The sequence below is a fragment of the Dendropsophus ebraccatus genome, chromosome 11 (genome assembly GCF_027789765.1).
Source record: "Dendropsophus ebraccatus isolate aDenEbr1 chromosome 11, aDenEbr1.pat, whole genome shotgun sequence".
Lineage (NCBI taxonomy): Eukaryota > Metazoa > Chordata > Amphibia > Anura > Hylidae > Dendropsophus > Dendropsophus ebraccatus.
In genome coordinates, this window is record NC_091464.1 from 84103582 (window position 1) to 84161780 (window position 58199).

The window sequence follows — 58199 nt, forward strand, 5'->3', positions numbered from 1 at the left end:
TGCCCCTAGCAACCAATCAGATTCCACTTTTCATTCCTCACAGATTCTTTGAAAAATGAAAGGTGGAATCTGATTGGTTGCTAGGGGCAACTAAGGCAATTCTACTTTACACCAGTTTCATAAATCTCCCCCATTGAGCTGTGATTCTCTGTACTGGCCTGAACATGTGTTTAGTCTCTTTTTTTTCAACTAGCAAAAGACTAAAAAGCTTCAGAAGACTGGACCTGGATATCTGGTAAGTATAGCTGTTATATAGCAGCATTCAGGAGACTGGACTTGGATACAGTAAGTATAGCTGTTATAAAGCAGCCTTCAGGAAACTGGACCTGGATTTCTATGAAGTTGTTGTTATATAGCAGCTTTCAGGAGACTAGGCCTGGATATCTGGTAGGTATAGCTGTTATATAGCTGCCTTCAGGAGACCGGACCTGGATTTCTGTTAAGTATAGCTGTTATATAACTGCCTTCAGGAGACTGGACCTGGATACAAGTAAGTATAGCTGATATATAGCTGCCTTCAGGAGACTGGACCTGGATTTTTGGTAAGTATAGCTGCCTTCAGGAGACTTGACCTGGATACAAGTAAGTATATCGGTTATATGGCTGCCTTCAGGAGACTGAAACAGGATTTCTGGTAAGTATAGCTTATATATAGCTGCCTTCAGGATACTGAACCTGGATTTCTGGTAAGTATAGCTACTATATAGCAGCCTTCAGGAGACTGGACCTGAATTTCTGGTAAGTATAGCTGTCATATAGCTGCCTTCAGGAGACTGGACCTGGGTTTCTGGTAAGTTCAGCTTTGTTTTACAGCATGATAACAAAACACCAAAAAAAAAGAATGTATATTACAAACTTGCATTATATCACATCTACTGATGATTTAGACTTTGAAAGTTATAACAACAGGGGCACTTTAACTTGCTGAAAGATTCTTTTAAAGCATTGATGAAAAATTCCAAGAAACTGTAAATTTCTCCAGGCAAAATATGCAAATAGGCAGCTACTAGTTGCTTTCAAGTCAATGTTTTACTTGCTAGGTATTAGAAGCATTTGGGTAAGTTTACTATGACCTCAATAGGCAGCATTGTCATTACCTGTATACAGCTAGGTTCATAGATATTATTGGAAAATACAGCGGCCCACATTTATCGTTTGTCCCCACCAGATTTCTGCCCATTGGCACTTTCACTGTGTGTGTATACACATACATATTACTATATATACAACCGCTATATACCCTGTTTTCCTGAATATAAGACACTGTCATATTAATTTTTGCTCCCAAAGATGCACTAGGTCTTATTTTCAAGGGATGTCTTATTTTTCCATGAAGAAGAATATACATTTATTGTTAAAAAAACAAACAAACAACAACATCATTTATTATATACTGTACAGTCTGGAGACTGTAACAATCTCCCACAGCAGTTCCAACAGCTTACAGCCACCAGGGGGAACTCACCACAGAACACTCGTACAGAAAGCAGGGACAGCACACAGTATGGTGTCTTCTGGCCACCAGGGGGAGCTCATCGCAGCACATTCATACAGCACAGCAGGGACAACGTACGGTATGGTGAGAGGCAACGGGATAACGGCAGACTGGGCAGCAAGCCACGGGTTTACTTACTTTCTGGGAAGGCCTTATATTTAGCAATTCGGCAAAACCTCTACTAGGTCTTATTTTCAGGGAAACAGTATGTTTCAAGGGGTGGTTAAAATAAGTAGGGATGGTCCGAACCCGGCAAGGTTCGGGTTCGGCTGAACCCGAACGCTCGGCATTGGATTCCCGCTGTCTGCCCGCTCCGTGCAGCGGGCGGATCCAGCGGAAGGACCGCCTGGAAAACTTGGATAGAGCCAATGGCTATGGCTGTATCCCAGTTTTCCAGGCGTTCCTCCCGCTGGATCCGCCCTCTGCACGGAGCGGGCAGACAGCGGTAATCATTGCGGAGGGTTCGGGTTCGTCCGAACCAGGTTCGGACCATCCCTAAAAATAAGGACAAAATGGTCTATCGCCCAGGACCATGTCTTCCAGGGCGGCCCAAAGATGGAAGACCATTGCCCCTTTATATTCCATGGTGTGCTTGCTCGCTACCTAAGCGTCCAGAACACTTGCCCTGGTTACCAAGAATAATAAGCATCACTTTCAGCTGTATGTGTGCACATTTGCATACAAATGAAAGCAGTCAATGTAGGCCTTGGGCAGCATAGGAGCTGCCTGTAACCTCTGCCCTCAGTGCAGGCATGAGGATGTCACTTATCAGCACCTGCACTACAGAGGAGGAAGGAGGCGGCATGGCTGCTGTGCCTGAGAGAGGTCTGTGTGGGAGAGGGGATGAGTATAGATTTGTTTAAATTCTGGCAAAAAGGGGTCACTTGGGGCGACCTAAGAATGTAAATATCTGCTGGGTGCATAAGTATCTGGCAACATACCTGCCTACTGGGGTGGGGGTAAACAACCTACTTTAAGCACTGTTGTCATTAATATTAACTCTGGACATATCACTTATCACAGTCATCTCATGAGTTGACATCGTACCAGGCCTCAGTTCTGAGAATCGCCGCAATCGTGAGTTATAGCCTGTTCAAACTGAGGCCCAGGTCTCTATCAATTCTGTCATCTGTTTTTATTCAGGTCATCTTTTTCTCAGATCAACTGGTTTCAGAAAGTTATATAGAGTGGTAATTTACTTCTATTTAAAAATCTCCAGTATCCCAGTACTTATCAGCTGTTGCATGTCCTGCAGGAAGCTGTGTATTCTTTTCAGTCTGACACAGTCCTTTCTGCTGCCTCCTCTGTCCGAGACGAACTGTCCACAGCATTAGAGGTTTTCTGTGGGGATTTGCTACTGCTACTGACATGGACAGAGGTAACAGCATAGAGCAGTGTGTCAGACTAGAAAGAAAACGCCTCTTCCTGCAGGACATTCAGCAGCTGATAAGTATAAGAAAACTGAGATTTTTAAATAAAAGTAAATTACACATCTATGTAACTTAATGAAACCAGTTGATTCAAAAGAAAAAGATTTTCGCTGGAGTACCCCTTTAATTGAAAACATTGTCCGTTCTTTTCACAAAATGTACGTTGTGTGAACAAAGCCACAGGGTGTATTTAAACAACATTACAATATCAGGAATATTTCTGCTGTTATGCTGCCACCAAGTGGCTGAATAAGGAAAGTGAAATGTGATGCCCAAATCCTTAGCAATAGCCGCAGTCAGGCTCTTGTCTAGTCTTCTGAAATAAATTAAGAGGAACAGACATTGATTGTACTAATCGTATTGTAACTAGCCACCATTGGTGATTTGCTGATGGATATAATAGCATTGAACACATCAGTGATTAGATTTTCTTCTCTTATATTAGTGTGGTCCATTCGATTTTGCAGCTGCCAAAACAATATGGGCGCACATGACTGGCTTGAGCTCACAAAACAATCATTCACACAAATGTTAACAATATCTAGAGACTTGTATTAAAAAAAAATTAATTTATTCTTTGCTCTTCGTGTCATCAGAGAATAAACCAGCGGTGGAGTCTGACAAGTTTCTAAATCTTTCTTGGTATCTTCTAGTTGCCCGTTCTCGAATCTTGTTAACCCAGTACGTCTCAGAATGCAAGTATATTTTGCAGGCGTTAAACTTGCGGATGACAAGAACCACTTTCTTTAAGAATAGTGGAGATCTTAGAGTGTAAAATACAAAGATCTGGACCCCCTGGGTGCAAAAGATACAGATAGTTCAGTAAAATGGGTGACTGTACAGGTTGGCTTACTTAAGCAATAGTATAAAGCATTACAAGTGTTGTCGATGAGGACAACCTGTGCATAAGGCATATGGTAAAAGAAATATGGAACTCAATGGTGCAGCATGTGCAGACGTTAACTAGAATTGTGCCTCCTCCCCGCCTTGCCTTGCCCCCCTACCCCTTGCCCACCAATCAGACGAGGAGGAGATACAACAGGTATATGCCAGGGAGACGGGGCAAATCTACGCCTTCTCCCTGGAGTACACCAGGGATGTAACAATAGTAAATGTCTTCCTTTGTGTGTAAACCAAGGATTTGCTTCCATCTACCTTCTGATATCTCCAGCTGGGCACAAATTGGCACCAAAACCCTTTGTCTTTTTAAAGACCCAGTTTCATAACTCCGGATCTGGAAGAAAATGCTGCCAGGCTCTCTTGCAAACTATATACAGTGGTACCTTGGTTTAGGAGTAACTTGGATTGAGAGCGTTTTGCAAGAAGAGCTCACAGTTTTTCAAAATTGTAATTGGTTTAAGAGCTCCCAGTACTGGCTAGGAGGGGGAGTGGGGGAGGGGCATGGTCTGCATAGCGGGGTCTACAGCACTGTACTCTGACCCAGGACGTCTCCCTCACCTTTCAAATCATAGCAGATCCACTTCAGGCTGGGGCTTACATCAGGGGACAGGACTGTGGAGGTAATCTCTCCATAGCTGTAACCCCGCTCTCCCCAGACAGAGAGCGCTGCTAAACAGTGTTCACCCTATACCCTGCTCATTCCTCCTGCAGTCTCTGTTATCCTTTGTGTTTCCTGCTATACTGTGCCTGCACTTACACATTGCTGCTATAATCTGCCTGCACTTACACTCAGCTATACACACTGCTGTATAGAGAAGTTTCTGTCACTGTCCTCCTGCACAGCTCTGTGATTCTCACTTCCTGATTGGTCCATGCTGAACACACACGCCTTCCCTATTGCAGTCATGTGACCACACAGACCTCTGACAGCAGCCCTGCTTCTCTATTCTAGCCTGTTGTACTACATTACTGCATTATGTGGATCTGCATCCTGTATCTACAAACTGCTGCTGCTTTTTAGGTTTATGCTCTTACTATACATTATACTCTACATGCTGATCGCTATACTGTACAGTAACTTATGATATATCCAGCTGTTTCATCTTTTTGTCATCTTCATTTGTCAACATTTCAATGATTTTTTTATGGGAACATTTGCTTTGGTTTAAGAGTGATTTGGATTACAAGCGCGGCCCCGGAACGTATTATACTTATAATCCAAGATACCACTGTACTTCTTTATTTCAATGCAGCGTGTTTGATGTGTGATGAAGGGGGGGTGGACCCCCGAAACGTGTTGCATTGCAATAAAGAAGTATATAGTTTACAGGAGAGCCTGGCAGCGTGGGAGTTCTGAATCCCGGCCTTTCAAAAAGGGGTTTGGCACCAACTTGTAATCCACTATTCTATTATGAAAGCTTCTACATTTCCTTGTTTATTAGACTGAGCAAAACACAGCAGCACAGATCATTTCTCCCTTTATAACATTTGTATTACACAGCCATTACTGTAAAAAGAAATACATAAGAGCAGACAATTTCCCTCCATCATAGCTGCTGAGTACAGAGAGTTCCAGCAGTATGACCTCCTGTGAATAGCTCACCACTAGGGGGCTGCGCACTATAAGGGGCTTGTTGTATACATTTTCAGTCTGAGATGTGACTGTGTACATCACCCTCAAATGCATCACTGGGAACAAGGATATGTAAAGTAGCCTTTTCTCTTTAGTACTGCCTATTGGAGCATTCCTTCGGGTCAATGCCTTACTCCCGTAAAGGGATCCTCTAGTGAAAATCTTCTGATTTGAATTCTTTCAAATCAACTGGTTTCATAGGGTTATATAGATTTGTAATTTACTTCTACTTAAAAATCTCAAGTCTTTCAATACTTAGCAGCTGCTGTATGTTCTGCAGGAAGTGGTGTATTCTCTCTAGTCTGACACAGTGCTCTCTGCTGCCACCTCTGTCCATGTCAGGAACTGTCCAGAGCAGGAGAGGTTTTCTATGAGGATTTGCTACTGATCTGGACAGTTCCTGACATGGACAGAGGTGGCAGCAGAGAGCACTGTGTCAGACTGTGACAGAATACACCACTTCCTGCAAGACATACAGCAGCTGATAAATACTGGAAGACTTGGGTTTTTCAAATAGAAGTCATTTACAAGTCTATATATATTTCTAAAATAAGTTGATTTGAAAGGGAAAAAAAATGCTGGAGTACCCCTTTAAAGATGACTAGGGATTATATTAGTCTAGCCAGAATCTTTATTAAAAGGAAACATTTACAGATGGGTAGCTTTCTCTTTTGGGAGAGATTCTCTCCTGTCTATTATATTCTACAGGCCTGTTTAAGGCTTTCAAAAAAAAAAAAAAAAAAAAAAAGTCGCATTGGAAAGGATGCTACCGCCAATATGTGGCACATGAGAGCAAGTTTCTCCCTTAGGCTCCGTGCACACAGAGCAAAACTGGCGGAATTCCCTGTAGCTGAATCCCACCAGCCTCTGTGTCATAATGACAGTCTATGGGATGCCTGCGGGCCTCCTCTCTCTGCGTTGAAGAATGAACATGTCCATTTTCAGCGCGGAGAGAGGAGGGCAGCCGCCGCAAGACTCCAAGAACGAAAGGATCAAACTATTGAAATGCAACATGCCCGATCCTTTTCTACATCCCCCCACAGGTTTAATAGTCAGCTGTTCCTTCTTAAAACACCTGACACCTAGTAATGTTTTATTCCTCGCAGAGCGGTTGTGGCAAATACTAGTGGTGCAGCAACCTTATTCTTAGGATTGTGGGGCAGGATTGTGTACACCATCTATCGTATAACCAGTGTCGGACTGGGGTATCTGGGGCCCACCAATGAAGAACCAGTGAGAAAAGACATGTCAGGCAGTGTTAGTGCATGTTCTGAAGCTGGGGGCCCACCGGAGGATCCTCTGGTGGGCCAGTCCGACACTGCGTACAGCACTATATATTCTAGTATCTGTAGACATAGACCCACTTGCCTGTGTGGAGCAGCAAATGCAGAATATGAAACTGAAAATTAAATGGGTATTGTCATCAGTCTCTATGAGCATCAGATACCCAACTATCCAGGTGACTCCCAGGAGAGATGCAACTGAGAACGTGGCCAATGTCTTCTTTAGAAAGGACAGTTTCCTCGTGCTGGGTAGAAAACACAAAAAGACAGTAAGAATGAACTTCAATAACTAACTCGACTATATGATCGAAACTGCTGTTTCTTCTGCACCTGGTTTTATTGGGTCCAATATGTTAAAACTGAGTATAAATCTTTGTTGTTACCAAAGATCAAGGGTAGGGAACCTTGATTCTCCAGATGTAGCAAAACTACAACTCCCATCATGTCTGGACAGCCAAAGCTAAAGCCAAGGTTCCCTACCCCTGCCGCAGATCGTGTGAAAAGGTGGTAGGTCCTATACTAAGCCAGGATGGGTAGAACATTGACTCAAGGAGTAAATACTTGGCTGCACGCTTCTCCTGGTGATCGCTGGGGCTATGAACCTCCCGACCAAAACCAATCAAAACATCTCAGCAGGAACACTTTCATTCTCACTATCCCCTGATAACATTAGGTCCATTGTTCTACTTGCTTTGCTGTGGCGGTTTTCTCTAAAATCAAAATTTTCTCAGGAAAGACTACTACTCTACAGTACTGAGGGGTTGACTATGCAAAATATAAAGGAGTACTCCTGCAAAAAAATATTACTTTAAATCAACTGATGCCAGAGATTTGTAATTTACTATTTAAATATCTCAAGCTGCTGCATGTTCTGCAGGAAATGATGTATTATTTCCAGTCTGGAGAGCAGGATAGGTTTTCTATGGGGATTTGCTATTGCTCTGCACAGTTCCTGACATGGACAGAGGTGGCAGCAGAGACCACTATGTCATACTGGAAAGTATACACCACTTCCTGCAGGACATACAGCAGCTGATCAGTACTGTAAGACTTGAGATTTTTTTTATAGAAGTAAAGCTAGGTTCACACTATGTTTTTGCAATCTGTTTAAATAAAAACAAAAAAAACGGATGAAAAACGGATTGCCATAAACGGATGCAACCTTGTGCATCAGTTTTTCTATTGACTTCCATTATAAAAAAAAAAACGGATCAAAACGGATCGGTTTTTTTTACAGACACAAAACGTGGTCGACCTCATTTTTCCGTTAAACGGATTGCAAAGAGTGAACCTAGCCTAAATTACCAATCTCTGGCACTTTCTGACACCAGCTGATTTGAAAGAAAAATTTCTTATTAAAGGGGAGTACCACTTTAATAAGATGTAAAACATGTAACATTACTACTTGTAATGTTTATAAAAGTTGTCTAATAAAATTATAAAATTTGACCTAGGGATCCCCTAACCCTGTCTGACCATAAAGACTAAGGCGATATTACTTGACTATTCATTATGTCCCTGATCTATATATACCAGGTACCTTTTGAGATCCGTCCTTTTCTTCCAAATGGTGTACACGATGGCTATCACTATGCCGATATTTGCTATAAGGATGAGGCCGACAGGAATGAGGAAAGACCACAGCATTGGCTTGGAAATGTCAAATTGATTGTTCTTATTTTCAGCAAGTAGCCAACAGCTGTCAATGGGCGAAATAGAAGAAATTCTCATGAATACCATCACAAAGTATAGTCAGACAAGAATGACACCAAGAATAAGGGCGCTGTTACACGGAACCATTATCGTGCAAAAAATTGTTATATTATTCCAATTTAAACAATAATCTTTTTGTGTAAAATGCCGACAATGATTAAACGACCACCGTGAAAACGTTGACACCAAATCATCATTAGTCGTTCCCTAACCCTTCAGTGTAATATAATTCGCCCAATCAAACGATTAACGATTTAGAAGTAACGATGTATTTTTTATAACGATCAGAGTTTAGACGGAACGATATATCGTTTGGAAAAATCGTTATTGCGATCATTTTAAGATCGCTTAAGCCAATCTCACACATAGGGTGAATCGGTGAAAGACTGTTTACACGAATCTGCAAATTTTTTGCCAACGACGATTTGAGAACATGTTGAACGATCAAAATGAACAATTTCTCGTTTGTCGCTTGATCGTTTGCTGTGTTTACACTGTGTTTATTGCTCAAATGCGATCGTTATTACGAAAATTTGAACAATAATTGTTCTGTGTAAACGCACCATAATTCCACATCGTTTGCTCTTTTGCTGGGATCAGATGGAGTAGATGATCGTAACTGACGACTATTGTCTGTGTAATATGGTGAACAATTTTAGTGGATCCTTTATCGTTAGTAGTTAAAGCGACTCTGTACCCACAATCTGACCCCGCCAAACCAAATAGCTGCTTTTAATCCAAGATCTGTCCTGGGGTCCGTTCGGCAGGTGATGCAGGTATTGTTCTAAAAAACTACTTTTAAACTGGCAGCCCCGTGCCAAACTGCTGTGGCCTAGATTGTGTATGCATTAGGCTGGCACAACCTCTCTGTCTCTCCTCCCCGCCCTCCTCAGCATTAGGAATACTCCAGACAGATTGCCTCCTATTCATCAGCTGTGTGAGCCTGGCACATGGGCTGGATCGTTAAGACACCTGTGCAAATGTTCAGCATGGAGAAAATGTTCCAGTGGCATTCCTAATGATGGAGAGGTTTGGGAGGAGGGACGGAGGGGTGGTGCAAAGTTAGGGCACAGATACTCCTGTTGGGCACGAGGCTGCAAGTTTAAAAGTTGTTTTTTAGGACAATAACTGCATCACCTGCCGAACGGACCCCAGGACAGATCTTGGATTAAAAGCAGGTATCTGAAGGTACAAGTGGTTTGGGGGGGGGGGCAGATTGTGGGTACAGAGTTGCTTTAAAAGTCACTTTGTCTAATAGGACCCTAACAGTTGACTTGTATGATCAGCTGATCGCATCTTTTGTGAAAGCATTTTCATCCTTACTAGTTAGCCACATGGACAGTGAAGTGCCCTGGCCACGCCTCTATGACACTGCAGAGCAGATATAATTTTATTTTTTTTTTTTAGGCGATGGCAGCCTACAATAAAGGTATGGGTAGTCTCACAGCTTACATAGCCATGTAAACAGCTTGAGATATTGTTGATAGCTGACCGTCTCCTTTCAGATAGATAAAATGTTGAGAGTTAATATCGTACTTACAATTCTTTCCGGTTGTAGTTGTTCTGTCCTGGATATGTTGCGGCAATGGTTAGGGTGACAATTAACCCTGGGAGTCCTGGAAACACAGAGAATGAAATGCACATATTATTGTCTTTATCGATATCTCAGTCCTTGTTACAAGTGAATCATTCTGTGTAATAAACCAATCAAACCCTAAATCATCCATTGCAATGAAGAGAAATACTGCAGGAGGGACAAGGTCACAGCTGCTGGGCTTCCAAATATCAATAACATTGCTCCAGATTTACGGAATTTCTTAGCATAAACTCGGACTAGGCAGACTAAGGATATGTTCACACAATGTAAAAAAAAAGGCAAATAACGGCCATGATCACTAATATTGGACAATGCACTTATTATTACTTTGTGGGAACATAGCCTGAGAAAGATTTATCACAGCACAATAGTGCAATAGGCTGTTGGATATATCTGTTGCATTCTTAGGCTATGTTCACACAGAATATTTCCTTCAGTCTTTTGGTCAGTCTTTTATCAACCAAAACCAGGACTGGAACTGACAGGGCAAAACTATAATGGAAAGATTTGCACAGCGTTGCACAGTGTTTTCAACCCACTCCTGGTTCTGGTTTAAAAAAGACTGATGGAAATACTATGCCATAGGCTATGTTTCCACAACTAGAGATGAGCGAACCTGGAGCATGCTGGAATCCATCCGAACCTGAACGTTCGGCATTTGATTAGCGGTGGCTGCTGAAGTTGGATAAAGCCCTAAGGCTATGTGGAAATCATGGATATAGTCATTGGCTGTATCCATGTTTTCCAGACAACCTTAGAGCTTTATCCAAGTTCAGCAGCCCCAGCTAATTAAATACCGAACGTTCGGGTTCAGATCGACTCGAACCCGAACCCGGTTCGCTCACCACAACGTCTTTATCTACCTCTTTTTCCTACCCAAACACGGCCAGATTATGCAAATTACAGACATAATTTTTGACAGGAAAATGACGTCCGTCCAAAATACATCCCTTAAACAGGCAATTAAAAATGTTTCGGGAACATAGCTTTAGACTGTCTAGTCTAAATTTACAATGGCAATAGCGCCACTCCAACCTGCGGCAGGTACAACGGGGGCACACCACAGCAGGGACTTTCACCAATGAAAAGAAAATCAACTTATACTCGACCTAAAGTGCACCTGATTATTGGTGTACAATGTTGACCCCCCCCCCTTTGGTCGAGACCACACCCCCTTTTAATGAAGCCACACCTCTTTTGTCAGGCAAAGGGAAAGTGTCTGAAAATGTCTAAAGATTGTACATTTCCAACAGTATTTCTTCTCCTGTGGCCATTTATTTTAATGTTTTTAGAGGTCCAACATTCTGTCTGTCAGAGCTTTATTTTTGTTCCCTATACAGACAGTGGGGTACATTTATCAAATCAGATTCCACCAATCAGATTCCACCTTTCTTTCCTCATAGTGTCTTTGGAAAATGAAAGGTGGAATCTGATTCTACTTTACCCCAGTTTGATAAATTTCCCCCATGGTGTAAAGTGAAACTGGCTCAGTTGCCCCTGGCAACCAATCAGATTCCACCTTTTATTTTCCAAAGAGCCTGTGAGGAATGAAAGTTGGAATCTGATTGGTTGCTAGGGGCAACTGGGCCAGTTTCACTTTACACCATATAGGAAATTTATCAAACTGAGTTTAAATCTAGCATTCTGGCTGCACACTGTCACTAATCTTAGCAGTCATCTGGGAGGGACCTTTCCCTGTTTCATGATTGATTCACTTTAAGGTTCGGTCCCTTAGAGGGGTTATCCAGATTGCAAAAGAAAGTTTTCAAGGTGCCTCAAATTAAATTACATTAACCAACAGTTACTTACTTCTCCTTTAAGGCTGTGGTTGTCATTTCCGGTCTACCTTTTAGTGCAGATATCACATGGTCACTGTGGCCTCAGCAGTCATGCACCATACTCCTAGCATCACCACTTAGTGAGTGAGTACAGCATTGGCATACTGAAATGTTGTCTGCTCTGCTTTCATTTGGAGCCTGTATAACCCCCTTTAACCCTTTAAGGACATGGCCCATTTTCGTTTTTACGTTTTCGGTTTTTCCTCCTTGTGTTTAAAAGGTCACAGCACTTGCATTTTTCCACCTAGAAACCCCCATGACCCCTTATTTTTTGCGTCACTAATTGTACTTTGCAATTACAGGCTGAATTTTTGCATAAAGTACACTGCGAAACCAGAAAAAAATTCGAAGTGTGGTGAAATTGAAAAAAAAAACGCATTTCTTTTATTTGGGGGAAATGTGTTTTTACGCCATTCACCCTGGGGTAAAACTGACTTGTTATGCATGTTCCTCAAGTCGTTACGATTAAAACGATATATAACATGTATAACTTATATTGTATCTGATGGCCTGTAAAAAATTCAAACCGTTGTTAACCAATATACGTTCCTTAAAATCGATCCATTCCCAGGCTTATAGCGCTTTTATCCTTTGGTCTATGGGGCTGTGCGAGGTGTCATTTTTTGCGCCATGATTTGATCTTTCTATCGGTACCTTGATTGCCCATATACGTCTTTTTGATTGCTTTTTATTACATTTTTTCTGGATTTGATGCGACCAAAAATGCGCAATTTTGCACTTTGGGATTTTTTTGCGCTGACGCCATTTACCGTACGAGATCAGGAATGTGATTAATTAATAGTTCGGGCGATTACGCACGCGGCGATAGCAAACATGTTTATTTATTTATTTATTTGTTTACTTTTATTTAAAACCTGGGAAAAGGGGGGTGATTCAGACTTTTATTAGGGGAGGGGGCTTTTTACTATTAACAACACGTTTTGTTTTTTTTTTACACATATACTAGAAGCCCCCCTGGGGGACTTCTAGTATATACACTGTGATCTCTCATTGAGATCTCTGCAGCATAGATATGCTGCAGAGATCCATGAGATCGGCACTCGTTTGCTTTCGGCTGCTGCAGCCGGAAGTAAACGAGTGCCGAGCCGAGGACGGCGCCATCTTGGACGCGTCCCCGGCCGGCATCAGTAACGGAGATCGCTCCTCCGGGACAAGGTCCCGGAGGAGCGATCTCCCCCACTAGACACCAGGGAAACGTTGCCTCCGGTAATCGGAGGCAGCTGTCAACTTTGACAGCTGCCTCCGATTAGCTAATTAGCGGGCACGGCGATCAGACCGTGCCCGCTAATAGCGGCGGTCCCGGGCTACACGCGGCACCCGGGATCGCGGCACTTCAAAGCGGGGCCGCCGCGCGGCCCCGCTTTGAAGTGCAAGTGAGGACATAGGACGTACCGGTACGTCCTATGTCCTTAAGAGGTTAAGAGGTGTAGGGATCTTCCCGGGGGATGGTGTGTTAGGACACAGTTCAGGCAGCAAACTTGGACTTTAAAAACAGCTTTGGTGTTTATTTGTAGCATAAACGGTCCAGCAACGTAAATACAGCAACACCGTGCAGTGAGAATAAACAAAACAAAAAGTCCTGCCCGTCTGGGCTCTTACTAATACAACAGGTTACCTCTCTGTCACTTCACTTGGCAGGTAATATTGCAGGGTGTGCATAAGCCCCAGCTCCCAGCGAACACACCATACAGGCTGTTCACTCCTGTCTGAGAGACTCCCCTGCACACTGAGCTCACCTTTTGCCTTCTCAGGCTGATTGGGATCAGAGCTCACCTGATCCCAAAACCCATACTGGATCGAGGGGGAGGGAATGGCAGATCCCACTACCAACCTATCCACCATTCCAGTAAAAATAAATAATAACTCAGCAGCATAGCACTGCTGAGCAACAGATCCCTCCTGGACTTACCATCTCACACTACGCATCAGCCTAGGTGAGATGTACACCCCCTCGAACACATCTCCAGTGACATGTCCACATATCCCCCCCCTCTTCTTCAGACCAGAGGGCTGAGCATTTTGTCCCCACAGACAGTGTACCCTTGATAGGGCGTCAGCATTCGCCTGTAATTTCCCTGGCCGGTGTTCTACAGTGAAATTGAAGTTTTGTAGGGACAGAAACCATCTAGTCACCCTTGCGTTTTTTTCTTTGTTAAGCTTCATCCATGTTAGGGGGGCATGGTCTGTCACTAACTTGAATCTCCTGCCTAGCAAGTAGTACTTCAGGGATTCGAGGGCCCACTTCACTGCCAGACATTCTCGCTCAACTATGGCATAGTTTTTCTCGGCCGGGGATAGCTTCCTACTTAAGTACATCACCGGGTGCTCCTCGCCATTCACGACCTGCGAGAGGACGGCACCTAACCCTGTATTAGAGGCATCTGTCTGTACTAGAAACTCTCGCCCAAAGTCAGGGGTAACTAGCACCGGTTGTCGGCACAAGGCAGACTTAAGGCTTTGAAAAGCCTCCTCGGCCTCTGGAGTCCATGTCACCATTGCGGACTTCGCACCCTTTGTCAGGTCAGTTAGTGAGGCTGCAACTGAAGCAAAATTCGGCACAAACCTACGGTAATAGCCCGTAATACCCAGGAAAGCTCTGACCTGTTTCTTTGTGAGGGGTTGAGGCCAATTCTGTATTGCCTCAATTTTATTTAGTTGTGGTTTCACTAACCCCCTCCCAATAATGTAGCCCAAGTATTTGGCCTCCTCTAAGGCTAGTGCACACTTCTCTGCATTGATGGTTAACCCCGCATCACTTATGGCATCTAACACCGCCTGGACCTTACAGAGGTGACTTTCCCAATCCAGGCTAAAAATGACCACATCATCGAGGTAGGCAGCGGAGTAATCACGATGTGGTCGCAGAATCAAGTCCATCAACCTCTGAAAAGTGGCAGGGGCTCCATGTAACCCGAATGGCATCACTACGTATTGGAAGAGCCCATCAGGGGTGGAGAATGCAGTCTTCTCTCTAGCCTTAGGAGTGAGTGGGATCTGCCAGTAGCCCTTAGTGAGATCGAGGGTAGTTATGTACCTGGCATTACCCATCCTTTCTATCAACTCATCTACCCTGGGCATGGGGTAGGCATCGAACTTGGAGATCTCATTTAACTTTCTAAAATCATTACAGAACCTCCAAGTTCCATTGGGCTTTGGGATTAACACAATCGGGCTGGACCACTCGCTCTGGGACACCTCAATGACTCCTAGGTCAAGCATACGTTTTACCTCGGATGATACCGCCTCCCTCCGTGCTTCTGGTATCCTATAGGGCTTAAGGTTTACTCTGCTTCTAGGCTCAGTTTCAATATGATGACTAATGAGATGCGTACGCCCTGGGAGGTCAGAAAACTTGTCTTTATTTCTCTGCAGGAACTCCTTAGCTTCCTGCTTCTGGGACACTGATAGAGTATCACCAATCCTGACCGGAGGGATTGGTGGTGACAGATGACCAACAGGATTTGTCGCCACCAAGGATTCCCTGTCTTTCCAGGGCTTGATCAAGTTTATGTGATAAACTTGAAAAGGCTTCCTTCTACCTGGTTGGTGTACCTTGTAGTTGACCTCACTGATCTTCTCTACAATTTCATAGGGACCCTGCCACTTTGCTAAGAATTTGCTTTCTACCGTGGGAACAAGTATGAGTACCCGGTCACCTGGGCTAAATGTCCTGATTCTTGCAGAACGATTGTAAATTCTGCTTTGGCCCTCTTGCGCCCTCTGGAGGTGTTCCCTTACTAGGGGCATTACAGTGGCTATACGGTCCTGCATTTGTGCTACATGCTCTATAACACTCTTGTATGGGGTGGACTCACTTTCCCAGGTCTCTTTTGCAATATCCAACAAACCCCTAGGGTGACGACCATAGACTAATTCGAAGGGAGAGAACCCTGTGGACGCTTGGGGTACTTCCCTAATAGCAAACATCAGGTAAGGTAGTAAGTGATCCCAATCCCGACCATCTTTTTCCACTACTTTCTTTAACATATGTTTCAGGGTTTTATTAAACCTCTCCACTAACCCGTCTGTCTGTGGGTGATATACAGAGGTTCGTAGGTGTGAGATTTTAAACAGTTTGCATAGCTCTTTCATTACCTTTGACACAAATGGGGTACCTTGGTCGGTCAAGATTTCCTTGGGGATCCCCACCCTGGAAAACATATAAAACAATTCCCGTGCAATTGTTTTAGAGGCAGTGTTTCTTAGGGGTACAGCCTCAGGATAGCGGGTCGCGTAGTCCAACACAACTAGAATGTACTGGTGTCCCCTAGCCGACTTTACAATGGGGCCCACCAAGTCCATTGCGATCCGGTCAAAAGGTACCTCTATGATGGGGAGTGGGACCAAAGGACTGCGAAAATGCGACACTGGAGCGCTAAGCTGACATGTGGGGCACGACTCACAGTATTTTTTTATGTCAGCATAAATCGCAGGCCAATAAAACCTCTGGAGGACTCTCTCCTGTGTTTTATCTGTCCCCAAGTGGCCCCCAAGGACATGATTATGGGCCATGTCGAGTACCTGACGCCGGTACGACTTAGGCACCAGAAGCTGTTCCACCACCTCATCATTAATCTTAGTGACTCTATATAAGAGATCATTAGTCATAGAAAAATGTGGAAATTTTTTCTCAGCTTCTGGCTCCTGAGGTACCCCATTCATAACAGTGACCTGCTCTCTAGCATTTTTGAGAGTGGGGTCCTGTAATTGTGCAGTACCAAAATTATCCCTAGACACCTCTAAGTCTGGAACATTCTGCGCAGTGGGAGGAGCCTCTTCCTCACCAGCCAGGACCTGCAAAGGAAAAGCATCATTTTCATCCTGTACATTTTTATCATTTACCGTGGGTAATGCAATAGACTTAGGGGTCTCCTCACTCCTTTCAGGGGATTGTTGTTTTCCCCATAGAGCCCAGAACAAAGGAAAATCACGCCCCAATATCACATTATGCATAAGGTTTTTAACCACACCCACTTCATATTGTACAGCGCCTAGTTCAGTCCCGACATTAGCCAGTACTATAGGGTAAACCTTTGTATCGCCATGTATGCACACCACACTCATATGTCTTTTTGGCACAAAGTCCCCGGCCACCAAGCTGGCATGCACCAAGGTGACAAGGCTTCCTGAGTCCAACAACGCCTTAACAGGGAAGTTATTTACAGTAATGTTGCAGACTTGTGGTTCAGTCTCTAGTCCAGTGACTGCAACAAAAGACGGCTCCGCAAATAGCGACTGACGCCGGCTAGCGTCACACTCCATGGGCTCAGTGGTAAGAGGGCAATGGGCAGACATATGTCCCGTCTCATGGCATCTCCAGCACTGGATAGGGCCTGGTCTCCTTGGCAGGGAGTCCTTTTTAGGGCCACTTAGCCACCGGGGACCACCACCAGTCTTTTGCCCCTGAGACACCTCCTGAGCGCTCTTCCCTCTATCAGCACCCCTCCACACTCCCCCAATAGATGGAAGTCTCTTACCAGCTGAAGGCACAGGTCTGGCACTCCGGGGAGGTGACGGTGCTGCAGGAACATCACAGAGGTAGTCCTCGGTCGCCTGGAACCTCTCCACAAGGCTGACGAGTTCGTCGGCACTCCTAGGGTCGCCTTGTCCCACCCAGCGTTGTAGATCAGCAGGAAGGGCACGGAGGTAGCGATCCATCACGACCCTCTCTAGGATCTGGGCAGGAGTAGAGGTGTCTGGCTCCAACCACTTTCTTGCCAAATGGATCAGGTCGTACATCTGGGACCTCGCTGACTTGTCCAGACTGTAGCTCCAGTTGCGGACCCTCCGGGCACGGACAGCAGCAGTAACTCCTAGTCGGGCGAGTATCTCTGCTCTTAGCCGAGCATAGTCCTTGACCTCTTGCTCACTGAGGTCATAATAGGCCTTTTGAGGTTCGCCTGTTAAATAAGGCGCAATCACTTCTGCCCACTCAGTGTAGGGTAACTTCTCTCGCTCAGCCACACGCTCAAAGACAGTTAAATAGGCCTCAACATCGTCATCAGCAGTCATCTTTTGCAGCGCACGCTGCACGGCTCTTCTCACAGAGAAAGTCTCTGGCGCGGCTGCTGCGACCAGCTGGGGATTAGCACCTGCAGACGCCTCTTGCTTTGCTATCAGGTGCTCAATAAGTCTCTGTTGTTGGGCCATCGCTTGTTCGTGGCGCATATTAGCATCTGTCAGAGCCTGTTCGTGGCGCAGGTTAGCGTCTGTTAGAGCCTGTTGTTGCAGCCTATTATCCTGCTGGTGTGCAGCCAATGCCTGTTCATGGCGCAGGTTAGCGGCCTCCTGATCCTGTTTAGCGGCTGCCTGAGCCTGTTGTTGTTGCAGACTCACTTGCATTAACTGCTTCATCATCTCCTCCATGTTGCTTGTCTGTTTTTGGAGTGAAGCCGCAGCCTTCACCCAGGACATAAGCAGCTGTAGCCAAGTCGATGCACACCGTTGCCCCTAGCAACCGTTTTGCCCGCTCCGCAGCACCAATTGTAGGGATCTTCCCGGGGGATGGTGTGTTAGGACACAGTTCAGGCAGCAAACTTGGACTTTAAAAACAGCTTTGGTGTTTATTTGTAGCATAAACGGTCCAGCAACGTAAATACAGCAACACCGTGCAGTGAGAATAAACAAAACAAAAAGTCCTGCCCGTCTGGGCTCTTACTAATACAACAGGTTACCTCTCTGTCACTTCACTTGGCAGGTAATATTGCAGGGTGTGCATAAGCCCCAGCTCCCAGCGAACACACCATGCAGGCTGTTCACTCCTGTCTGAGAGACTCCCCTGCACACTGAGCTCACCTTTTGCCTTCTCAGGCTGATTGGGATCAGAGCTCACCTGATCCCAAAACCCATACTGGATCGAGGGGGAGGGAATGGCAGATCCCACTACCAACCTATCCACCATTCCAGTAAATCCAGGCCCGGTAAAAATAAATAATAACTCAGCAGCATAGCACTGCTGAGCAACAGATCCCTCCTGGACTTACCATCTCACACTACGCATCAGCCTAGGTGAGATGTACACCCCCTCAAACACATCTCCAGTGACATGTCCACATAGGGTTGTTCACCAAAAATTTTTTCTTTCAAATCAACTGGTGCCAGCAAGTGCCAGAGATTTAAATTTTACTTTTATTTTCAAGTCTTCTAGTACTTATCAGCTGCTGTATGTCCTACAGGAAGTTGTGTATTCTCTCCAGTCACAGTGCTCTCTGCTGCCACCTCTGTCCATGTCAGGAACTGTCCGGAGCAGGAGGGGTTTTCTCTGGGGATTTGCTACTGCTCTGGACAGTTCCTGACACAGACAGAGGTGGCGACAGAGAGCACTGTGTCAGACTGGAAAGAATACACCACTTTCTGCAGGACATACAGCAGCTGATAGGTACTGGAAGACTTGATATTTTTTTAAAGAAGTAAATTACAAATTTCAAACACCACTTATTTTAAAAGGTAGGGAAGCTTTGGCTGTCCAGGCATGATGGGAGTTGTAGTTTTGCAACAGCTGGAACAGCTAGAGAGCCAAGGTTTCTTACCCCTGATCTATGTAGTGCATGCTCTATATATGTAATCCATGTAAGAATCATATCTAGGGATACATAGCCATACCTCTCTCCTAGAGAAGAACATGTCCTTATTTGCAATGACACTAATAAAAATGATGTAGAACATAGAAATAGATACATGAATGACTTACCCCATCCTGTGATGAGCGCACTCTTCATAAAGTGCTGCGGCACGTAGAGAGAGGCGGAAATAATGCGGAAATAGAACTCGGCACCTAAAAGTGCCATCAGTACAAAGGTGGCCAGTAGGAAGTAATGCTGTAGAGCGGCCAGCCCAGTGCACACGCCATCATACACCTGCTCCACGTCACTCCAAAACAAGAGGTTCTCCGAATCGTTCTGGTTTGGATTCTCAGATACAATGGTGTATTTCGAAACTTCCATTGTAATAATAAAGATGATGTAGAAGATCAGCAAAGAGGAGCAGAAACTTATCAGAATCCAGGAGATGGGCTTTTTCGTCCTGGAAGCACAAATAGAAGTGGTGAATGGAAGGGTTAAATAAGGGAACTATGTTATTCTTCATTTACTAACATGCTGCCAGGCTCCCTGTAGCTTTCTATTAGTTTTCTGGTCTCTTCTGTCTTTATTTCTGTAGTATAATGTTGTCTTGTTACATGTGTATTTTGATTGTTTGTTGTTTGAGTCACCTGCAGCTACTATAATCCGTATCTACTTAGTAGTATTTCTTTTTTGCTTTTGACATTTTATACATGCTTGTATATGTTACTTACACAATGGCTGGTAGGTCTCCCTATTCTGCCCTACCACAAGTCCTGGGGGTGTTTAAGTACTGGGAGTCATTGTTAGGGTTTCAGAAACTCAGCTGCTAAAGGTACAGCCTGATTTTACAATCTAGCAAATCAACAGGGTCGGTACTGGTGACCCTTCTAACAAAAACAGTGTCCGATGTATACGTAACCTTTATGTTGCTTATTATGAGATCAGTGTGACATTTAGATGTGATACTTTGCAGCAGCCATGTTGTAGACACAAGGAGCTTAGTATGACCTAATCTGAGATATAGCATTTACTTTCTGTGTATGCCGGGTTACAGCCTGATGTACAGACTACATATAGCCAGGGCCACTTATGAGCATATGGGGGAACAAGGCTGATAATTCAAGGTGGAATCACACTGAGGAATTCTCACGGATAAATTCTGCGGAATTCCATCACCTGTAAATTCCACAGAATTTATCCGCAAGAATTCCTAAGTGTAAACCCACCCTTATGGTGCTTTTACACAGAGAGATTTATCTGACAGGTTTTTGAAGCCAAAGCCAGGAACAGACTATAAACAGGGTGCAGGTCATAAAGGAAAGACTGAGATTCCCTGTCTTTTCAAGTCCATTCCTGGCTTTGGCTAAAAAAATTGGTCAGATAAATCTGCCTGTGTAAACGCACCCTAATTAGGCTGGGTTCACACTACGTATATTTCAGTCAGTATTGTGGTCCTCATATTGCAACCAAAACCAGGAGTGGATTAAAAACACAGAAAGGATCTGTTCACACAATGGTGAAATTGAGTGGATGGCCACCATATAACGGTAAATAACGGCCATTATTTCAATATAACAGCCGTTGTTTTAAAATAACAGCAAATATTTGCCATTAAATGGCGGCCATCCACTCAATTACACCATTGTGTGAACAGAGCCTTTCTGTGTTTTTAATCCACTCCTGGTTTTGGTTGCAATATGAGGACCACAATACTGACTGAATACGGCCATTCAGAAGATAGAGCGTGCAGGACCCGGGGATGTAGACAGCGCGGAGAAGAAACCCTGCAGCCAGGTAATGTATGATGATGCTGCTGCTTCTTCTCAAATCGACGGTCGCCCGCCGTGCACCGCTATTCAACCGTAGCGATGCGCGGTGGGGGAACGATGATTTTAGGTCTGGCCCTAAATGAACGATCAGCCGATGACACGATCATCTGCTAATCGTTCTCTCTATTTCACCGAACGATAATCGCCCGAATCGGGCCAAATGGGGCCGATCCGGCCGATTGTCGTTACTGTGGAATAGGGCCCTTAGTCTGGAGAGTAGGAGAGGTTTTCTATGGGGATTTGCTGCTGCTCTTGACAGTTCCTGACATGAGGTGGCAGCAGAGAGCTCTGTGTCAGACTGGAAAGAATACACTACTTCCTGCAGGACATACAGCAGCTGATAGGTACTGAGATTTTTTAATATAACTTTCTAAAACCAGATGTGATGTGAAAGAAAAAGATTTCCAACAGAGTACCCTTTTAAATCATATGTCTTTTTTTTTAGTACTCACCTGGCATAGAATAAAAATATAACAGTAATGCTTAATCCAACCACAGAAAGTGCACAGCCAATGGTTGACACAATGTCCAAGGAAGCAAAATTTATGTTTTCTTTATATTTCTAGGTGTAAAAACACAAACATATATTGACTTATCAATAGCAACAATATTTTCTGTGAAGTTAGCATTGCAGATATTGTATTGTGCTTTTCAGGCACAAAATCAGATGAGTATTAGAGTCTGGCATGGACTGGGGCAGGCAGTCTGTCTGTCCTGAAAACTATGAGAGGGGAGTACATGTCAGGATAGAGCTGTTGGGGAGTGGGTGACAGGTAAGTTGTTTTCTTTCATTGGGACACAGAGGGGGTGTATATACTACATAAGGGCACAGAGAGGATATCTACAGTATATTCTACATGGGGGCAAGGAGGGCACCTGAGTACTACAAGGGGGGCACAGAGGGGACCTATTATATGGGGTAGGATTCTGCAGAGATAATTTGTGGCTGCTAGAAATCTTTTTGATGCCCGAGCAGCCAGATAGAGAAGAGAAAGAAGAAAACAACTTCGATCAGAGAAATTGTTACCTGTGACTGTCTCAGAGAAGACATCCCTGTGAGTCACTGGATGTAACTGCACAGTAATCACTTATACAAGGAAGGAAGGTGAGAATAGGATTAGGTCATGGGCATCCCAAGAACATTTTTTGCACAGGGGTACTCTGCAGTCTGTTGCATGGGCAAACTTTGACCTGTGATGTGTGAATGGAAATTAATATATCCTTATTTACTAACCTATTTACTAAACAAAAGGACTAGACAGGTACCAAAACTGCACTGAGCACTGCAACTGTCTCTTGTAGGCAATTCGTTCCTATTAGACCTCATTTTCATGGCATGATGCTACCGCTGCGTCCCCTTTTACATCTCTCTGTAGGGGAATTTCTGAACACAACAAAAACATACCATTAAAACCGCAAAGTTAGTTGTATGATGGCAGGTACATTGTAATGATATGAAGGGGTTAAAGGCGGTCTCATTTGTTGGTGTCTGGTTAGAAATCGTCTTCTGGCAGCCGCTCGTATTCCATTCATTTGACTCATAGTCCCAGAAAACACAAGCGTATTGAACCAGCGTATAAGAAGGATCAATCTATGATACAGTAAATCCAGAAGAAAGTTTAGAATGTTATTTAGATAACTATCACTCTTTATAATATTAATAATAGCTATTTGTAGTTCTGCAAATGGTCACTCTACCATGATGATAACTGAGAACAGCTCGCCAAAAAGCGTTCCGCCGACAGCTGATAAAACACTATGGTCACACTGGGGGGAATTTATCAATAGTTTTTGTGTAGGTTTTGGTTCATAATTCTCACAAATATTTGTGCAAAAAAAATTCCTGTTTTAGTGCAAAAATTTAGAGCATTGTATAAACATTGACGCTGTTGCCCAAAGATTAGAGACCATTTTACTCTAGTTTTCTAGTGAAAGCATTGATAAATGTCCCCCATAAACTTTTTAACGTAGAAGGAAAAACTTGTCAGATAGGGGTTCCTTTACCCTGCTAAGAGAAAATAATCTGGGGCAGTGTTGGACTGTCTCACCGGAGGGTGATCCTACGGTGGGCCCCCAGCTTTAGAACCTGCACTACCACTGACTGACATGTCAATTCTCATTGGTTCTTCATTGGTGGGCCTCCTGGATCATTTCCTTTGGTGGGCCCCAGATACCCCAGTCCAACACTGATTTGGGGGTCCGCCCTCCATATATACAGATCATATACACATCTACTTTAACTTTGCAGTTATCATTGCAGACACAGTACATGTTATCAGTAACAATGAATAGGTTAGGAGTAGAGAGGAGCGAACCGGGTTCGGGTTCGAGTCGATCCGAACCCGAACGTTCGGCATTTGATTAGCTGGGGCTGCTGAACTTGGATAAAGCTCTAAGGTTGTCTGGGAAAACATGGATACAGCCAATGACTATATCCATGTTTTCCACATAGCCTTAGGGCTTTATCCAACTTCAGCAGCCACTGCTAATCAAATGCCGATCGTTCGGGTTCGGATCGACTCGAGCATGCTCCAGGTTCGCTCATCTCTAGTTAGGAGCCATTACTGAAGAATAAGATTGTGGCAAGAGAAAGTCAGCCGCAAATAGAATTGTCTCCTGCTGAATCTTAACGCCTATTATTGAGTGTGAACTTTGGCCCACTGATGGGTTTTCTAATACTTTGATGGGACAGTTGAACAATAAAGAGTGATATAGAGTGAAAAAAACTCAAATAAATATATATATATATATATATATATATATATATATTATACCAAATAATGAAACTGTAGTTTCTCTGGATAATTTCGCCCTTGGATTGGGTTGACAATTTCTTCATGTAACTTCATAGTTCTGGGTCAGTTCATACAGGGAGCAATTGATAAATTAAGTAACCCAAATCCATGGCCGGCTTTAGTGAAATAAACCATCAAAATATGTACCTGCTGATTAAAGCTAAACTCGACATTGACCTGCGCTCCAGAAACGCTGGCAGAAATGATCTTCTTTCGTATTCCTAATTTATTTTCATGTTTAGAACGGAATAAATTATCGTTCTGATATAAGACAAATCCAACAGTGCTATTCACATCCATTTCTGCACAAGAAAAAAAATCAGAAAAATTACAATGCTTATTATTCCTTTTCACCTTATATAAATTGTGTAGTTTATGACTGAGCGGCATCCTAATAAAGGGGAAAAAACTCTTTTCTGCATAATACGTTTCACAATAAATGGAAGAATAGAGGCAATGTGGCACTGGCTCAATATATCCACGTTTTTCTTTATTACACCATCTAAACAGTCAGTGATACAAAGTGCAGATCGGCAACGAACGTTTCACGCTACAATGCGCTTTTTCAAAGCCATGACATCATATCCTCCACCTGCTCCATTTATATGGAGTCTCTTAAAGGCACCATTACATCTAAAATATTAGTGCAAGATACAAATAAACAAAATTTCTCACATATGTGTGACACTAAATATACACTTTTATAAGAGATTTTTTAGAAACTATTATTTTACCATTTGGACCTGTTCATTATAACCATAGGTTAATTTCCGAGCGGTCATTAAGACCCAAAGGTCCTAGTGCTCCGGTCTTTAAAATGAATTCATTTTCTTTTTCCAGTAATTTTCTATGTCGGTCTCCTCCTGTTCTTAAGGGTTCTACTTTATATAGTCCCATAAAGTTCAAGTGACCTGTATCCCCATTATGTGCTGAGCATATATGTTGTATAAGTCGGGGGCAACCTTTTCCCGTTGTTATAGATCTCTGATGTTCTGTAAATCTCCGATATAGGGAGATTTGCAGAACATCAGAGATCTATAACAACGGGAAAAGGTTGCCCCCGACTTATACAACATATATGCTCAGCACATAATGGGGATACAGGTCACTTGAACTTTATGGGACTATATAAAGTAGAACCCTTAAGAACAGGAGGAGACCGACATAGAAAATTACTGGAAAAAGAAAATGAATTCATTTTAAAGACCGGAGCACTAGGACCTTTGGGTCTTAATGACCGCTCGGAAATTAACCTATGGTTATAATGAACAGGTCCAAATGGTAAAATAATAGTTTCTAAAAAATCTCTTATAAAAGTGTATATTTAGTGTCACACATATGTGAGAAATTTTGTTTATTTGTATCTTGCACTAATATTTTAGATGTAATGGTGCCTTTAAGAGACTCCATATAAATGGAGCAGGTGGAGGATATGATGTCATGGCTTTGAAAAAGCGCATTGTAGCGTGAAACGTTCGTTGCCGATCTGCACTTTGTATCACTGACTGTTTAGATGGTGTAATAAAGAAAAACGTGGATATATTGAGCCAGTGCCACATTGCCTCTATTCTTCCATTTATTGTTGGACTATGTTCGCTGAAGAGGTGTAGAGCACGGCTACTACCACGCCAGTATCCAGAGAGACGCTATCAGCTGGGTCTCCTACACAGCGGTGAGTGAATAGTGCCGACACCCATTACTGTGAACTGTATAATACGTTTCACCCTGTGCACAGGACACCTAGTGGGTATTAATAGGTTTAAAGGGGTGCTCCCATCTACTAATAAAGTTATACTGGTAGCACTCATAACTAAATATTTTTGCAAATACATTCATTTAGCCTCCTTCTACGGATATGCTGCTCTTTCATTCCTATTGTTGTCATCTCATTGTGTAGGCTACCGAGCACCACTCTGCTCTAAAAGCAGTGGTCAGACAGATAGATAGAGGTATTGGGTAAGTGTACTATTACACGGAACGATAATTGGCCGAATTGGCCCGATTCGGCCGATTATCGCTCCATGTAATAAATACAACAATCAGCCGATGACAATGATCATCGGCTGTTCGTTGATGTAGGTTAGAACTTATATTTGTCGGGAGCCGACCGTGCACCGCTATGTGTAATAGCGGTGCGCGGCCGGCAACTGACGTTATACATTACCTATCAACACTTCAGGGCTGCTCCTGCGGTCCGCTTCTCCCCAGGTCCCGCGCGCTCTAGCTTCAGAGCGGCCTGTCAGCTGACAGGTCGCTCAGCCAATCACGGGCCGCGGTGGTCCCGGCCTGTGATTGGCTCAGCGGACAGGCCGCTCTGAAGCTAGAGCGCGCGGGACCCGTGGAGAAGCGGACCGCAGGAGCAGCCCTGGAGCGTTGATAGGTAAAGTATATAGTTTAAGCAAGGGCTGCAAGGACATCAGTAACGATGTCCTTGCAGCCCTCGTTAAATGATTATCGGGCTGTGTAATAGGCCCAGTAAGCGAGCGCCAATCTAGCAGATCAGCGCTCGTTTACAGGTATTATCGGGCCCCCATCGGCCTGTGTAATACCACCCTTAGAGTATAGAGGTATTGCAGTATAATTATTTACATATTCTTTAAATATGCTTACCCATGTAGATACCAGATAAACCAGCCACTGCTTTTGGAGTGGTGGGCACTAACCTAGACAGTGAGTTGACAACAATTGGGGGGAAGGAGCGGCATATCAGGAGAAGAGACAAGTTTGCTAAATAAATGTGTAGTATCCCACTATGGGTTTTTCTATCTTTACCCACCCAAGTAGTTCTTTTCAGGTGCTTCAGTCTATTCCCTGCCAGCAGGGCAGTGGAGGCTAGGTGCAGTCAGTTCTAGCCTAGCTCTAGGCCAGTGAGGTCTAGTTGTGGTTTAGACAGAGAAGAGTAAAGACCCGTCTTTCCAATGCCAGAGACTACAGCAGTCATGCACTGCTGAAACTAACCCTGGGGTAACCGGAGTTAGGGCCCTATTACACTGAACGATAATCGGCCGAATCGGCCCTATCCGGCCGATTAGCATTACGTGTAGTAAACACAACAATCAGCCGATGACTGATTGGCTGATCGTTGATATAGGTTTGGACATATAATTGTCGGGCACCGACCGCACATCGCTACGTGTAATAGCGGTGTGCAGCTGGCGGCTGATGATTTGCAAAGTGCATACATTACCTATCCATGGTCCAGGGCTCCTCCTGCGCTCTGCTTCTCCCTGGGTGCCTCGCGCTGCAGCTTCAGAGAGGCCAGTCTTAGCTGACAGGCTGCTCAACCAATCACAGGCCAGGACTGCCACAGCCAGTGATTGGCTGAGCGGCCTGTCAGCTAAGACAGGCCGCTCTGAAGCTGCAGCGCGTGGGACCCGGGGAGAAGCAGACCGCAAGAGGAGTCCTGAACTATGGATAGGTAATTTTTGCAGTTTAAGCAAGGGCTGCAAGGACATCGGTAGCAATGTCCATACAGTCCTTGTTAAACGATTATCGGGCCGTGTAATAGGCCCAGTAAACGTTTACAGTTAATAGTGTAATAGTACTCTTACAGGAGTAACCCCCTTGCCTACGGTGTGGGTTCTTACTTCAGGACAGTCACCCCTAGAGAAAGTACCAAAAGTACTGTTACCTTTTGTATTGCACTGAAGATATTTTCAAGTAAAGTTAAAGTGACACTGTCACCCCCTTTGTGCATTCTGACATCTCTACACAGGTGTAAAGGGTAAATTTAGCGGTTTTCACACCTTATTTCATATCATACGTCATGGTGCTTGTTCAAGTAAAAAGTGTCCTTTTATCAACTGCAGATTGTATTAAGTATTATACTTAGCCCCGCCTCCTTGACGCCCATTGGTTGGCCACCGTAAAGGGGGTGGGGTCTAGACCTTTAGGCCAGCCAGTTCCAATGGGAGGCAAGGGGGCGGGGCCAACTGTGGCATTATGGGCGGGGCTAAGTGGCGCTAATATCGCGAGGCCCCACCCACTTAATACAATCTGCAGTTGATAAAAGATGACTTTCTACTTGAACAAGCACCATGACGTATGATATAAAATAGGGTATGAAAACCTCTAAATATCCTTTACACCTGTGTAGAGATGTCAGAATGCACAAAGGGGGTGACAGTGTCACTTTAAGTGTTGTTTAAGTGGGACTTTCTGTCATCTCTGTCATCACACCGTGCACCTCACACTACCAAAGGTCCAGTGCCTATGTGTCTGGGGGTGAGTGTTACCACTCATGGCCACTGTGACAAGTCGCCCCAAAACACCAGAGCCCACCAGCTGGTTCAACACCAGTATCCAGCACCCCGGGCCACGGCAAATGTATTTGGAAAAATATTAAACTTGACGAGTTCTACAAGTACAGTGGTTTAACAATGGTCTCAGGTTACAAAACTCTCAACGTACAATGTTCCTTTCTGGACCATTGAAACATGAAATCAGACTCAACATACAGTATACAGTGTGAATAATTTGACAATTGACCAATAAGTGGCATTTTACTGGCAAACTCCGGTATTACTGTAGTGCATGTACTGGTTGGCTGTCTAGTATCTCCTCTCTACAGTATAGTGTGATACTAAATGTCCTGTACTGCTGTGTGTGTCTAGTATCTCCTATCTACAGTATAGTGTGATACTACATGTCCTGTACTGCTGTGTGTGTCTAGTATCTCCTCTCTACAGTATAGTGTGATACTAAATGTCCTGTACTGCTGTGTGTGTCTAGTATCTCCTATCTACAGTATAGTGTGATACTAAATGTCCTGTATTGCTTTGTGTCTAGTATCTCCTCTCTACTGTATAGTGTGATACTACATGTCCTGTACTGCTGTGTGTGTCTAGTTTCTCCTCTCTACAGTATAGTGTGATACTATATGTCCTGTACTGCTGTGTGTGTCTAGTATCTCCTCTTTACAGTATAGTGTGATACTACATGTCCTGTACTGCTGTGTGTGTCTAGTATCTCCTTTCTACAGTATAATTGTGATACTACATGTCCTGTACTGCTGTGTGTCTAGTATCTCCTCTCTACAGTATAGTGTGATACTACATGTCCTGTACTGCTGTGTCTAGTATCTCCTCTACAGTATAGTGTGATAGTACATGTCCTGTACTGCTGTGTGTCTAGTATCTCCTCTCTACAGTATAGTGTGATACTACATGTCCTGTACTGCTTTGTGTCTAGTATCTCCTCTCTACAGTATAGTATGATACTACATGTCCTGTACTGCTGTGTGTGTCTAATATCTCCTCTCTACAGTATAGTATGATACTACATGTCCTGTACTGCTGTGTCTAGTATCTCCTCTACAGTATAGTGTGATACTACATGTCCTGTACTGCTGTGTGTGTCTAGTATCTTCTCTCTCCAGTATAGTGTGATACTACATGTCCTGTACTGCTGTGTGTGTCTAGTATCTTCTCTCTCCAGTATAGTGTGATACTACATGTCCTGTACTGCTGTGTGTGTCTAGTATCTCCGATCCTCTACATAGAAAGTAATGTACAGTCTCCAGGAGTTCTGACTTCAAGATTTTCAACATAGAATGGGTCGTCCTGGAACCAATTAATATCGGTTCCACAATGTAACTATATTAATTGAGATGGGAATATACCCCATTAAATTAAACTACAGAATTGTAAAATAATACTAAAATTCAGCCGAAATTTTGAGTGAAGGTAAAACAATATATGAACTGATGAAAAAAATAGCTGTTTTTTTTTGTTTCCCCCCCCCCCCCAAAGCTGGTCATAAATAATGAGCAAGTTCATTATTTTTATGGACATACTTAATTATGGACATTGTATACAATAGGAAAAGACAATGGGCTTAGTTCATAAAAATACAAAGAATTTTTATTATATATAGTAGGTACCAATACATAAACAACATTTACAATATAAAATGAAGTTAAAAAGTATGACCACAGTAAAAACACATATAAGACAGGTGTCAGCAATAAATTATTTTACCCATAGCAATTTTTCAATATGGCAATATATCTATAAGGTGCACAAAATCACGTACTGCCCTACTACTGCCTCTGTTTCATTCAACATATAGGCAACCAAAGCCAAATGGCCATTGTAATATTTAGAGCTTATTGCACCTACCCATATTGTCCGACACCACACAAGCCGTTGTGAACGACTTTAATAGAGCATATTAATACATTTAAAATACATCATTATTACATGGAAAATATATGGAGGAGCGTTCCATTTTCTAGACCCTAGAACCTACTAAGTTGAGCCTCCCAGACACATATTTATACAGTTCCTATTGAGGCCCATTAAGTGCATATATGGTGGAACATTAGTATTTGGTTATTTGGAACCAAACGAGGCCCCATTACAACCCCTATGTGCACTATGGACTCCATAGGTCATACTTACTTACCTCTTACTGGTTTGACAAAAACCTGGACTTCTGCTGTTTCATTGAGTACAAACTCTGAGGTGTTATTATCAACTATGACTCTACTGGACACCAGCTCTTCTGATAACCCTATACACACAGAAAGAAAGATCAGGCGATCCCAGATGCAGATATAACATATCATCACCATCATACACAGAAGAGAAATAAATTATGGTGCTGGGTTCGGCCACCAGGAAAGGACAGCCAGATGTTTGGTTGCTTCTTTTCGATCTTTACATTCCCATCCCCACCAATGCTGGAAAGGAGGGACTGACACTGGATCTCCCTATCTTGTAGCAAAGTGTATAGGACCGATCACCTCTTCCCAAAAGTCCTAGTGGGCCAGTATGGTAAGTATGCCCTTGGTCAACAAAATTCTATAAAAATAAAAAAGCCAAATAAAAAGTGTATGCATCTAAATGGTGACTATCATTGCTTAAATTGGTATTCCCATATAACATAACATTACGATAAATGGGGAATTGATCTTCATACGTTTTCCTGCACAATGTCTCTTGCTGTCATTCATTATGCAGAAAAATGCAACACAACTGTATTCAAAGGAATGGGGTTAGTGTGCTAGGCCCTATTTCTTGCCATCCCCATAAACCATACTAAACTCCCTCCTTCATGCTCCACCCACTTGGTAAACTCAAACAGCTCCACCCACTCAAACAGCTCATCTGTACTATATCCACTAGTTGTTGTTTTTACTGATTAGAACCAGATACTAAAGCATGTGTATAGATGTCTTTACATATTAGTGTCACCTTTCACTGTAATTCTATACAAATGACCTTCCAGCAACCTCCTCCTTATCATCACAGAGAAAACAGGAAGTCTCAGCTTAATATTAGACCTAGTGGCCAGACTGAAAACTGCAAGATTATTTCATACTATAAATAGTAAAATAGAAAATTGAAAAAAAAAGTTCAGTTTAAAAATAAATATTCTTTCAAATCAACTGCCCTCCAGAGTGAAAAGAGTACATCCCTTCTTGCAGGACATACAGTAGCTGGTAAGTATTGGAAAACTTAAGATTTTTTTTAATAGAAGTGAATTACAAATCTCTGGCACTTTCTGGCACCAATTAATTTGAAAGATTTTTTTCTTTGCTTGAGTATCCCTTTAAACATTTTTTAAGAATATATTTTTTATTTTCTGCTTTACTATTATATTACTATATTATAATCATGCTATTACTATATACATAATCTTGCAGTTTTCAGTCTGGCCACTAAATATAATATTAAGCTAAAACTTTCTGTTTTGTTTGTAATAAGGAGGAGGCTGCTGGAAAGTAGCAGTGAAAGTTAACTTAGTTTAAACAATATTATTTGTAGGCTCCTGAATTGTGATAACTAGGGATGAGCGAACCAAACCTTAATGAACCAGATTCGTTACGAACTTTGCAAAAAGTTTGTAACGAATCTGGTTAAAATAACAATAACAAACAAAATCAAAGACATCCAAGACATCTTTAGAAAGTGATGCAAACACCTCTGGAATGCATCTGGGAAAGCAGGGAAACAGTATTAGAGGAATCGGCATTACGGGGTTAGCGATCCTCTGCAATAATGCCGACTCCTCTAATGGTTAATATATTTGATTAATAAAACACATTTTAGTTGTAATAAAGTCACTTTCGTTGTTCAATAATTTAATTTAAACGAATCCATCATTGTGCAATTAAATATACTGTTAAAATAAATATATATATAAATAAATGTATATTTATATATATATTTATTTTTTTACAGTATATTTAATTGCACAATGATGGATTCGTTTAAATTAAATTATTGAACAACTAAACTAATTTTATTACAACGAAAATGTGTTTTATTAATTAAATATTAATTATTACATGAAGCTCTTTAAGCCGTTAATTCATATTCCTCGGAGAGTGAGTATAAAGCTCTCCCCACCCCCTCCCCAGCACTGCACCCATCCCAGCAAGAAAGGGGGGTCACTTAACCCCTTCCTTGCTGGTATGGGTGCAGTCTGACATCAGTCTGGCCCCCAAGGGGTTAAGGGGAATGCAATGCATCCTCCCTTAACCCCTTGGGGGCCAGACTGTAAGCAGCGATCTGTAAAGATGCTGCATACTGTAAGGTGCACAAAACCGCTCACAATGATGGGTGTTGTGCTCCTGTTTGTGTTTTTTTTGTGTGTTTTTCCCTTTTTGTTTTATAGATATCGGTATCCTGTGGATTATGTTGGAATCCGTGGACTACATCGATGACCAGCGGTTGTTTGGTGTTATTTTTTAATAAAATGGTCAATGAGGGGTGTGGGGGTGTTTTTATTTAAATAAAAAAAAATTTCTTGTCTTTATTTCTTTACTTTATAGACTTAGTAGTGGAAGCCGTCTAATAGACGGAATCCATTACTAAGTCGGGGCCTAGTGTTAGCCAGTATAAAATGGCTAACACTAACCCCCCCATTATTACCCCAGTACCCAATGCCACCAGGGGTACTGGGAAGAGCCAGGTGCCAGTGGTCTCGGAGCGTCAAAATTGGCGCTCCTGGACTGGGGCAGCAGCAGGCTGGTAATATTTAGGCTGGGGAGGGCCTAAACCAATGGCTCTTCCCACCCTGGTGTTACCAGGCTGCTGTTGCTTGGTTTTTAACCCGGCTGGTTATGAAAATAGGGGGGACCCTACGCGGTTTTTTAATATTATTTATTTATTTAAAAAAACAACCGAGTAGGGTTCCCCCTATTTTCATAACCAGCCGGGTTAAAAACCAAGCAACAGCAGCCTGGTAACACCAGGGTGGGAAGAGCCATTGGTTTAGGCCCTCCCCAGCCTAAATCTTACCAGCCTGCTGCCGCCCGGTCCAGGAGCGCCAATTTTGACACTCCGGGACCACTGGCACCCGGCTCTTCCCAGTACCCCTGGTGGCATTGGGTACTGGGGTAATAATAGTGAAACATTTTTTTATTCAAATAAAAACACCCCCACACCCCTCATTGACCATTTTATTAAAAAAATCCAAACAACCGCTGGTCATCGTCGTAGTCCATCGAATTCGACGTAATCCACTGGATACCGATATCTGAAAAACAAAAAGGGAGAAACACAAAAAACACACAAACAGGAGCACAACACCCATCATTGTGAACGGTGTTGTGCACCTTACAGTATGCAGCATCTTTACAGATTGCTGTTTACAGACTAGCCCCCAAGGGGTTAACGGAGGATGCAATGCATCCCCCTTAACCCCTTGGGTGCCAGACTGATGTCAGACTGCACCCATACCAGCAAGGAAGGGGTTAAGTGACCCCCCCTTCCTTGCTGGGATGGGTGCAGTGCTGGGGAGGGGGTGGGGAGAGCTCTATACTCACCCCGATGTGTCCTCTTTGCTGATCCGCAGCACAATGAAGTCACTGTGCTGCGGACCCGCTAATTATATGTGCGCTGAGCCGATCAGCTGATCAACTGAGTGCACATATGATTCAAAATGTTTCTTCTAATAATGCTATTGTGATAACATAATTAGAAGAAACATTTGATGTTTTAATTAAAGTAAAGTGATGATTAGTACAGAATGCTCTATTGCCGGCAATATGAATTAACGGCTTATGGAGCTTCCTGTACTAATTAATATTTAATTAATAAAACACATTTTCGTTGAAATAAAATCAGTTTCGTTGTTCAATAATTTAATTTAAACGAATCCATCATTGTGCAATTAAATATACTGTAAAAAAATAAATATATATATAAATATACATTTATTTATATATATATATATATATATAATATATATATATTTATTTTAACAGTATATTTAATTGCACAGTGATGGATTTGTTTTAATAAAATTATTGAACAACGAAAGTGACTTTATTACAATGAAAATGTGTTCTATTAATTAAATACAGTAACCATTAGAGGAGTCGGCATCATTGCCGATTTGCCGGCTATCTTTATTTTTTTTCACTATTTTTGCACTTTGATTTTTTCCACTTTTTTCATTGTAATAGCAACTGCAACTACACAAAACTATACCCTATCACACTCCCACTATTGTAGCTGCAATTATTCAGCCGTTATTGCAAAGTTCGTTTTCGGTTCTGTTCTGTTCGGTTCGTAAGAATCTGAACTTCAGGAAAGTTCGGGGGATCGAACCGAACCAAACTTTTCAAAGGTTCGCTCATCCCTAGTGATAACATTATAATGTGTCATACCTCTCAATGACATGAAGGAGATTCCCCTGAAATTCATTGTAGGCAGCTTACGTGTCTCCAAGGCTACGCTGGGCTGCACCACTGATAACACAGATCTATTGTTGTTTAGAGAAAATTCTTCCATTGTCATGATCAAACTTTAAAAAACAAAAAAAAGAAGAACAATTCAAATTTACTTGAAGTGTACCTGTCATTTTATAGAAACATATGACATCTTATTTAAAGTGACACTGTCCATTTAAAAGCTTTCATTAATTTTATCTATTTGCCAGGAACAGTAAATCCCCTTCAGATCCATTTTAGGGTGGGTTCATATCGCATTTTTGTCCACACGTCGGGCTGCACTTCGGGAATCAGTGAGAAAAGGATGCTAGCGTGCAGCTCGCCGTGCGGCCGACGGCCACATTGACTTAAATGAGCAGGACGGAGTCATTATGTGACAACGTTCTGCTAATTTGCCGGACGTACACGGCTTTTGTGCAGGACTCAAAAGCATAGTCGACTACGCTTTTGAGCCCTGCACAAAAGCCGTGTACGTCCGACGTGTGGACAAAAACGCGATATGAACATACCCTTACAGCAATCTGAACAGCCTACAGGTCAGAGGTCAGGTTTTGGGATTGCCTATGGGCATTTACTTTAAAGTAGTGTTTCTCAACCTGTGGTACGCGTACCCCAGGGGGTACTGAAGGGAGAGAAGTCAGGACCGTTTCTATAAGCGGGTGCCCACATGGGGTGCTGGCAGCAACACCAGCCAAACCCTACACATCTCAGGTTAGCACCCCATCTCCCCTTCCCCCCGGACCCCACTGAACTGAGGATAGCAGAAGAACCCCCCCCCCTTCAGCATCGTTTGGATCCCGGGATGGAGGGTGCGGATGCTATGCACTTGGCACTCTTAATCCTGGGACCCAAGCAATGCTTAGCTGGGGGGGAGTCGCTATCCTCAGTTCGGTGGGGTCCGTGGGGGAAGAGGAGATGGGGTGCTATCCTAAACTGTGTGGGGTCGGGGGGGGGGGGGGAGTTGGGATGCTATTACGAGCTGAGGGGTATCCAGGAGGGGTTGCTGCCACCTCCTGGATACCCCTCAGCTCGTAATATGGTCACCCACTGGTTCTGACTTCTCTCCTTCCCCCCGGCAGTGATTGCACCCCCGACACTAAATTCAACCCCCTCTCTTTCATCTCCCCCTTCACCTCCTCTCTCCATCCTTCACTTCCTCTCTCCCCCTCTCTCCCTCCTTCACCTCCTCTATCCCTCCTCCACCTCCTCTCTCCATCCTTCACCTCCTCTCTCCCTCCTTCACCTCCTCTCTCCCATTCTCTCCCTCCTTCACCTCCTCTCTCCCCCTCTCTTCCTCCTTCACCTCCTCTCTTCCTCCTTCACCTCCTCTCTCCCTCCTCCACCTCCTCTCTCCCCCTCTCTCCCTCCTTCACCTCCTCTCTCCCATTCTCTCCCTCCGTCACCTCCTCTCTCCCTCCTTCACCTCCTCTCTCCCATTCTCTACCTCCTTCACCTCCTCTCTTCCCCCTTCACCTCCTCTCTCCTCCTCTCTTCCTCCTTCACCTCCTCTCTCCCTCCTTGACCTCCTCTCTCCTCCTCTCTTCCTCCTTCACCTCCTCTCCCATTCTCTCCCTCCTTCACCTCCTCTCTCCCTCCTTCACCTCCTCTCTCCCCCTCTCTTCCTCCTTCACCTCCTCTCTCCCCCTCTCTTCCTCCTTCACCTTCTCTCTCCCCCCTTCACCTCCTCTCTCCCTCCTTCACCTCCTCTCTCCCTCCTCCTCCTCTCTTCCTCCTTCACCTCCTCTCTCCCTCCTTCACCTCCTCTGCCCCCCTCTCCCTCCTCCACCTCCTCTACCTCCTCTCTCCTTCCTTCACCTCCTCTCTCCCTCCTTTACCTCCTCTCTCCCTGCTCCACATCCTCTCTCCCTTGTCCACCTTCTCTCTTCCTCCTTCACCTCCTCTCTCCCCCTCTCTCCTTCCTTCACCTCCTCTCTCCCCCTCTCTCCCTCCTCCACCTCCTCTCTCCCTCCTTCACTTCCTCTCTCCCTCCTCTCCCCTTCCTTCACCTTCTCTCTCCCTCCTCCACCTCTACTCTCCCTCCTTCACCTCCTCTCTTCCTCCTTCACCTCCTCTCTTCCTCCTTCACCTCCTCTCTTCCTCCTTCACCTCCTCTATCCCCCTCTCTCCCTCCTTCTCCTCATCTCTCCCTCCTTCACCTCCTCTCTCCCTCCTCCACCTCCTCTCTTCCTCCTTCACCTCCTCTCTCCCTCCTTCACCCCCTATCTCCCTCCTTCACCTCCTCTTTCCCCCCTTTACCTCCTTCACCCCCCTATCTCCCTCCTTCACCTCCTCTCTCTCCCCCTCTCTCCCTCCTCCACCTCCTCTGTTTGCCTCCTCCACCTCCTCTCTTCCCTTCTCTCCCTCCTTTACCTCATCTCTCCCCCTATCTCCCTCCTTCACCCCCTCTCTCCCTCCTCTCTCCCTCTTTTACCTCCTCTCTCCCCTTCTCTCCCTCCTTTACCTCCTCTTTCCCCCTATCTCCCTCCTTCACCCCTCTCTCCCCCTATCTCCCTCCTTCACCCCATCTCCCTCCTTCACCCCCTCTCTCCCCCTCTTTCCCTCCTCTCTCCCCCTCTCTCCCTCCTTTACCTCCTCTCTTCCCCTATCTCCCTCCTTCACCCCCTCTTTCCCCCTCTCTCCCTCCTCCACCTCCTCTCTCCCCTTTCTCCCTCCTCCACCTCCTCTCTCCCTCTTCCACCTCCTCTCTCCCCTTCTCTCTATCCTTTACCTCCTCTCTCCCCCTCTCTCCCTCCTCCACCTCCTCTCTCCCCCTCTCTCCCTCCTTCACCCCCTCACTCCCTCCTCCACCTCCTCTCTCCCCTTCTCTCTATCCTTTACTTCCTCTCTCCCCCTCTCTCTCTCCTCCACCTCCTCTCTCCCCTTTCTCCCTCCTCCACCTCCTCTCTCCCCCTCTCTCCCTCCTTCACCCCCTCTCTCCCTCCTCCACCTCCTCTCTCCCCTTCTCTCTATCCTTTACCTCCTCTCTCCCCCTCTCTCCCTCCTCCACCTCCTCTCTCCCCTTCTCTCCCTCCTTTACCTCCTCTCTCCCCCTCTCTCCCCCTCTTTCCCTCCTCTCTCCCCTTCTCTCCCTCCTTTACCTCCTCTCTCCCCCTCTCTCCCTCCTTCACCCCCTCTTCCCCCCTCTCTCCCTCCTTCACCCCCTCTCTCCCCAATGTTCTATATTATGACGCTCTTTTTTAAAGTCTGTTTCCCTGCAGACAATGAAGGCAGTAGAATTAATTATTGTCTTTTCTGAAGTATGTAAAAGGCGACTTTATAGTGAATTTACCATCAGGTACATTGATTTTCCTTTCCATTAGCCAATCAGCGCTGGCTGATTGGGAATTGTAGTGATTGCCCCAAAAGTTTAATGTACATAAATTACCTTTTTGCTTCTTTTTCTACAATTTCATTGCTAAATTTATCGGATTCAGCATTCAAAATCTGGCTTACAGTGGTAACTGCAGAAACCACCACCTGAGGAAACAAAGTACTGTGGTTACATGGTATACTCAACCTACTTATTATATGTAAATAATCCTTGATAGAGATGGACATTTCACTATTTTCATAAAAGATGGTATGTAAGGTTAAAGGGGAACAAATCTAACCTGGTGATGTGACCCTATTGCGCAGTGCTGTTAGCAGCCCATTAGGAGCGGGACAGTGCTCCTAACGGTGCTCCGGGCTGAAGATTTCACAGCTAACAGCATGGGAACGGCACAGAGGAGGAAGGTAAGGGCCCTATTCTACCAGACGATTATTGTTTGCATATTCGTTAACGATTAACGATCTCAAACGATCACTATTGCGAAAGACCTGAAAATGTTCACTCATTTCCATGGAACGATAATCGTTACTTATGATCGTAATTGCGATCGTTTTTTCTTCACTATTTATTCGCTATTGCGTTCGTATCTATTGCGAACGACCGAACAATGTCTTAAGGCCCTATTCCACGGGTCGTTTAGAGGAGCAATATCGTTCGTATTCGGCCGATATCGGCCGCTACGAGCGATATTCGTCCCGTGGAATAGAGTGCAACGATCAGCCGACATCGTTCATTTCGGCTGATTGTTGCAGTCGCTTGTTTTTCAACATGCCGCCGCTCCCCGCCGCCCCTCCCACACTCACCTGCTCGCTGACGCCACGTTAAATAGCGGCGGCAGCAGCGAGCGGGGAACAAGGAGCAAACGGGCGCTAATAGCGCTCGTTTGCTCCTCCAAACGACTCGTGGAATAGGGGCATTATTCAATGCGAACGATGTGCGAACGAGCAACGATAAAAATAGGTCCGGGTCTTATAAAGCGATCAACGATTTCTCGTTCGGTCGTTAATCGTTAACTGCATTTCAACCGAACGATTATCGTTTAGATTCAAATGATTTAACGATAATCTGAACGATAATCATCCGGTGGAACATACATACCTTCCTCCTCTGCGTCTCCTTTACAACAGGGACATATCAGCAGGTTAGATTGGTCTAACTTGATGATAGTTCCCCTTTAACCCTACTTTTGGCAGGACCAGCCAACTATCCAAATGATGGGAAAAAGAATGGTCAGGCGTGTTGGCTATCAACATGCCCACTCCTTTGTTATATGAGATGGGCCGTATTTGTTTGGCAGTGGCTTATACCCTTGGGGCCTGTGCATTGTGGCTATGTTTGTTACTTTGTTATACATGGTGCCAGGCAATGTTGAAGTTGCCAACATTTTGGGAAATTTATTAGTGAGGAAATAATAATACATTTCCATTAGGCTCTGTGTTAAAGGGGTACTCCAGCGAAAATCTTTTTCTTTCCGATCAAATGGTTTCAGAAAGTTATATAGATTTGTAATTTACTTCTATTTAAAAATCTCAAGTCTTCCCATACTTATCTGCTGCTGTATGTTCTGCAGGAAATATTTTCTTATCAGTCTGACACAGTGCTCTCTGCTGCCACCTCTGTCCAATACAGGAACTGTCCAGAGAAGCAGAGGCTTTCTATGGGGATTTGCTGCTACTCTGGAGAGTTCCTGACATGGACAGAGGTGGCAGCAGAGAGCACTGTGTCAGACTGAAAAGACATTTCCTGCAGAACATCCAGCAGCTAACAAGTATGGGAAGACTTGAAATGTTTAAATAGAGGTAAATTACAAATCTTTATAACTTTCTGAAACCAGCTGATTTGAAAGAAAAAGATTTTTGCTGGACAAACCCTTTAAGCATACATCCAGCATCATGTCTCCTACAGACTCTGGCATGGCTCTAATACTCTGCAGGGTTGCTGATAGGATGAACAATAGCTACAGTATCACACCAAACATTCTAAAGAGTCTTTACTAAATGTCTGCTTAACCCCAGGCTGGCTGTGACTTTGGTTCTACTGATTTGACCTCTGTCTTGTTTACCAGATGTAGTGACATCACTCAGGGGCTTCAGCTTAGAGAGAAGATCCAGCCAAGCCTGAGACAGCAGTATCTCTTACCTATTTCTATAATTTTCAGCTTTCTATCAGGTGTAAATTAAAGGGGTGTCCCACTCAAAAATAACATTTCATGTTGCTGCCCATGGTGAGACTAACAATTCCTTCCATACTTCAGTCTCCTTCACCCAGTTCTGAGCTGCTGCTTTCTGCTGAAGACACAAAAATCTGTGTGTGAGCTTTTCTCTTTGTCTCCCCCCCCCCCTCAGACAGCAGATATAAAAAAAAAAGTCCCTGAAAGGCTTTATCTGCAACATTGTATCTTCTTTGCAATGCTGGGAGGATTGATAACAGTGAGTTCATCAGCAACTTGACCTTAGAATAACCGTCCCCAGCTTTACAAAGAATGTTGCAGATAAAGCCTGCCAGGGACTTTTTTACATCAGTTGTCTCTGAAGGGAGGAGGGGGAGACAGTGAGAAAGGCTCACACACAGATTTTTGTGTCTTCAGCAGAAAGCAGCAGCTCAAAACTGAGGGAAGGAGACTGAATAGATAATAACAAATATGTCATAGAGGACAAATCACCATTCACATGGAGGGGATACTAAATACCTTGTTTCTCTGAAAATAAGACCTATCCGAAAAATAATCCCTACCCTCATATTTCGGTTTTTTGGAGAAGGATTGAAATATAAGCTCTAGTCAAAAAATAAGCCCTAGTTGCAGCACATTCAGCGCTGGGTAAGGAAATGTTAGCAGAGCATGTTAGCTTGGTATACTGTAGGTAGTCTATGTCGAAGCAGATGGCTTCATAGCTCCAGAGGGGTAAACTACAAATCCCAGCATGCCCGGCCAGATGTGTGGCTGTATAAGAGCTGTATACAGAGGCTGGGCTGTTATCTAGTCCCATCATGTGACATCCCATACAGAGATTATCATTATCACATATATGTTACCGTATTTCTCCAAAAATAAGCCCTTTTTCCAGAAAAAAAAAAATATATATTTTTGGGAAAACACAGTACAGAATATCTTTGTCATACGTTGCTCCCATAACTTGAAAGTTTGGCATCTGCTCACTTCATACATGAGTGAACATACATACCTCTTGCTCTTCTGAAGCGTTAGTGGAAACATCCAGGATTCGGTTTACAATCCTTATAGCATTTGAAATGTCGTCTGATTTTAGATTGTCAGGTTCGGAGGTAAGAATCTGTGCGGTTACAGCAATTTCCTTTGCGTTGTCTGTGTCAATCTCAGTCTACGAGAAACAAAAAACTATTAACTATTTATATCCAGACAGTTGCGAACAGTTCTAAAGTGGTGGATTCTGGAATCTCAACTTGCTAACATGCTTCATATTTTTCCTCTTAAAGAGATAGTTCACAAAAAAAAAATATTTTTAATCAACTGGTGCCAGAAAGTGCCAGAGATATAGGGGGACATTTGTCAAACATGGTGTAAAGTGAAACTGGCCCAGTTGCCCCTAGCAACCAATCAGATTCCACCTTTCATTTTACAAAGAGTCTGTGAGGAATGAAAGGTGGAATCTGATTGGTTGCTAGGGGCAACTGGGCCAGTTTCACTTTACATCATGTCTGATAAATCTTCCCCATAATGTCAGTAATCATTAAGAGGAGAAACAGTAACCGGCACTACTACGGTACTAAAATAATCCCGGTAGGAGAAGAGATAAGATTTTGCAAGCATCTGCGTCTGTAGAAGCGTACTTCCCATATGTGAAACAGCTGTCACGCTGCCGCACTAATTGAGAAGCTCTGGCGTCCTCATCATGCTCGTCCTGCACGTGTATTTCACAAAGATTTTAAAGAAGATTTAATGAAGATAAAGAAATTTTATTGGTGAGTGCCCTCTATATCTTCTATGTTTCATATTCATAGATTTGTAATTTACTTCTATTAAAAAAATCTTGTCTTTTAGTACTTGTGTATGTCCTGCAGGAAGTAGTGTATTATTTCCTGTTTGGAGAGCAGGAGAGGTTTTCTATGGGGATTTGCTCCTGCTCTGAACAGTTCCTGACATGGACAGAGGTGGCAGCAGAGAGAACGGTGTCAGACTGGAATGAGTACACCACTTTCTGCAGGACATCCAGCAGCTGATAAGTACTGGAAGACTGGAGATTTTTTTGTAATAGAAGTAAAGTACAAATCTCTGGCACTTTCTGACACCAGTTGATTTAAAATAATTTTTTTGGGGGTGAGCTACCCCTTTAAAGCTATCCCTACAGAGACACCGTCCTATGATCATGATCAGCCCCAGCTTCTTTGTCTGGTCAGGGAGTGAAGTGCATGGTCACGCACTTCATCTGGCAATGAATCATGATCACAAATCTGGTGTGAAGCTGGACAACACGTCAAAAGGTTGTAAAATGAGAGCAGCGCTTCAAATATCTTGAACATTGATTTTCGAAAATATTTTTTTCCTTGCAATTTTACTACTAATAAATATTCAATTTCTTTCAAAGACCAGGGAAAACATTTTCATTTGAATTATTTGAAAAAGGTCCTGATATTACTGGTATATACATATATGTTATATACTACTGTTATGATGCCCCCCTGTGTTCATTTGATTCAATCTCAGAATGTCCACCTAATGTGTCCACAGCTGGTGGTCAGGCATGCTCAGTAAGGGGCCGTATTATATGGCTCAATCACTATAGTAAACGAGCGCCGATATGCTAGATGGTTTACTGAGCCTATTACACGGCTCAGTTATTGTGCAGCAATCCCTGCTCCCCGCAGTTGCGGTACAGCTTTAGAGCCAGTCTCTGAAGTGACAGGACGCTGGTTGCGGCTGTCCCGTCCTGGCCAGTGATTGGCTGATCAGCCTGTAACTTCAGAGACTGCAGGTAGAAGTAAAGGGAACAGTGGGGAGCTTGGAGAGGTCATGTATGAAGTTTTTTATCTTATTTACAGATTCAGCCGCCGGCAGCCCATTACTATTACACGTAGCGATGCGCGGTACCAACCATTATTTTTCCTGTGTAAATAAGAACAGTTTGGACACACTCCCGGCCAGCTGTGGGGGGGGGGGGGGAGTGTGGGTGTTAGCACTCCGGCAGACAGACAGACACCTAACTTAAGCCCCTATTCCACAGGGCGACTATGAGGAGTGCTATTAGGGCTCGTTTGCTCCTCGTTCCCTGCTCGCTGACGCCGCTATTCCACACAGCAGCAGCGGGCGAGTGCGGGAGGGGCTGCGGGGAGCTGCAGGGGGGCTGCCTGGTTGATTGCTAGATCATCTGGGCAGCCCATAGAGGATAGCAGCGGTCTGCTTCCGCTGCTCCTACTTCACAGAGCGACGGCAGCAGATCGCTGCTATCAAAGTCGTTAGTTTTTCTACATGCTTGAAAGACAAATGACAGCAACGATCAGCCAACATGAACGATGTCGGCTGATTGTTGCCTTCTATTCCACGGGACGATTATCGGCAGTAACGGCTGATGATAATCGTTCCGTGAAATAGATCCTTTAGAAACAGAAATTTTTAAGTCAGGTGTGCTGTCTGTCTTCCGGAGTGCCCCTGGCCACATTACCACCTGCTCTATAACCAAATATCGGACAAGGCGGAGTGTTTATCGTTACCCTTCTGCCCACCACCCAGCCAGGCTATTTGCCTCAATTGATCTTCTTATTAGTTCTTTGTGTAAATAAATACTATGAAACGGCCATAAGAAAACCAAGAGGACCCTTTTCTAGTGCTCCTTTGTCTTCTGCACTTTGGAACATCCTGTTTCGCCTCATCAATAAGTAACCATGGAATAAATCCATTGGTAACATATTAGAATACTTATAAAATAATAAGGAAATAACATTTGCAGTACCGTATTGGCCAGGGTTTCAAGATTCTCATTGCAGTTTTGGAGTATAATGGATCCTAGAACCGGTTTCCCATTTACATTCATACACTGTATGGTCGCCTTGGGAGTGTTAGCTGGAGAAATAAGGGGAAGAAGCTACATGATGTTGTATTTTCTAATAGTTTGCAAACATATGAGGCAGAATCCAACTAACCAGTATAATAATAATAATAATAATAATAATAATAATAATAATAACAACCAACCTAGTGAGCAGCACCTTACAATAGAATACATGAATAGATAAACATATTAACAATTTAAACTAGGGGTATTACATAGATTAATTATTGTTGCTCCTTTTTCAGCCGATCACTCACTCCTGACATGCTTAAAAATCTTTGGGCTCTATTCCACCGGACGATTATCGTTCAGATTATCGGTAAATCGTTCGAATCTAAACGATAATCGTTCAGTTGAATAGCAGTTAACGAACGAGAAATCGTTGATCGCTTTATAAGACCTGGACCTATTTTTATTGTTGCTCGTTCGCAAAACGTTGGCAAATCGTTCACATTGAATAAGACGTCGTTCGGTCATTCGGAGTAGATACGAACGCAATAGCGAATAAATAGTGAAGAAGAAATGATCGCAAATATGATCATAAGTAACGATTATCGTTCCATGGAAATGAGTGAACATTTTCAGGTCTTTCGCAATAGCGGTCGTTTGAGATCGTTAACCGTTAACGATTATGCGAACGATAATCGTCCGGTGGAATACGGCCCTTTGACCGTCATATAATTAAGGGATGTGTTACTGACAACTGATTAAAGGGGTACTCCGGTGGGGGAATTTTTTTTTTAAATCAACTGGTGTCAAAAAGTTATGTAGATTTGTCCAGCACTTCCATTTAAAAGTCTGCGCTGTCCTGTCTCAGTCAGTGATTGGCTCAATGGGCTGTCACTGGTGGTGACGGCAGCAATTAGCGGGTGAGCCAGAGACACCGCAGGAGGACACCATGGGATCGCTGTGTGGTAAGAATAAGATGTTTATGTTTTATAAAAGGGCAGCACTATATAGAAAGTTCTTAAGTGCCAGAGTACCCCTTTAAGGTGCAGCCCTGTATTATTAGTGCACTCCTGTATTATTAGTGCAGCCCTGGATTATTATTGCACTCCTGTATTATTAGCGCGGCCCTGGATTATTAGTGTGGCCCTGGATTATTAGTGTGGCCCTGTATTATTAGTGCAGCTCTGTATTATGATTGCAGCTCTGTATTATTAGTGCAGCCCTGTATTATTAGTGCAGCTCTGTATTATGATTGCACCCCTGTATTATAAGTGCAGCTCTGTATTATAATTGCACCCCTGTATTATTAGTGCAGCTCTGTATTATGATTGCACCCCTGTATTATTAGTGCAGCCTGTATTATTAGTGTCAATTACAAAACCCACAGGCACTTGGCCCGGGGTACAATACCCCTTTTAACTTACAACTAAAGCCCCTAAGTAATAAAATGTAACTTTTACAAATGTTCAATTAAAAAATTAGTTGAATACATGGATGTCAATGGTTTAAACCACAACACATACAGTGTAGTCTAGTATCAATACAATGGGTTCCTCCCAAATGGGTATAACATATCAAAATGCCAAATTAGGTCAGACCCAATTTGGCATTTTGATATGTTATACCCATTTGGCTGGCCGAATTTCCTATGTTAAGTTTTTTTTCAGCCAGCACAAGTCTGAAAATCTGCCTTCAGGAGACTGGACCTGGATTTCTGGTAAGTTCAGCTTTGTTTTGCTTTATATCACATCTACTGTTGATTTAGATTTTGAAAGTTATAACGACAGTGACACTTTAAATGCATCACAAGAAGGAATATAGGCCAAAGGTCACAATTATTTGTCTGTATTTATATTTACAATTTTTAGCGCTGCCCTATTAAATAACATAGCTATAGAATAAGAAGTTTTACAATTTTTACAAAATGAGTTCTAAACACCACCCTAATACGACTTACCATTCACTGTAGTGGGATCGCAGCGCTCCTCGGAGTATCCATACAAGCCTATCAGAATATCTCCAAAAGTAAGGTATTCTTGGTTGGTGTAGTTTTGAAAACCTTTGCAAAAGTTTTCTAGAGAATAAAGAAGTTAATACAGTTACAGAACTAAAAGGAGAATCCTGCGTAGGGATTTTTTTTTTTCCAAAAGTGCCAGGGAGAGGGAGGATGAAAAAAATAAAATGCACTTACCTCCCTGGCTCCAGTGCTGTTGCCCGCATGCCGCCGCGCCAGTCCCCCCGGTTCCCGGCTGCTTCCTAGTTTAGAAATTGACTAGCTAAGCGGGCCTTGAACGTCACGTCCAGGGAACTGGAACACCCGTAAACGGGCACCAGCGCTGAAGCCGGGGAGGTAAGTGCATGTTATTTTTTATTTTTTTTCATCCCCCCCCCCCCCCAGCACTTTTGAAAAAAAAACTCCCTGCCCTGAATTCTCCTTTAACAGGGCCTTTGTTACTCCTCTTTGTTTTTTTGTCCTGGACACATTCTATAACAGTGTTACCTAGGTCAGTTTTTAATGCATCCATAGTCCTAGAATAATAACCATCACTACCCCTAAAAAGTTGCAGTATTGAAGTGACACTATAAACATATTCCAAAGAAAGATTTCTATTGTTCTACTTACCTATTGTACAAAGCTCCCCTGTATATTTATCTGGACAGCGGCAGCGCTCGATTTCACAGATGCCACCGTTTTGACACTCCAAAACACATGGTGGAGGAGGAGTTGGTGGTATAGGTGCTGACAAAATATAGAAGTCAATTGTAATTTACTATAGTAAAGGGGTTATCTAGTGGTAGAAAATGTTTCATATAATACTGCCCTGTGGGAAAACATGATAAATGTTTTATTCTTATTCTCCGTGCTTCCCCGCTGCCCAGCTGTGTTCTCTCCGGTGTCCCCCGCTGACTGCAGCCCCGCCACTTCAGAGTTACCTCGCCTTGGGAGTGACAGCCTGCTCAGCCAATTACTGACACAGGACAGGGGCAGTAGCCTAGTTGCCCCTAGCAACCAATCAGATTCCACCTTTCATTCCTCACAGACTCTTTGGAAAATGAAATGTGGAATCTGATTGGTTGCTACGGGCGACTGAGCCAGTTTCACTTTACACCATGTTTGATAAATTTCCCCCAAGGTATTTATAACAGGACAGTATTATATGAAAAATTTCCTACAGTGCAAACTACCCAGTATTACACATGGCTAAAGATGGCTGCTTAAAGGGAAACTAACAGCAAGCTAGAAACCTGATGTTATGTTCCCACAATGCACTGAGCTCTGAGAATCATTAGTTTAATTAATATGTAAATAGGGCAGTTTCGTGCACTGGGGGCAGGGCAACCACCCTCCGTGCACCTATCTGTTCTGCCCACCCCTCAATATGGATATACATCTGGCGTTATGCAGTGATGAGAGGTTGGAGGGACGTCACTGCAGAATGTTGCCTCTATATTCATGAGAAGAAGCCGGCTGATGGATGGTAGTCCCGCCTCCAGTGCGGCAAACTGTCTAATTTACATATTAATTAAAGTGAAAATTTTGTGATAATAGCGCTAAGGGGGGAAGGTTGGAAAATTACTGGGGATGAAATTCCCTGTCCCCTGGGGCCCAGTCTGTATAGCATGTCTGGTGCTAGGTAATAGAGTGCCCATGGGGGCACTGACAGATATAGGTTTAACAAAATAATAGTAAACTAGCCAAAAGGAATTCTTCATAGACTTGGGTAAGAACGATCCCTTGTATACAGTAATGAAATGGTGCATGTGAGGAGGTACCTCTTTTAGCAGATGGGGGGGGGGGGGGGGGGGGGGTTATAGCCAGACAATTTCTGTCATTTAGCCTTTATACTGATGAGATGGAGATGCTTCACTCACGAGATCTTCACTGGTTGATTCACAATTACTTTTTTATTTATTTTTAACATCTTATATTTTACCCTGTAATAAAAAGCTAAAAGACAAAGCTCCTGCTGTCAGGTTACTAAATCCACATTTCTTAATTCTATCTTTTTCAGGGCAGATGGTTGACAAGTATATTGCCAATATCACTATCATGGTTGTAACAAGAAATAATATAAGAGCAATTATTACCATTAGAATAGATTGGGATAATTAAGTACATCTATTCTTCATTCATTTCCATAAAATATAAGCAAACCAGACGATGGGTTCTAAGTAACGTCTACAGGCAGAGCATTGGATTAATTGGATCTATAGATTTGAAGGTCAGTCGTACATACCATGGTAGAACTGATGTATTAGATACCAGGTGAGGATAGAAGCGGCAGCGGCAATAACAGCACAGGTTACGATCCTAAATAAGGTGTACAGACACCGGCGCATAGTGAAGAGAATGACACAATGTGCAGCTATAAACTATAAAGCTATGAACATGCCCTTTATGACTTCACGTTCTGCTGGGATAATGTTTAAGCCGACTGGATTCCTTATCTGTCATTTATGTGATAATTATACAAATAGACTACAGAGTGACATGATCTGGTGGCGGTCGGTGCCCGGAATATTCTCTGGTAGTGGCTGCCTGCAAACATAGTAAAGGGGAGTGAGAAACGGATTCATCAATGATTTGTATTACCTCAACCAGAGGTGTCAGAAATCACTACCCCTAAAGCCTTCTCTACTAAAGTGTTCTCTAACGCAGAACTGTCAATACAATATATATATATATATATAGTTATTTTACACATTTTTTTTAGATTACGTTTCTAAACTATTATTTTTAAGGTTATTTTGAAGATCATTTCGGTGCGTGTGTACTGCTGTGTACTATATACTGTCAGTTAAATAGCTGGCAGACCCCTGGTTGACTAAGGGAACCCTGCAGTTTGAGCCCCATGATCTCAGCAGTTGATATTAGAGATGAGCGAACCGGCTGAGGTTCGGGTTCGTATGAACCTGAACTCTCGGCGTCTGATTCCCGCTGTCTGCCCGCTCCGTGGAGAGGGTGGATACAGCGGGAGGACCGCCTAGAAAACTGGGATACAGCCTATAGCTATATCCCAGTTTTCCAGGCGGTCCTCAAGGTTGAATCCACACTCTCCACGGAGCGGGCAGACAGCGGGAATCAGAAGCCGAGAGTTCAGGTTCATACGAACTCGAATCTCGGCCGGTTCGCTCATCCCTAGTTGTGATCCTTTGGACTCTACTTCTGAACTCATGGAATCCCCCTGACATAAACGTACATCATGGTCAGGGACATAACTAGGAAATATGAGGCCCCATAGAAATAAACTGTACAACCCCTCCCCATAGTCACATAACCCAGCACAGTCCCATGGCATGCTGTTCTACCAGATCCCTGGCACACAAGTAACATCACTGGCACACCGGGCAGCTGGGAGAATGGAGAATGGAGGGACTGTGCCAGGTCATGTGCATGAGGGGGAATGGGCACAAGAGAGACTGGCAGGTCAGAGAGCTACCATGGACCATGGAGGCAGACCACATTCCTCCGGTGGGTCCTGGGCCCCCCCCTGCAGCACGAGCCCCGTTGCAGTTGCAAGGTTTGCCTCCATGGTAACTATGCCACTGGTCACAATGATCATATACATAAGGGATTATAATAATAAAGCGAAACTAAGTTTATTGGAGAAAACTGTACAACTAATACAAAGCTCTAGTGCCCTGTTGGGTGCCTTTAGCTTGGATACAGGATGAGATACAGTTCAGTATAGGGGACACTGGTTGTGTATTACACCCATAGGAGTTTCAGCTGTGCCTATAGTTCTTGCACACTTATAAATCGCTAAGGCCGGCTCGTCATAAATGCTCAATTAGTGATAAATTTGACAACTACTTAGTAATGAAGGGGCCGCAAGTGTCTGGATGGTAGACAGGGAAACTGTGGGAGCTTGTTGTGCTGGTCAGAAGATCAAACAATCCTCTCTACTGGTTTGTGATCTCGTATAACCATTGCTCTCAGCACATCCTGACAACTTAAAGGGAATCTCTCACTCGGTTTATGCTGCCTTAAATAAGGGCAGCATAAACTAGTGACAGAAATGCTGAGCAGGTTGGTCAGATTTACACCATTTTGTTCAGCCGTTCTCCAAATATGCAGGAGAATAGGATTCTTGTCGCACCCCTCCCCCTGTCCTACAGCTGCTGATTGACAGCTAACTACCTATACACAGCATGGATAGATAACTGCCAATCAGCAGCTGGTGGATGGAGTTTTCTGCTTCTCATGAATATCCAGGACTACTGGGCTCATGCACATAATGGAGAGGACTACTTAGTGTCCATGTTATTCATGTTATTTATGCTACCCTGAGATAGGACACCATAAACCTACTGACAGAGTCTCTTTATAGATAACAACTTATATAATGGACAGTTTGTTAAAATGTCTAGCCTGTTTCTTTTATTCCAATAATTTGCTCTCAAAGTCTGTCAACTGGGCAAAATATCTTTAATTGTATTTCAGAGCCATGTGTAGCAGTGAGCGATCTCCCACCAAGGGGTACACTACCCAAAAGTAACCTCCAAGCGCCTTTTCTTAAGTATGTGGGGATGCAGTTTTATGCCATCTTGTGGCAAAACCTTGGGGGACATTTACAATGTGATGTTCTCAATTTTTTTTTTATAGCTGCTACAGGTTATACACCTCTCTATTCTATGTAGGTGGGAAAACTTGCACAATCATGAGTATCCAATACTTATTGTCCCCACTGTATATGACCTAAACACATATAAAAACATACAGCAAGTTCTAGTTTGCTAATAACTAATAATAATAAGAGATATCCTACCATTGCATGGACTGCAAGCTATACAATGGTTGTATGTGAAATCTGGAAGTTTGTGAACTTTAACCCTGATTTATTGCAGGCTGTTATAGCGTATTATCAGCTCCTTGTGCTGCGTGCTCTCTGGAACTCGTCTTTTAATAATTAGCAGGACCCGGCAGCCGATCCCTCACTCGTCCTTAGACATCATCATCTCACAAATAACTGATCACAGCGGGTCTCACTGTGGCATATCCTCTCTGTTAGGGTACAGGATCGTGTGAGTGGCTCTTGAGCAACTTCATATATACATCTTTATATTATTTGTTTTATTGTGCCATTACCTAGCTGGACTTTTGTGATCCCGCACATTATCATGTAGCAACTTGTTTGGTTCATGTTGTTCCCTCATCTGATTTTTTTAGACCTACCGGGGGCCACCCTAGCCTTTAGTCCCCTGATGAACCCATACAGTGGGGGGAAAGGCGTCGGGACTTAGTGATAGCGCAGAATGTCATATATTTTGATGTTGAGTGTTTATGTTTGCTATCTTATGAGCCAGATCGCTGATCTCAGGGAGACAAGCCAAAGATAACACCGCAAGCTGCTGGTTAAAGCGCTCAAAGCAGTGAACTCCTAGGTGCATTTCTCTCTGGGAAACATGAATATGCAAAAGAAGAACCAGTGGAGCCTCATTTAAGAGTCTCAAAACACAGGACTAGCCAGATATCCCTCCGGAAAGGACCCAGCCAAGGGGTGGCTCCTGTAGGGAAACCACCAAAACCACCATATTAAGTGGCCCTATAAGTCAATGTAATGACAAGGGGAAACACTGCATTGAGCGTTTTAACTGGCAGCCGGCAGTGTTGTCGTTTGGCTGGTCTCCCTGAGTTCAGCGATCTGTTTCTCTTATGGCTCTACTAGGCATTGCTCCCACCTAGCCAGAATTCTGCTCCACACTGATGAGGGGCAACACCCCGAAACAGCTGTCTGTGGATGGTTACCTTGCCTTGGTTTTTCCTTGTCATTACATTGACTTAGGGTACTATTACACGGAACAATAATCGGCCGAATTGGCCCGATTCGGCCGATTATCGCTCCGTGTAATAAATGCAACGATCAGCCGATGACAACGATCATCGGCTGATCGTTGATATAGGTTAGACCCTGTTTTTGTCGGGCGCCGACCGCGCACCGCTACGTGTAATGGCGGTGCGTGGCCGGCGACTAACGATATACATTACCCATCCACGTTCCAGGGCTGCTCCTGCCGTCCGCTTCTCCCGGGGTCCTGCGCGGGCTCTAGCTTCACAGCGGCCTGTCAGCTGATAGGCCGCTGAGCCAATCACAGGTCGCAGCGGTCCCGGCCTGTGATTGGCTGAGCGACCTACCAGCTGAAAGGCCGCTGTGAAGCTAGAGCGCGCACGGGACCCCGGGAGAAGCGGACGCAGGAGCAGCCCTGGAACGTGGATGGGTAATGTATGCCAGTTTAGCAAGGGCTGCAAGGACATCGGTAATGATGTCCTTGCAGCTCTTGTTAAGCGATTATCGGGCTGTGTAATAGGCCCAGTAAACGAGCAACGATCTAGCAGATCAGCGCTCGTTTACAGGTATTATTGGGCCCTGCTCGGCCCGTGTATACCACCCTTATAGGGCCACTTAATATGATGGTTTTTGTGGTTTCCTTACAGGAGCCGACCCTTGGCTGGGTCCTTCCCATAGAGATATCTGGCTACTCCGGTGTTTCGAGAATCTTTAATGAGGCTCCACGGGCTCTTCTTTTGCTATCTAATGAGAATCTTTGGTAAAATGTTATAGAATAGCTGTTTGCAAAATAAATGTTTAGCTATCCCATGTGCATGGCCAATAGATGTACTCATGGCAGCAGGAAATCCCAACAAGCCTTACTCAAAACTAAACCCTGGCACCAGGAAAGTGTCAGGGAGGTGGTCTCTCAATCTTATCCCCGCCCTGCTTGGCTTCATTGATAGGCTTCTTCCTCCGTTGTGTACAGAGACCTATCAAGCAATGCAGATGGGGAATATCTGAGGAGATCCTGAGATCACATTAGTAAAGCTGTCTAATTCACAAGTCTTAGACACAAAGACGTTCACACCGGCGTTTAACTCTTCATATTGCACGCTCTTTTATTAATAAAATGAATCCATTTGGGCAAGACAATAAAACAAAGATGGAAAGGTTTCCTGAGAGTAGTTCTTGGAGTAGACAATATTACTTTGTACAGCTAACATAAAAATATACAGCATGAACAATCCCCATACATGATATTATATAATTGTCTAGGGAAATGCTGGTGTGTCGCGTACAGTGTGAACACGACGCGTGGATATATACAAGTCACCTCTGAATCAACACTTCCATTGGTCCCTTATTAGGATACATAGTAGCAAATCTTATCACAATAATTGTATAGTAGAAAATAGAATCTTTGTATTTACAAAATAAGGGGGAGAAGGGCATGACTGCTATCTTTGGCATCCTGTAAATCACTGGGTCACGTATCCCCCTCCCAGGCCGTACAATGAATATAACACAATGGATCCATTTCTCCTAGCACATAATATATTATTGAGTGCAAATGTGCAGTAACCTATAGGAACCCAGACTACTGCTTAGATATACAGGCAGATAAATAAATTACCAGACTAGGAATAAGTGATGCACCATGTTGGGATTACTACCCCATATATATTGGTACAATGTCCAGATGACACTCAGTATGGGTCCATTTACACAGAAATATTTGAAGCCAAAGATTTAAAGCCAAAGCCAGGAATGGATTTGAAAAGAGGAGAAATCTCAGGCTTTCCTTTATGACCTGATCTCGGTTTATAGTCTGTTTCTAGCTTGGTCTTCAAATCTTTGGCAGATAATCTGTCAGATAATCTTTCTGTGTAAATGGACCCTTAGGCCCCCTTCACACGTCCGGAAAAACCACCTGGATTTCTTATCAGGAAATCCGGACGGATTTCCGGACCCATAGACTTACATTAGTCATGGACACCCTTCTAGATTTTTCCTGAAGGGTGTTTGTCTGGAAAATAGAACCGGATTTTTTAGAACCGGTCCTATTTTTGTCCGGAATACCGGCCCGGACACCTCCATAGAAGTCTATGGGAGCCTTAAAATCCCAGGCGCGTTCCACTCACCCCGAACTCCCGGAGTGCCCAGGCCTCCTGCTGCCTCCTGTTGTAGTTTGTAGTTTTGCAAGCTGTGACCATCCGGTTTGCAGAACTACATCTCCCATCATGTCCTATTTTTTCTTCTGATCAGGAAATCCTAAAAGCTTTTCCTGATGGTTTCCTGAAGGTAAAAACAGATTACTGTCAGGAAATCCTGATGCTTTCCTAATGCCATTTGAGGCCTCCTGATCAGGATTTTCTGACAGTAAAAACACAGACGTGTGAATGGGGCCTAAGGGTATGTGCTTTGCATTCTTATTGATAATATCTTCCATAAATTGCTAAAAAATAAATAAAAAACAATTCCATCTGTATCTGTTATGTAAGAAAAACATGGTACATATAGGGGATATGCAGATGCTACTATGTAGCTATCTTATGAAATGTTTGTAAAATTCACTAGACTCTTATAATGGTCCAGGTCCAGTCTATATCAGAACAATTATAAATATTAAAAGAAACCTCAAACTAAAAACCATATGGCTGGTGGGGAATTTCCAGGTGCTGGGGTCACAACATAAGACCCTCTAAATCTTATAGCTGTGTGATCCAAGCTTAGGGCCTTGTTCACACTTTGAGAATGTAGTCAGTACTTTTCATTTGTATTTTGATGTCTAAGGACATCATAACTTAAAGGGGCACTCCGGCAAAAATCTTTTTCTTTCAAATCAACTGGTTTCAGAAAGTTATAGAGATTTTTAATTTACTTCTATTTAAAAATCTCCAGTTTTCCAGCTGCTGTAGGTCCTGCAGGAAATGGTGTTTCATTTTCAGTCTGACACAGTGCTCTCTGCTGCCACCTCTGTCCATGTCAGGAACTGTCATAGCAGTAGCAAATCCCTATAGAAAACCTCTCCTACTCAGTTCCTGACATGGAAAGAGATGACAGCAGAGAGCACTGTGTCAGACTGAAAGAAAACACCACTTCCCGCAGGACATACAGCAGCTGATAAGTACGGGAAGACGAGATTTTCAAATAGAAGTAAAGTAAACTAGACGAAGGGGACAGAAGTATAATAGAGGAGGAGGACTTCTGTCCCCGACCAGTAAAGACAAATAAGTGTATTCTGATTTGCGAAAGCGCAGTGGTTAGTGCTGTAGACAAAAAGGTTGGTGCAGTTGGTGCGGTTATTGGTGCTGTAGATGCAATGGTTGGTGCGGTTATTGGTGCTGTAGATGCAATGGTTGGTGCGGTTATTGGTGCTGTAGATGCAATGGTTGGTGCGGTTATTGGTGCTGTAGATGCAATGGTTGGTGCGGTTATTGGTGCTGTAGATGCAATGGTTGGTGCGGTTATTGGTGCTGTAGATGCAATGGTTGGTGCGGTTATTGGTGCTGTAGATGCAATGGTTGGTGCGGTTATTGGTGCTGTAGATGCAATGGTTGGTGCGGTTATTGGTGCTGTAGATGCAATGGTTGGTGCGGTTATTGATGGTAAGGAAGATGCTGTTGGTGCGGTAGATGAAGTTGGGAATAAAGGTATTATGAAACAAGATCTGTGAGCTGACGGCCATTATGTCTAGAGATGATTTGGACCTTGTTGCTGTAACAGAGACCTGGTTCAAAGAGTCTAATGATTGGGACATAGTTATACCGGGATATATTTTGTACAGAAAAGATAGAGCAGAGAGAAGGGGAGGCGGGGTAGCCATTTATTTCAGGGATAGTCTTAAATCGACAGTCATCCAAAATACATATAAAGAGCTGGAGACTCTCTGGGTTTGTATGCAGTCCAAAGAGGGATCTGTTATTAGAATCGGTGTTGTCTATAGACCTCCGAGGCAAAGTGAGGACTATGATAGCATGCTGATGGATGAAATTACTAAAATGTCATTAAAGGGGGACATTGTAGTTATGGGGGACTTCAACATGTCGGATGTGGGTTGGAATATCCCTTCTGCACTTACATGTAAAAGCAAGAATATAATAGAGACCAGACCCTTACAGGGGCATCTCTAAAACAGCTAGTGAAGTCACCTACCAGAGGAGAGAACATTCTAGATTTAGTATTTACTAATGGGGATCGGGTGTCTGAAGTTAGAGTGGAAGAAAATCTAGGTTCCAGTGACCACCAGTGTCTATGGTTTGACGTACAAACTGACTACGTCCAATCCCATACTACAACAAGAGTATTGGATTTTAGGGAGACAGATTTTAATAAAATGGGGGAGTATTTAGATAAAGAATTAAGAGGGTGGGATAAAACATCGGGAGCGAGCACTCAGTGGGCAGAATTAAAAAATGCCATATTAAAGGCAACTAGACTATATGTACGAGAAGTTAGCAAAAGTAAAAGGAAGAAGAATCCATTGTGGTTTACTAGAGAGGTTAAGGCCATTGTAAAAGGAAAAAAGGCAGCGTATAGGAAGTATAAGGAGACTGGGAATGAAGCTGACAGAGAGACGTATAAAAGTATACAGAAGGAGGCAAAGCAGATTATAAATGCTGCTAAAGTCTCAAAAGAAGAAGAAATGGCAAAATCTGTTACTGCTGGGAATAAAACCTTCTTCAGATATATAAGTGACAGGAAGAAGAAGAAGAATGGCTGCAGCATTACTAAAATAAGTAATGGGGAGAATACGTTTATTGATGGAGATAAGGCGGTCGCTGACTATTTGAATAGTTACTTCTGCTCAGTATTTTCAGAAGGAGGCCTTCACAATCACAGGATGGTTGGACACAGCATTGCCTCCAGCTATATGGGTTCGGCTCCAGTATTTTCAGAGGCTGAAGTTGCAGAGGAACTTGCCCGTTTAAAGCTGAATAAGGCGATGGGTCCAGATGGCGTCCATCCCAGGGTTCTTAAAGAACTCAGATCTGTGATTTGTATAACCAATCTTTGCTAACAGGAGATGTCCCCGATGATTGGAGAACGGCCAATGTTATACCAATCCACAAGAAGGGGAGTAGAGAAGAGCCCAGTAACTACAGGCCAGTGAGCCTGACATCTGTAGTAGTGAAAATGATGGAAACTCTTCTAAAAAAGAAGATAATGGATCACCTAAGAATCAACAATTTGATGGATCCAAACCAGCATGGCTTTACTGAGGGCCGATCATGTCAGACTAATCTCATTGATTTCTTTGATTATGCCACAAAAGTGCTGGATGAAGGTGGTGCTGTGGATATCGCCTATCTGGACTTCAGCTAAGTCTTTGATACAGTTCCCCATAAAGAGCTGGTAGAGAAGTTGGAGAAAATTGGACTTAATCCCTGGATAGTTCAGTGGATTTGTGGTTGGCTGAAGGAGAGATATCAGAGGGTTGTTGTTAATGGTGAATATTCCGAGCAGAGATTGGTTACAAGTGGTGTGCCACAAGGGTCTGTTCTGGGTCCTATTCTTTTTAATATGTTTGTAAGTGACATAGGAGAAGGGTTGGTAGGTAACGTTTTTCTGTTTGCTGACGACTCAAAAGTGTGCAATAGGGTTGATATTCCTGGAGGTGTCAGTAATATGGAAAATGATTTAGCTTTGCTAGATAAGTGGTCCAAACAGTGGAAATTGAAGTTCAACGTTTCCAAATGTAAAATAATGCACTTGGGGAGGAGGAATCCTTTATCCGAGTATCACATCGGCAGTACTGTGTTGGAAAAGACTTCAGAAGAGAAGGATCTAGGGATAGTGATTTCTGACAGCCTTAAAATGAGTCACCAGTGCATCCAGGCGGTGGGGAAAGCAAATCATATGCTGGGCTGTATAGCTAAAGGTATAACCAGTAGGAAGAGGGAGATTGTGATCGCGCTGTATAGAACTCTGGTGAGGCCACATCTGGAATACTGTGTCCAGTTCTGGAAACCTCATCTAAAAAAAGACATTGATAAAATAGAACGGGTCCAAAGACGGGCTAGAAAAATGGTGGAGGGTGTAAGGCATAAACCATATCAGTAAAGACTTACAGATTTGAATCTGTATAGTCTGGAGGAAAGACGGGAAAGGGGGGACATGATTGAAACCTTTAAGTATGTTACAGGACTAAATAAGGGTCAGGAGGGAAGTGTTTTTAGGAAAAAAACTGAGCTCAAGAACAAGAGGACACAGTGAGAGGTTAGTTGGGGGAAAGATCAGAAGCAATGTGAGAAAATATTATTTTACTGAAAGAGTAGTAGATACCTGGAACAAACTTCCAGCAGAGGTGGTTGGTAAATCTACAATAACAGAATTTAAAC

General features: G+C 43.6%; 1 protein-coding gene across 2 annotated transcripts; it reads right to left on the reverse strand.

Annotated features, from left to right (window-relative positions):
* Positions 1–2997: 2997 nt before the first annotated feature.
* ADGRG7 (adhesion G protein-coupled receptor G7) lies at positions 2998–48439 on the reverse strand. Of its 2 annotated transcripts, none has more exons than XM_069944762.1 (16): positions 48322–48439; positions 46707–46823; positions 46041–46157; positions 44036–44145; positions 41294–41449; positions 38166–38257; positions 34769–34854; positions 30502–30609; positions 24244–24398; positions 22707–22892; positions 21754–21863; positions 19601–19932; positions 9995–10070; positions 8282–8440; positions 6827–6986; positions 2998–3720 (listed from the first exon to the last, which is right to left on the reverse strand). In XM_069944762.1, the coding sequence occupies exons 1-16, from the start codon at positions 48422–48424 to the stop codon at positions 3496–3498; spliced, it is 2292 nt and encodes a 763-aa protein (XP_069800863.1). In that variant the 5' UTR covers positions 48425–48439; the 3' UTR covers positions 2998–3495. The 2 variants fall into 2 exon arrangements, with proteins under 2 accessions (XP_069800863.1, XP_069800862.1); XM_069944761.1 differs by having other exon boundaries at positions 2999–3720; positions 34718–34854.
* Between the last annotated feature and the right edge of the window lie 9760 nt (positions 48440–58199).

Coding starts and splice junctions, on each gene's coding strand:
- ADGRG7 (XM_069944761.1), bottom strand. CDS start 48,424: ATGCGCCGGTGTCTGTACACCTTATTTAGGATCGTAACCTGTGCTGTT. Junction 44,146..46,040: donor CGATCCCACTACAGTGAATG/GTAAGTCGTATT, acceptor TTATTTCTCCAG/CTAACACTCCCAAGGCGACC. Junction 8,441..9,994: donor AACTACAACCGGAAAGAATT/GTAAGTACGATA, acceptor GCCCATTGACAG/CTGTTGGCTACTTGCTGAAA.